At 41.9% G+C, this 72,089-nt stretch overlaps 1 protein-coding gene across 1 annotated transcript; it reads left to right on the top strand.

Moving 5' to 3' along the window:
- Positions 1 to 467: 467 nt before the first annotated feature.
- Ptar1 (protein prenyltransferase alpha subunit repeat containing 1) lies at positions 468 to 24,602 on the top strand. Its single transcript, XM_036190857.1, has 5 exons — positions 468 to 631; positions 11,440 to 11,544; positions 13,477 to 13,690; positions 21,635 to 21,924; positions 23,852 to 24,602. Exons 1-5 carry the CDS (start codon positions 546 to 548, stop codon positions 24,192 to 24,194), a joined length of 1,038 nt encoding a protein of 345 aa, XP_036046750.1. The 5' UTR covers positions 468 to 545; the 3' UTR covers positions 24,195 to 24,602.
- Positions 24,603 to 72,089: the final 47,487 nt, after the last annotated feature.

Here is a 72,089-nt window from a genome sequence, read left to right on the forward strand (position 1 = left end):
CCATCGCCAAACATTGTGCAAATCAACAACAGGCGAGTTTGTTTTGTTTTGTTTTGTTTTGTTTTGTTGCTTTTTAAAACTTCTCCCCCTAGATCTGGAGGGTAATTTTTTTTTATCCTTTACATTCTTTCTCTTTGCTTAATGAATTACAAAGCTCTAATTAAAAGGGCTACTTTAAATTTCAGAAACACAAAGTGGCACTGGGGGGAGCAAAAGGAGGTCAGCAACAGGACTCCTCCCGGGGTGGGCTGGCATGGTCTTGCCATCTGGATGGAGGTCGCTGGGAAACGGCCACCCTGGCCCGCGCCTGCTCGGGAAGGTGCGAGGGACCCTCCTTTCCTCCAAGCCAAGCGAACCAAAATTCAATCAAAGCCAAGGAGCAAAGAGAGCGAGCCTAACTCGGCAGCGATGCGGCCCTCCCTGACCCGGAAGTGCTCGGCGGCCTCGGCGAGGGCGCGCCTGAGCCAGCGCGCGCGCGCCCCCGCGGAACTCCCGCCGGCGGCTGGGTTCTCCCGGAGGCGCGCCGGATCGCGGCGGCCGCCAACATGGCCGAGACGAGCGAGGAGGTGGCGGTGCTGGTGCAGAGGGTGGTGAAGGACATCACCAACGCCTTCCGCAGGAACCCGCACATGTGAGTCGCGCGCCCTGCGCCGCCGGGGTGGTCGGGGGCGGGCCGGTGCCGCGCTCTAGTCCACTCGCGGCTGCCGCTCGGGGCCCACGCGCGCTTCCGACAGGCGGAGCGCGGCAGGGACGGTCGCGCCGGGCCAGCTGGCCGTTACCAGGACGCGTGGCGGGCCAGTGCTGGGAAGCGACCTCCGAGAGCCACGTCGGAGCGCAGAGTTTCCTGCCCTGCCGGGCGCGTCCTGGGAGTTGTGACAACTCTTCTCCCGGCCGCCCTCCGCCTGGGTGCGCTTGCTCCGCGGGCCACCGCTGTGGGTCTCGGTGCCTCGGAGGCGGCTCTCGGTTTTTGCCCAGAACTCTGGGGAAGTGGTGAAGCAGGGCTGTGATCCCAGCAGCAGCCAGCTGTCTAGCAAAGGAAGCACTCCATTGATGAGCCTTCCTCCATAGCCTCTGGCTGATGCGTGGGGACTTCCGCATTGACTGTGTTCATGAGCTCCGCCTGTGCTGCTGCAGAGGCTTCTCTCACTTGTAGGGAGGAGGGGAGGAGAGTCGCAGTAAATGTACAAACAGGCGTGACTCTCAGTGTACGGTTTCTGTCCTGTAGAAAGAATCACAGGGACCAAGAACCAGCTTACTTAGGCAGTGGAACAGCTTTTGGAACAACTGTCGACATCAAAGAACTTCACAGCTTCCCTATCACATATAACCTCCCATATGCTGTAAGTGGGTGCTGGGGTGGGGCACTGAGGGCTGAGGTCAGGAATTTAGCCAGTTTCAGTGTGACAGCATTGCGTCTCTCTGCTGCAGTTGTGTTGTGCTCCGTAGTCTCAAAGCATGCTGGGTGTGACATCACACTCCTTGGCTTTCCCACACTCTCCCCAGTGCCTGTACCACTGCAACTCCTAATCCCATGGGGACACTATAAGAATTAGTCATCACTTCTTGGGAAGGCCTCCAGTGGTGTGTGTGGTCTGTTTGCCCTTTCCAACGAGAACATAACTTTATGAAGGGTGAGATCGGGTCTTATTAGAATTACACCCGTGCTTTGAGTCCTGAGCCTGCTCAATCTGCTCATTGTTGATAGTTAGAACATTTGTGGAATTAAGTGAGTAGTGAGTGATATAAAACATTGTTGCATGAATTGTTAGGAGGTTTTATTAATAAAATCAAACTTGAGGCCAGGTATTGGGGACAATGCTGAAAGATCAGAGAAGCAGAACAAGCCACAGCTTCCTTACCTCACCAGTTCCTCAGCTGATCCTGTTTCCTCAGACTGGAAGCCTCTGAGGCATCATCCAGATGGATCTTAGCTGAACTGCTACTCAAAAGCCTGAAAGCTTAACCACTCTTGTTCTTGGTCCTCATGCCTGATATACCTTTTTGCTTTCTGCCATCACTTCCTGGGATTAAAGGCATGAGTCACCATGCCTGGCTGTTTCCAGTGTGGCCTTGAACTCACAGAGATCCAACTGGATCTCTGCCTCCCAAGTGATAGGATTAAAGGCATGTGCCACCATTTTACAGCCTCTGTATCTAGTGGCTGTTCTGTTTATTGGGGTGCACAATATTTTGGGGAACAAAATATCACCACATTTAGTTACAACTTTTTTCCTTTTTTCTTTTTATTAAAATAGAAAGGGGGAAATATGGTGGTATTTTATTTGTACTGAAATGTGATTTTATTTGTATGTTACTAAATAAAGTTGCCTGGGGGTCAGAGCTAATAGCAAGCCATAGCAGAGGCTGGCTGGTGGTGGCGCACACCTTTAATCCTGATCACATGACAGGCAGATCTCTGTTCAAGGATACTGCCAGCATGGAGACACACACCTTTAATCTCAATACCATAGAGACCTAGAAGTCTGTATAGACAGGCAGTGACGAGAAGGTCATGTGGTTGGGTTTACAACCAATGAGAAGGCAGAACAGAATGTCAATAGAAGGACAGACACACAGGAAGTAGGTCTCTTTCTGAGGGGAAGGACAGCAGCAGCAGGAAGGGTAAGAAGGCGGTTTTAAGTCTCAGCTCTTAGCTACTGCTCTGACCTCTTGGGCTTTTAACTCTGCATTTGCTCTGTGTTTCTTATTTAATAAGACCATTACGTCTACAGAACTATTAAAAAATGAAAGAAAAAAGGATATAACTTAGATTGTTCTTTATATGCACAGCACGCTTGCACATAGGAACTTGCAGTGGGGAAAATGTGGGGCACAAGTCAGAGTGTATTTCCTGCTTCTCAGTTTTTGAATATTTAAATGATCAGTAGAAGAATCATAAGTGCCCAAGAAATGCTAATCTTTTTACTGAGATTTTGTGGTAATAGAAAAATCAATAGTTAACCTGACCATTTTTCAGGGTATACATGAGATACTTATGTGTTTGCTCTCATGTTTGAAGTTTATCTTGTACTAAGTACTTCAAATGCCTCATTTATCCCTATAGCCAGGCATTTCAATTGCAGTATAACTGATAGGACCAAAGTGTCAGGTCACATACCTTGTCACATCCTAGTTGGTTAAAACTCTGAACCTCAGGGCTGAAGAGATGCCTCAGTGCTTAAGAGCACAGGCTGCTCTTCCACAGGACCCAGGTTTGATACCCTGTATCCACAAGGTAGCTCACAATGGTCTGTAATTTCAGTTCCAGGGCATTCAGTGACCTCTTCTGGCCTCTGCAGGCACCAGGCACACAAGTGTTCACAGACATAATGTAGACAAAGCATCCATATACATAAAACAAAAATAATCTTAAAACCCCTCTAAGTTTGATTTTCCTGCTGTAAAGTTGAATTAAAAATGGCTCGGATCGTGACTGTGACACTGCAGTGAACTAGTGTGGGGAAAGCATTTAGTGTTGTTCTGCTCCCGGCTGTGCCACATTGTCAATGAAGTGTATCCACAACTTCTGCATTATAGTCACTTGGGATTTAATAGAACTGGGCCATTGTCTACTTTCACAATCTGTCTCTAGATTGATAATAGCAGTTCTAAAATTCTCTTCAATTTTAGTAACAAGAAAATGTCCAGATTTGATCAATTTAGTTCTTTTAAAAGTAGGTTTATGGAGTTTATTTGTACCCATGAACATGTTGTTAAGAATACGTAGAATAAATATCCAGTAACTGTGAATAGCATATCCTCAATGCACTGAAAACAGTAAATAAAAGTGATCAGTGACATGACTTGAGACATGTAAGATAAAACATAGTAGAGCGTTTTTTTTTTTTCTTTTAACCCATCACATTGATGTTTTAAAATATAATCATAATAAGGTTAGAATTGGAACATAAGCAGTCACGTTACTCTCGGAAGTATAAAATAGTCACAGTGCATTTAGAGGACAAGGTACAAGTCACATGCATCCTGTGTGTGACTGTAGAGGGTTACCCACCCCATCAGTCTCTCCGCACCCCCTTTCGGGTTACTCGAGGTGATTGGAGGCGGCTTTTGACTTTTCCACTCACTTGTCACAAAATTGCCACGCTAGTGGATGTAACAATTTTTGAAGGTGACCTGGATGGATCTCCTAAAGCTGTAGCGAACTGGATACTTTTTATCAAAAGTGCGTCCGAAGTTACAACCTAGCGCCTGTATGGCAGGCATTCTTACCCAGCACTGTTGCCCTCTATAAGTTCACTGAAGGACTGACAGCATATATCTCCTCCTCCTCCCTTTCCATTTACTTGTTATTTTCTAGGAAGATACTCTCAAATTTTTATTCTTTCCGGCACTCTACCTTCAACGAATGAGAAGAAAGCTACAAAAAGAGTTACCTACATCAGTATACATAAGAATCCGAAAGAAGCAAGAGTGTAGCCCATTTCCCATCCTCCCCCCTCCCCTGGGGGAAACAAACATGGAGTCTAGTTTGGTATATTTTCTCTTTGATTCTACAATTCATTTTTAATATTCTTGATCTTTTTTTTTAAACTAGGACACGTGAATTATTTTAAAACATTACGGCCTCCTTAGCTTTTCCGACTAAATGAAAGTCCAAACCTACATTTTAACAAAACGTTCTTTTTCTTCAAGGTGGTGTTCATAAAAGAATTTAGAAGTCCTCGGATGGCCTGCTCCCTTGTGGCAATTGGGACTTAAAACTGTACTTCATTAAAGATAAAAGACTACTGGCCTCAAAACATACCTGCCAGTTCTGACAGATCCTAAGTCTTCTTCCTGTCCTCTTTTGACTGTTGACTTTTTTCAGAATGAATGTTTGGAGTGATTTCCTGGCAGTAGCCATAGTGGCTGCTAGGCCTTTTAAAGAATGCTTTGATGTCTTGTGTGTCAGTCTTTGAGGCCCTTTTTCAGAATTCCAGCCACAGTGCAAAGACACAGCCTTAAAAAAAGTTGGGCAAATGAAGGTTCATTTTTTTTATCATGGGTGGGTTTTTTTTTTTTTCTAAAAGAAATTGTAGCAAAGGTTAGAAGTCTAATATAGTGATCATTTTAGTTTCTCATCTTTGAAGTAGACTAAAAATACGTTTGGCAAAACTTAAGATTAGGATAATGGGTTAGGCAGGTTGACCAGGTGCAGTATGGAGCAGTGTGGAACAGCACCCTTTTTTTCTAGATCACACTTACCAAAACTCTTAAAGGGGTTTGATGCTTCTCTCTTCATAGTTTTTACTCTGCAGTCTCAATATATACTCCATCAAAACTTAGGATTATCTGCAAGTATTTGGGTCATTTGAGATCTGAGAGTTTGAGCTAAGTTGGGCACTTGAAATAATGAGTTATGTAAACTAAGCATTTAAATAGCTCAGTTCATTATTTAGCATCTGTCAGCAGCTGCGATTTAGTACACATTCCCTACAGTAGAAGTGTCTTCTAGCTATTATCTTTTAAAATGTCTTGTACATTGGGCCTTTCAGAAGTGCTGGTATGTCTTTGTTCATTCTAGCCATTTTAGACTCAAAAAAGCTGTATGTCTAGTTAAAAAAACAACAGATGTCTGCCTTTAAGGTAGTCTGCAATAACAGTATAAGTTTTGCATTTTTAGCCTTTTCCCTTTTTCTACAATGTGAGATAGATTGCCAGTTTATTTGTTAACATATACTTCCTTGAATATATTAACTTTGTTTCTGTAGAAATATCTACCTCAAGCAGTCGAAGGTTCAGTAAGAGCTAGAAATGGTGTTTCTATAGGTATAAACTGGTTTTCCCCAGGCTCAATATCTTCTCAATTTTGTAGGGCAAATGAGAATTCAAAGCACTAGACTAAATCTCAGTCCCTCCACTCCTTGCCAGAACACTGCGCAAAGTGAAAAACACAATACAGCTGCAGTTTGGTAGGAGACTGGGATTCCAATAGTGGTTTGCCCCAGGAATATTTATTACCATGAGGTATATAGACTGTGCCCTAATGTGGAAGACAGCTGTCTACTGTACAACCTAATTAGGCCATCACGTTAGTATTCTTTTATCCAGCAAATTGGTATTTTTTATTGAATATCTACATTTATTTGAGGACCAGTAGGTACCATATTCACTATATGGGACAAGAAGAAGTGCAAAAATATAGTTTGTACTGAAGCCAAATTTCTGGTGTGATTGAATTGTACATCTGCTGTATTAGCCACGTGTATTATTGAACACTTGGAGTGTACTTAATGTTAGTGAGAACTGAACTTTTGATTGATTATCATATAAAAAGTGAGTTCTGCTGGGCGGTGGTGGTGCACGCCTGTAATCCCAGCACTCGGGAGGCAGAGCCAGGTGGATCTCTATGAGTTCGAGGCTAGCCTGGTCTCCAAAGTGAGTTCCAGGACAGACGCAAAGCTACACAGAGAAACCCTGTCTCAAAAAAAAACAAAAAAATGAGTTCTATATTATGTAGTATGGGTTTAGTGGAGACCTAAAACTGAACCTGCCCGAGCAGTAAATTAACCCTACAATATAGTTCTTAGTGAAGATTTGTTAGCAGTATTGTAAGTGTAAGAGAAGGGAGGTCGAGTGTATCTGAGCAAAGGCAGCTTTTAACATAAACCTCAAAGTCTGAGTGGGACTTCCAGTGTCAGAAGAAACTGAGAGCGGTACATTGATCAAAAGCAGCAAGATGTGGTTGAAAAGATTCCACAGGAGTGGGTCAATTGAAAAGATTCCACAGGAGGGGTATAGAAGTCCTTCACTATCTGGCCTAATTGCATTCATGTGTATAGGAAAAGAACACTCCCATTTGACAGGTAAAATGCTAGTCTGGAGATAACGGTACTGGGTGCTAAGCATGTAGATTAGTGCACAGTTGAGAAAGGATCCCTGTCCTTAATGGAACTTCAATCAACACACAGCTTATGAAAGTAGGTAGAAAGGATAAGAAAGACATGAACAGTGATACCCAGGAGACTTTCTTTGGATTACAAGATCAAGATAGTTCTTTCAGAGGAACTAGCATTTTAATAGAGACACAAATGATGATACACTTCTAATCAATAGGAAGGCCTCACAGAAAATTGTTAAGTAAGGGTGTAATAATGAAACACAGTTTAAAGGTTGAGGAATATGAAACCACAGAATACAGTGGTCTTTTTTTTTTTTTTTTTTAGATTTATTATGTATACAGAAGAGGACGCCAGATCTCATTACAGATGGTTGTGAGCCACCATGTAGGTGCTAGGAATTGAACTCAGAACCTCTGGAAGGGCATTCGGTGCTCTTAACCTCTAAGCCATTTCTCCAGCCCCTACAGTGGTCTTATGCATGTGGTTCACTCATTTAAGTGATAGTATAGTTTTTAAAATTTTGTTTAGAATTTGAGTCCTTGTCATTTTATTTGCTAGCCCCATATACTTAGATAAGGCTCTCATATATAAAACGAGGCAGATTTTTATTGTAAATTATTGCATAGAGTAAACACAAAATGTGGCATGCAATAAACAGACATCAATTCCTGTTTTCGAAATAATGTCAATAATGTAGTTTCAGTGGCACAAAAAGTAATCTTGAAAATTAATGAGGAAGCCTGTTAGGCCTCTGAAATATCTTCAGTACCAGTCAAGTTTTAATTATTAATATGCAAGTGTCAGTTCCTGTAGATATTTTACTAAGTTTCCTTTTTGGTCATGCTAGAAATAATTGCAGCATCTAAAATAAAACTAACTATTCAATAAAGATATTTATAAATTTCCTGAATCTGGGCCCTTTCTGCTCACTTGTGACACTTCACCGAGTTTATGTTTAGTACTGGGGATAGTGCATCCTGCCTAGAAGGGAACTTGGTTGACACAGCTTTTGTGAGCAGAACAGTAAGCTGTAGATGAAGGTAAGCCGTAGATGACAGTTGTTGTTTCTGCACCATATAGACAAGAGAAGCTGCTACACATTGGAACAGTTGACATCAGTGTGTTATGAACCGTGAACTCCATTGAATCTCCACTGTAAAGTGAGACACCCAAACACTATGTTGTGTGTGATCTGAAGTAAAGGTGTTAGTCCATTCCATGTTGTCTGCAGAGTAGTCCATCAAGGCACCCATTATTGAGCCTTGTTGGATCTATGTGAGAAGATTCAAACCTTTGTTCCCCTTGCTCTGGGTTTCTTTGAAAACCCTTGACCTTGGTCATGCACAGAATATTTACCTGAGCAAATGGTTAAATACAGGACTCTAAATTTCTAGAAACTTAAAAATATGAGGGAAAAAGTCCTAAAGACTTTTTTGGGAGGAATAATTGGAAATTATCTGATACTTATAGTCATTGTAAGCATTTAAAATATCAATTATGTAGGGAATCTTAAGTGTTAACTTCTAAGTTTTGTCAAGTTTATGTATGATGTGATCTCACTTTCTCTAAAAATACTTGAGGAGGGCAAAAAGACATATACCCAAACATTAGTAGCAGTAGAGATAGGCTTTTAGTTTTTATTTGTCCTGAGTTTTCTATATTTTGAGTATGAAATTATAACTTAAACTGGAGACCCAAATTCTTAAGATAGCTGCTGGTAATGTTGACTTCAGGCAATCCCCTAAAGCTCAGTGAACCTCATCTGATAAAAGGAGACACAGAAGAATGAGCTTCCTGCTTGTTTTAAAATGACTTAGAATTCTAAATTGCCTGAAAAAAATTAGACAGTAAATCCTAAGAAAATAGAACAGTAAGTCTTTAGAAATGATTACTATACTTTTATCATTGCTATCACTGTATGAAATGTGTGGAAAAAGGGATTTTTTTGCAGCAGAACGTAAATTGGATTGTGGATGATTTTTCTCTTCTCTCTTTTGAAAACTTACATATAGTTAGTGCTTGAGACATTAGTAGGATTAATTAAATGGTGGTTTCAAAATTATTTCTTAGTGCAAATTAAATTACTGCCAGAGCTACTAAAAGAATGGAAGGTGAATTATTCTTTATGAGCATATTATAAAGTTGTTAACTTTTCAAATAATTGTACAGATCACAAATAGAAGAAAATCTTGAGGATAGCAGTCACGCCACTGATGTCTAAAAGTGTGTCTGACATTTAAAATTAATACAACCTGCATACAGGTTGTAATGAGAGTGGACAAGGACCTTTGAAGGAAGCAGGCTTTGACAGGCAGGGCTGTGTTTTTAATGTGGCTCTCTTTATTTTAGAATTGATAGATGTCACCTGCACTCTGCTACTTCTCAACCCAGACTTCACCACCGCATGGAATGTGAGGTATGGCATTTTCTTCAGTGGTGAAATGAAGCTTTTATAACCCTGTGACTTTGTTAGCTACTTGGAGATAAAATATAAACCATTTGTCCATAGCATCCTGTGTTGATTCTTATACAAATTCTTCATAATATCTCCATGACAGCTCTAACACATGTGCTATGCCCCTTATAACTGCTTTTTCTATAAGCATTTTTCCCTAAAATATAGATTGTCCCTGCTGAGTTACAGTGTGTTGTTTGATGCCTGCTTGTGCTTTCTTCCTTTGTTTGGGGATTATAGGCATTTTGTGTCATGATTGGACCACCAGGCATTGCTTGAGAGTTTGGCTGCACTGGAGTGCAGGGAAGTGTGTGGGATAAAGTTTCAGACCACAAGCTTTCGCCTTCATTTAACCATCACCACTGTGGTGCTGTGAGACAGCCACTCAAAATGTCTGACGTTCAGGGCTTGAAAGAAGGATCACATTTGATTAATTCAGACAAGAACCATTTGTATTGAAGGGGTTTTTGTTTTGTTTTGTTTTGTTTTTTGGTTAAATAACCCAAATGGGCATATGAGCATAAATCAACTGCTATTCATTAGACTAAAACAAATTCTCTTGAAGGAAAGTAGAATATGAATGATAGAAAAAGTAAAGTCTGTTCAATGTTCTGAATTATTTTAAATTTTCCCACAGGATAGAGCCATAAAAATTATAATTCTTTATCATTAGAGATAATTTAAATCATATTTTATTTAACTTTCTGTGTGTTTTAAACAGGTCACATTATACTGGATTTTGTATTTATAAGTGATTTTAAAAATGTAGGTAACTTCTATTATAGACATTTTTTGAGATGTCTTTGGCTCTGCTGCTCTGAGCAACTCCCTTCACCTCTCCAAACTTCAGTTAGCACATTTGTAAAATTAAGATATCTGATTGAGCCATATGAAACTATCTGGTCCCTAGTAAAAGGAACTGGCTTTCTGGAGAAATGGCTGAATCATAGACCAAAGCAGGCATATATGGAATGGGCCTGGAGCATCTGGGAGCAAGAAAGTAAAGAACGAGGTTTTAAGAATAAAATGCAGTGGGAGCTGTTGACGGGGCCAGGGACCAACTGAGAGAACTTCTCAGAAGCTGGGGTGATTGGAGCAGCAAAATGCATCATACAGTACTCTCTTCTTATCCTGGGAAGATGTGTTTCAAAGCCTCTCCCTGTGCCTTCAAACCCACTGAGTGACTGCTCACTGTAGACAGCATGAACACCCTGATCGAAGGAGTCACATCCTGAATCCTGCAACGTGGGAGTTCATCAGATGCCCAGAGCCACTTGTCATTTAAAATTTAGGAATTGTTTCTGAAATTTTCCATTTAACATGTTCAAACCATGGTTGACTATTGTCTTCATAAGGTTTTGATTGCTAGGCTAAAACACCATGACTCAAATCAACTCAGGGAGGAAAGGGTTATTTCAGCTTCGAAGTCTCAGGTCACAGTCCATCACTGAGGGAAGTCAGGGCAAGAGCTCAAGGAAAGAACCTGGAGGCAGGAACTGAAGCAGAAGAAATGGAAGAACACCACTTACTAGCCTGCTTCCCCATGGCTTGCTCAGCCCACTTTCTTATATAACTCAGAACCAAGAGTAGCACAGCCCACAGTAGGCTGGGCCTTCCCATATCTATCATTAGTCAAGAAAAAGCCCCCACAGACTTGCCCCTAGGCCAGTGTTAGGGTGGCATTTTTTCTCAGATGAGAGACCTCTTCCCAGTGACCCTGGCTTTTGCCAAGTTGACAGAAAACCAAGCAGCATGATAATAAAGTCTGTGCAGTGGTTTCTAAACTGTAATGTGGTTTCCACCATTTCCACTTTAGTGTTTCTGAGACAAGGCCTTAGAATTCGAGTATCTGTTGAGTTACAGTTAATGTCAGTGTGCTGATTTGAGATGTGCAGCCCCGAGCCCACAGTCAGTCCTCCTGTCCCCAGTACCAAGATTGCAGACACCTGCCGCAGTGCCTGTTTCTGTGTGGGCTCTGCGCCTTAAACTCAAGGCCTCATGCTCACACAGCAGGCACTTTCCTGACTGAACTCTCGCCTCAGCCTCTCTTTGTTGGTGTCCATTCTTTCACCATGAGATTTTATTAAAAGCAATAAAAAATGCTTGAGTAGAAAATGATGCTTATTTTTCTTTTTGTTACAGGAAAGAGCTCATCCTTTCTGGCACTCTAAGTCCAATTAAGGATCTGCATCTGGGAAAACTGGCCTTAACTAAGTTTCCTAAGAGTCCAGAGACATGGATTCACAGGTGTGATTGATAGGCAGTTTTGTATCCCTGTTGAGGATTCAAGTATTCAGTATTCATTACTATTTGAGTTTTGTTCAGAATTTGAATTCTAAAGTCACATTACTTACATTTGATTCTAAGAATGAGCACTTGCTACCTGAGTGTCCATGGAAGCAAGTCCTTCCAAGTTTGAGTTTTCACATTCATAAAACATGAGCAATAATTATACCTGACTCATAGAATTCGCAGTTCAGTGCTCCTGAGGTCATGTATGCAAGCCCTACTACAGTGTCTTGCGCATGGTAATTGATTGCTCAATAACGTTGGCTGTTGTTGTTATCTATAGCAATTTTGGAGACTGCATTTAGATACTTAACTATAATACACAGGTTTGTGTTCCTAGTAAATTTGGTGGTCTGATGGTTGTGATGATTAAAATTAAATTTTAAAGGAAGATAAGGGTAACTGAGGTGATTGGTATAAACCATAAATGCAAGGAACATTTTTAGGGTGAGAACCTGAGACAGCCAGAATACAAGTAGGACTCTGAAAATTCTTGGTCTTGGAAAGCATGCTTTTCTGAGATCTTGTGTAAGTGCTCACTTGACTGAAATGCAGTGGTGTTGTCTGCTGTCGTGGTGTCCTGGAGAAGTTTCTGTCAGGAAGTTTGCCCTCATATGCCGCTAACATTTCTCAGTCATGAACATTGTTGGGTTCTTAGGTGGGTTTAAGGTGTCATGACTGTAACCTTGCCTTTGGCTAGCATTGTAAGTCAGCTCTAACAAACCACAGTCAGTTGTATTTTCTTCCTTACCAGAAGTTGGCATGGTTTGCCCCAGAAAGCCATGTGCTGGTGTTGGGCTGAGGGGAGGGAGTTGCCAGAAGGAAACTATTAAATAAGCATCTTGGTTATTGGGGTCTGTAATTTAAAAACAAATTTTGTTTATTTTTTTATATTTAGTTAGTTATTTTTGTTTTTGTTTTTTTTGAGACAGGGTTTCTCTGTGTAGCATTGGGGCCTTTCTGGAACTCACTCTGTAGCCCAGGCTGGCCTCGAACTCACAGAGATCCTCCTTCCTCTGTCTCCTGAGTGCTGGGATTAAAGGCATGCGCCACTACCGCCTGACTAAAAACAAAAATGTTTTGTTATGAAACTTCATTGTTTAAAAATAAAATGAATTCTCTTACTCATTTTTCTGTACCTTTGGGTTGGAAATATTTTAGTTCAAAGGTATGTCTATAAAAATATGAACTGATGGGGTTGGGGATTTAGCTCAGTGGTAGAGCGCTTGTCTAGCAAGTGCAAGGCCCTGGGTTCAATCTTCAGCTCCTGCAAAAAAAAAAAAAAAAAAAAAAAAATGAACTGATTAGAAACCTTTTCTGTTGCTTTTGACTAGAGTATATGCAAATTACACTAGACAAAAGGAGCGTCTGTGATTGAGGACGTTTTAAACCTTGGTGCTTCCATGTCTTTTGTTTCTTTTCACATTTTATGCTGTAATATCAAAATTTTGCTTAGTGGAAGCTATCAAAACAAAACTTTTGTTTGCAGACAAATGTGGGTGAGGCATGCACATGTAATTGAAGATATGAGTCTGCTCCTTCCTGCCAGAGTCCACAGTCAGCCCTGCGCCTAGCCTACCACACACAAGCGCATAGATTGGCTCCTTTATATTCCTTGGCCAAGGAGAGTTTGGAAGTTGTCATTTTGGAGCCCATGACCTCTTTTTTAAATTTAGAAAAGTTTCTCTTTCCCATTTGTCATTGTCCTGTCCCTTCTGGCTCACAGTGCTAAGTTGAATTGTATTCCGGAGCGCAGTGGCAGCGGCCCCTTGACATCCCCATACCTGAGTTTATAGATGACTATTATTTTGCATCTCTGTACATGGAAACTAAGAACATGGAAAATGAATTGTGTTCTTTCCTCCTCTTTCCCCCATGTTATATTAACAGGCGCTGGGTGCTGCAGCAGTTAAGTCAGGAAACTTCCTCGCCTTCTTCTGTGGCCAAAGGAAACTTAGGAACAGTTCCTGCAGAAAGGACCCAGCGAATAATACAGGAAGAGATGGAAGTCTGTGGTGAGGCAGCAGGAAGATACCCCAGCAACTATAATGCCTGGTCCCATCGCATCTGGGTTTTACAGAATGTGGCCAAGCTGGATCTCAAGGTAGGGCTGTTATTCTTTTTCCGTGGCTAATACTGCCCACCCACCCTTTAAATCTCTTGTAGCAATTTATCCCTGAAAGAAATGTTCCAGCAGCCCCAGAGGATCAAGACAGTTGTGGTTTCTAGAGAAATGCTCATAATTACAGAAGGGTTTGCATTCCCCACAAATGCAGCTTGGGACACTGGTAAGGGAAATACATGGCTAGACCAGAGGCATGCAGAACCAAATACGAAGAGTCAGTGCAACTCATTAAGATCATTCAACTGCTCACAATGTTCTCTGGACACATGTCAGTGAGTGAATCAGCAGACACTCTTTATATCCTTTGCTCTCAGAAGGGAAAGGAGAGAGCAGGGACAAACTTGCAGAGCCTATAGCTCACCTTGGGATTCGTGAGGCCCTCTACAGGCCTATGCGTCGGAACGACAGTGGGGTCTACACATAAGCTCTTTTCCATAGGGCTAGTATGGCTCTTGCGGATATCTTTTCTTTTTGTCTTTAGAAATGGGAGGTGCCAGTTTCCAGGGTATTTCAAGACTTAGACTTGGCCACAGTTGAATCATTTGGGACATTTAGTACTCATCCATCAGCGTGATAGCCTGATAGCCCTGTATTTCTTTTTCTGTTACAAAATCATCTTCATTTTTCCTTTGCTGGTTATGGTATTAGAAATCCGTAAGAATATATGACACTGTTCTAAAAACTTCCCAAGGTTGGGGCAATTAAAAGGTGAAGTTGAATGCCACATGCCCCAGGGGTGATTTAAAGTCACAGAGAGCTTCCTGTAGTTGTGACTCACCAGTGATGTCCTCTCTTCCTTCCTAGTGACCTTTCCCTCCTCCTGGTCGGGAGTCTTCCAGGGTGAATAGAGAGTCACTTAAGGGGAATTTAGGCCAACAGTTATAGAAGAGTAGACCATTTCTGTTCATGTGTCTGTGAGCTCCAGGAGGGAGGTACCCAGAGGAGTCGGCAGAGCAGAGGCTTAGCATCACATCAGCCTGAGGTCATGTTTGACCTCGACATGGGAAGTAAGTCCTTGAGATTTTATCTCTCAAATAAGGACTCTACTTTCTGCCTGGAGGTTAGTATGAGGATTGCCTGAGTTACTGTGATGAAGTGCTGGGTTTCTTTCATATGTGTGTCTTTCTCTGACCTCCCACCAATAAAAGGTTAGTGAAATGAGCTGCTAGAGTGCTTGATTGGTTCAGTGCAGTTTATTCACGAGAAATACTTAATTACGTGCTGTCATTCCTAGCTGATGTGCCGGGTTACTTGATCTTTACCATCTGGAGCTCTGGTTGAGAGAGCTAACCCACAGTTAGAAAGTAGTATGGAGTACGGAAGCTCCTTACCTCTGCTCTGTAGCGTGATGGTGGGGGCGGGACCTTGGGGGAGAATTGGGACTAAAAGACCTGGGAAATGAGATGTTACTGGAAACTTTCCTACTAGCCCATTCTCATAATGTCAGAGGCAACAAGCCAAGGTAAAATTCTTGGTTATTTGAGACCATCTTATGTTAGACTGACAGCTAATTGGTGAGGTTTGACTCAGCTGCCCGGATCTACTTCCGAGCTCACATCTAGTCTCCCCTCCTTGAGCTTCGCTTAGGAGTTGTGTTTCCCATCACTGACACCCTCCACTAGCCTTTCTTCCCCTTTTCTGTTCTCAGTAAAGTGTACTGAATTCTTTATTCTTATTCTTTAGTCCTCTTTCTGTTGTTACAAGTCCTTGGGCTCAGCTGGAACATGCTCTGTGCTTTGTCTCTGAGAGGAAGTAGTTGACAAAAGTACCCGTTGTCTAGACCAACTTAGAAGTGAATGTAAGTCTGAGTGTGATGGTGCACACTTGTGATCCCAGCTATGCAGAAGCTTGGGCGGGAGAGCAGGCAGGAAACAATCTGGGCTACATAGTGAGTTGAAAGGTGATGGGCACCTTGGTGAAATCTCATCTCAAAATAGATGTGAGTGGGTCAGAGAACAGATAGCTGAGTGGTGCAGCACCAGATTCAAGCACTAGTTCTGCAAAATAAAAAAATAAAATAAAGACATTTTAAAAGCAAAGTAGATAAAATGAGCTAGCATCATCAAGGGTAGAAAGTTGAAAATAGTATCTTAAAATGCCTGATGTCCAGTCCTGGTGAGAGGCTGACAGTGAGCTCTGGAAAAGTTGTTGCTGTGCTAATAAAAGACAGCAAGATCACATTCACAGTAGGTAGAGTCATAGCAGTTCTGGTTTGTGGACTTGATCTTACGCAAAGAAACAATGGCAGAGATAGTGTGTATTACGGTATGGTGATTAAAGGTGCCACTCAGTGGTCATACAAACCTAATACGTATTCTAGCTGTTCTACCAATTCGCTGTGTGCCCTCCCGGAAGCTACCCAGCTTCTACCCCTCATTCTCCCGCTTATGAAAGGAGAATGGGGGAAATTCCTCAACAGCTGTCCAGTGGAGTGGTGCACGCTGAACAGGAGGATCCCCAGAGCGATGGTCATACTTAGTAAATACTGGCTATGAAATTCGAAGATTTGATATGTGAAAGCATTTGTAATTGTGAAAATTAGAGAGGCTTGCCCTCGGAAGTGAGGGATTCATTAACATTACAGTCTATATTTTAGTCTACTAAAGATCATACTGTATTAGGTTATTTAAACAAAAATGTTTAGAGTAGGTTATTGGCATAAAAGTAAATATAGTGTAGACTTTACACAGTTTTAGCATACTAGTGTTTATGAGTGTTTAGACAGTGCCTGGGACATAAAAAATGCTAACCAGGTGTTCACGTGTACAATAGTGTTATGGTTATGTTTTGTTTATTTGTTTTTTAGTAATAAGCATAATAATGTTTTAGTATGAAGATAAGTTAGTAACGGATGATTAATGGTGCTATGGGGTAGAAACATGATATTTTAAAAATGATTTTTGAGGGGGAATAGAATAATATAAATGAACAAAATGTATTGTGACTAGCCAATTAAAAGTTGCTATTATGTCACTGAAAAATAGAGATATGCAAATGTCTGATAAAGACACAAAAGAACTTTACATCATTAACAAAGGATAGAAATGCAAATCATAACCACAGTGAGTGAAACACTGTTTCTTACCAACTAGAATGGTAAAGAGTAATGGCAGATAGTAGCAAATGTCACTGAGGATATGAGAAATGACCCTTAATATGGCTGGTAGGAATGTAGTCTAGTGACATCACTTTGGAAAGTAGCTTAACATTCCCTTAAAGAGAGAGAGAGAGAGAGAGAGAGAGAGAGAGAGAGAGAGAGAGAGAGAGAGAGAACACCATAGAATTACTGTATATGGGAGGGACCAGGTACAATTAAAACTAGTAGGTTGTATTCTTGGAAGAAAAAGCATGGCTATTTATGCTCCCACAGCTCTATTCTGGAGAATTAGAGGCATGTTCATACTAAATCCTGTGAGTGAGAATGTTCATAGCCCCAAACTGTTGACAACTCAAATGTGTATCATATAAAAAAAAGTAAAACCAAAGGTGAGGCCTTGATAAAATGGACTTGACCATAATAATGGAAAGAAATACTGGAGTGCTGTGTGATGTAGATGAATCTCAAAACATAATTTAAAGTAACCAGATTCAAAGTCATACCATTTTGTTCCATTGATCTAGTAAGTTCAGATGCTCGAAGATTATTAAGTGCCTGAGACTAGGGAGGGAATGGGAAGTGAATCCCCATGGCAATAGAGGGCTTTTTTGCAGGTGTCTATATATAAAAATATTTGAAATTAGCAATAATGTCTCCACAGTTCTGAATATATTCAAAATATTGGTTTATATATCAGTTTCAAAGCTAAGCTTTGAAATTGATTAGAAAAGCTTAGAAAACAGCTATGCCATTAGATATTTAACTATGTTAAGTAATTAAAACATAGAACTTTTTCAAAAATAAGAATATAATAAACTCCAGAAATAAATCCAAGTATATATAATGGTGTGACGATTCCATTAATAATTATTAAATATGCCATGTCACATAGAAAAAAAGAATCTCAGTTTATGATAACTGGAAAAAGTTGGATTGACGTTTTAAAAAATAATTTAGATCTTTTTTATATATAAACTGAATTATAAATAGATTTTTTAAATCTGAGAAGAAAATAGAGACCTGGGGTCAATGTGCCATGTAAATACTATATGATTTCACTTTTACGTGGAATCTAGAAAAGTTTGAATCCATTCGAAGCAGAGTACAGTGATAGTTGGAGAAGTCGAGGGAGGGATAAAGAAAGGTCACAGTTACAAAGTTATAGTTAGGTGGAGTGGATAAGCTGCATACCGCTTAATGACCCGAATTATAATATCACGTGTAGGGACTGAAGTGTTGGCTCAGCGGTTGAGAGCACTCACTGCTCTAGCTTAGGACTGGAGTTTGGTTCCCAGCACCCAAAGGTGACCCATAACTGTCTGTAATACCAGTTCCTGGGATCTGACACACTCTTCTGACTGCCCCGGGCACAAACACACCACACATGGTGTATGTACATACACTGAGACACAAATATAAATACGTTTTTAAAAGAATAGTGTCTTTTATATATATAGCTAAACTTTACTGAGGGGATTTTTTTTAAATAGTCTCACACAAAAAATGAAGACTCTGTGAAGTGATGCCTGTGTTCCTTAGCTTGGTGTGTGTACTATCACAGTGTACACATGCGAGCCTGTGATTACAGTGTGTATCAAAAGAGCATACATTTTTATCAATTACGCCTCAATAAACCTAGAAAAAAGAAAAATTAATTGTAGTAGTATCTACTGAGAAATATTTATAGCATGTATCATAAAAGTAGAGATTAATATCTCCTTCATGTATAAATATCTTTTAAAAGCCCATAGGAAAAATAGATGACTTGCTGATGGTAAATGGGGCAATTCATAAATGAAGAGAACAAGACAAGCGTGTTATTCATAAAGAAGTAACAAGAAAAACAAACATAAAGCTTTTAGCTTTTCTTATAACTAAACACAAACCACTTTTAGATAGTATTAATAAATTAGTAGTGATTAAAGTTTTCATAAGAGTTTAGGAAATAGGCATCAATAATGTACCTCAATAGAAAGATAAACTGTACAGCCTTTCAAGAGGGCACTTTGTAATATATGTCATCAATCTTCTAAAGTTGTTCTCTTTGTCCTAAGAAATAAACTTCTAAACATTTCTCCTAAATACACGATTGGGTGTGCACACAGTGTCACATGTAAGAATTCCTCAGATGGGAACAGAAGCAGGGAGGAGTCGACACCGGTCTGGAGGGTGAGATGCTGTGATAGTGAAAGGTGCTGCTGCCGCAGAAGGCTCAGTCCGCAGCCGTCCTGTCCGCAGCCGTCCTGTCCGCAGCCGTCCTGTCCGCTGACAAGCGGGGGCGTGCGGGAGCAAGGTTCCACTTGACACACGGGGTGGGGGACTGGACCACCATGGAGGAGAAAGCAGGGCGAGGTGAGAGCTGCTTTTCAGCTTGCTTTCTTCTTAGGTCTGGAGCCAAACCCATGGACAGGATGGTTCTGCCCACATTTGGGATGGGTCTGCCTTTAGTCAAATCGTTGTGGAAATACCCACATAGGCATACCCAGAAGTGGGCTTCCATGTTGATTGTAAATCCAGCTACGTTGTTGGTGAAGATTAGCCATCACTAGCGTGCTTATGATTTAAGAGGAATAGAATCAGTTCAGAAGTTAACTCCCATGGGCTGATTAATGTGTGATGTGATTTTCTAGCCTTCCATATTATTGCTGTTTCTATAATAATCATTTTTGCCACTGCCTTAGTTAAGGCTGGGTTTATTTCATCTTATAACTCTCAGGTCATACTGTCAACCCAGTGAAGTTAGGCAGGAACTCAGGCAGAAACCTGGAGGCAGAAACTAAAGCAGAGGTCCTGAAGGAGCCCTGCTCTATTGTCTCACTCCTCATGCCTGTTTATTTACACCATCCAGAACCACTTTCCCAGAAGTGGCACTGCCTCCCACATCCATCATTAATCAAGACCAGCACCCCACTTGTCCACAGGCCAGTCTTATGGATGAATTTTCTCCACCAAGATTCATTCTTAAATAACTCCAGTGTGTGTCACGTGGACAAAACCTAACCAGGACAATCACTTGGATAACGGGTGAAAAAAAATTATTAGAAATGTGTAACTGCTGGCATGTGTGTTTTCAGTATTTCATTTTAAACCAACCAACCCCTCTGTTCCATAGCCCTGTTGCTGTGTTTACTTATCCACCTTTTTATATGGAGGTTGGAAAAGAATAAGGGCACTGAAAGTATATTCTAAGAAACATTCATTTTGTCAGTACCTGACTTTAAACCATTCCTTTGTCTTTTTAAATCACTTAAAAGTAATTGCTATCTTTGTTTTTAAATCATTCCCTATATACATTTTATTCTAGTTTCTTTTTTTTTTTCAGAAAAAAAAAACTAAAATAAGAAAATGCCCTGAAGTTCCTTGTTTCTTCTTGAATTAATATGCATCTTTACACAGAAAAAAGAATAGAGTAGGGTTTTTATTTTTTCCTTTAAAAAGTCTTAATCTCGGACATACTCATGCACATGTATGAATGTAGAGGCTAGGGTTGATTTGGGAGTCTTTCAGTTGCTTTCTGCTATCACTCCGATTACCTCTCCCCCCATCCTTATGTGTGTGTGTGTGCGTGTGTGTGTGTGTGTGTGTGTGCGCGCACGCGCTGTAGATGTATGAGTGAACAGGTATTCATGTCTGTGTTCACTAGAGCAGCAGTCAAGTGTCTTCTTCTGTTACTCTTTATCTTATTGCCTGGTTGCAGGATCTGTCACTATACCAGGAGCTCACCTTTCTGGCTAGCACCTATCAGTTTTTGATCCCCAGTGCTGGGGTTAAAGGCATGTGCAAGGGCTTTCTCCTTGGGCACTGGGAACTGGAACCCAGGTCCTCATGCTTGTGAAGCTAATGCTTTTCCCATGGAGACAAGTAGCAGCCTCCACCGTCTGGAGATAGCATCTCTCGCTGGACCTGGAGCTTACTGAAGGGGCTAGACTAAACCAACAGACCTCAGCGATCCCCTCTCTCTGCCTCCCTAACACAGGGTTGCAGGTGTGTTTCTCTGTGCCTTGCTTTCTCTGTGGGTGCTAGAGATCTGTACTCTGGTCCTCGAGCTTAGAACTCCACCAACGCAGCCGTCCCCCAGACCCCTTTAAGATTGTTTCTAAAATAATTCAGTTGGTTTTATTGAAAAATGTTCATCCATGTGTTGCTTTTGACTCAAAGTTAAATAATAAGTTCCTTTTGAAATTCATTAATTTGTAATACAGTGTTTTAAATACTTTAGAACCTAATTGCATCCCGTCCATTCATTACCGTCAGTTTGAGGCAAAGAGCCCCAATTGTGAGCCCCTGGGAAATCCTAGTTTTTGTGCCTCATAGTCCATGCTTAGATCTTCGAATTAAGAAGTAGGAATGAACAGACACAGTCTCTGCCTTTATTCCATTTATTGTGAAAAGCAGTTAGAGTCTCTTACTGAAAGTATAGTGCCTATCCATACTGTTGAATGTAAGTATAAAATGTAATAAGAATCAAAATCACCTCTGAATTTATGTTGTGTATTTTCTCTTCTGCAATAATATTACTTGTAAATAAATACCCAAAAATTCATTAATTTCAAATCTTGTTTTCTTTGTTGGCCATTTACAGTATAGTAAGGTGAAGGGAAAGAACACAAGTCCTAAACTCTGTGCTCAAAAAAAAAAACAAAAAACAAAAACGCTGTTCACTTCATAAGGGACAAGGGACGCTAGCATGCATTGAGCTTCTAAAGAGCATCATGCCGAACTTTGTAGACAAGAGATTGGTGGCAGTGAGTCAAAGCAAGCACAGGTGGTGATGGGAAGGAAAAGCTTTGTAATGCTCCTCTCACTTCCCTCTTTCTTCTTACAAGACCCTTCTTGATGAGCTGTCTTCTACTAAACACTGGGCGTCCATGCATGTCTCAGACCACAGTGGATTTCACTATCGCCAGTTTCTGTTAAAGTCTTTGATCAACCAGGCTGCGATGGACTCTTCTGTACTGCAGCAAAACTCTTGGACAAATGAGCCAAAAGATGAAGAAGCAACAGCTTCAACAGAGGAACCGAGGGTCCATCTTACCCAGCTCCTAGAAGAAGAAGTAGACTTCTGCACAGATCTTATTGATTCCTATCCAGGACACGAAACCCTCTGGTGTCATAGGTAAGAGAAGAGAAAACCCATTTCCTGTGATTGACTGTGTGTGTGTGTGTGTGTGTGTGTGTATATAATATATATTGTCCTTATGAGACTGCAGAACCTGTTAAAGTTGACTTCTATCTGTGAACGTAAATATGGTCATCTGGTTTCCTGACTGAGAAAGGGCTTTTGTTCATCATATTACCATTGTTAACATGAAGTTTCTCACACACATCTTTGCTTGCCTGTGGTTTAGGTTCACCCTTAAGTATACAACAGAATGACTTGTGTTACCTCCAAAATAGTCTAGAAACAAAACAAAACATAAAAATGTTTCATGATTCTTTGGAGAGCCTGACAATTAGCATATCAGGATGGAGTGCTTCCATGGGTTTTAAGAAAAGTAAAATCTTCCAGACCATTTTGATGCAGTCAGGATTGAGACTAATGATTAGACCATGGATAGAAGGTAAGCTTTATCGTTTTCCTACTCTGGTGATCTGCACACTAATATCTTAAGTATGCCAACAATCAGAAAGGCCGGCAGTTGTATTACCTGGGTTTTGAGTACCTTTAATCCTATAAACTTCATCCTGGAATGAAGTCCAGGTGAGTTAACACTTTGCTTCATTTATTTCGGATCTTTATCTATTTGGAAGTATCTCCGTCTGTCTAAGTCCACAGTCTACTTCAGGCCATAGGATTCAGACTAGAAACAAAAGACTTGTCTGTGCTAGGCAGGATAACGATTGTAAAGTCTGTACTTCCTGAGTTACCGAGTCCCCACCCCTCTTTCCAGTCTAGTCTTTCTCATGGACTGCTTAGCTGGTCTGTTAGCTGCTAGTCCACACTAAGTACAGGAAGGCCAACATTATCTTCCCTTTTTGTAGACCTTCATGAGTAGACAGTAGTCTTTTCTCTCCACAGCAAGGCTGCCTTAAGAAAGACAGGATATGCAGCAGTTAGCGACGGTGTTGCTCTGCTGTGCCTCTTCACAGTAGCAAGGCCTGGAGACTTAAGACGTTGAATGAATGATGAGATGTAACAGCTCAGACCCTCATATGTCATGTCAGAGTTTGTATAGCAGATGTGTGCCCCATGAAAGCTGTTGGGGGATCGTGCACAGCAGGTTTCATTTTAATAAGCAATTCCAGGTGGTAGCTGCTCTAAGACTGAAAACGGGAGTGGCCTCTTTTATGTGCTTTGCTCAGAGCCTAGCATATCTCCACCAAACACTGATATGTAAGACTAAAGTGGAGGGTTAGGAGAAAGCTTAAGTAAGACCCACTGCCACAGGTGTGTTCTTTTAAAAAAGACTAGGGGCTGGTAGGATGTCTCAGTGAGTAAAGGCGCTTGCCAGCTAGCCTGATGGCCCAAGTTCCATCCCTAGAAGTTGGAACACAGAACTTGGTAGAATGAGAGAACTGACTTCTGTACCTACATCTAACACACACACACACACACACACACACACACACACACACACACGTGCATAAATAAATGCAATAGAATGTCCTCAGAAAGGACTAGATAAAGACTATGAACTACGCCTCTAGTCTCAAGGAACTATTTAATGTTCCTCGTTTCTGAATTACTTCTAAGATTCTAAATGAAGTTGGTATTTTCTTTTATATAATTATTTGTGGAGAATATTGAGCTTTTATTGTTTCTAATTCATGTTAGAATTCGAACTGAAAACTCACTGTGATCTGAGAAAATGTTTACTAAAAAGTCTTTTCAGCAAGACTGTTTTCTCACAAATCAGCAGTGAGGGTTGACACCCTGAGCTTTCAAGTCGCTTGTCTCCTTTCCCCAGACAGCTCTGGATTATGAACTGGGTATGAGCTAATACTGTATATTCTTTAATTATCCACTTTAAAGTATTGCCTGGAAATCTTCAGTTTTGTGATGATGTTCTTTCTTCCACCCCTTACCCCATCCTTCATCACAGGCGGCATGTTTTCTACCTTCAACATCACTTAAATGGCAGGTTTCCTCCCAGTGTGACTTGCCTATCACCTGCAGACTGCTCTGGGGGGACTTTGAATGACTTGCACCTGATTGCAGCAAGCCCTCAACTGTCTCAGGCAATGGAAGTGGATGGACTGAATGACTCCAGCAAACAAGGCTATTCCCAGGAGACCAAGCGCCTGAAACGGACCCCAGCTCCAGACTCTCTAGGCCTAGAGATGGAGCACAGGTTTATTGATCAAGTATTATCCACTTGTCGGAATGTAGAGCAAGCCCGGTATGCCAGTGCGTACAGGAAATGGCTGGTGACTTTGAGTCAGTGAAAGGGGTGGATCCATCCTAAGGCTTTGCCCTTTAGTGCAATATTGCTTTCCTTTCTCAATGCCATAGTTGCATGGACTGACTGGCTAACTATGTATCCTTCATCTAGAGCTTAAAAGTCTGTGAGAAACCTTTTGTTTTATTTATTTTGTTAAGCCGGCATTCCTTTGGGTACAGAATAACTGTATAGTTCCTCCTTGCTACATAATGAGTCTTAATTTTTTTTTTCCTGTTTGATTCCATGCCCTTTCTATTTCAGTATTTCATGTGGTTCTTGAGATTGGTTCGCACACCTTTACTCCCCTCACTTCCGTTGCTACATAAACAGTTTCATTAGAAATTGACAATTTAAGTTGCAGTTCAGCTCAAGAATATTAGTACATGTGCAGAAGGACCTGATCCAATTGCAGTTTTGAGAATAAAGTGGCTAGGTGGGTGGATATGTGAAAATGTGAGCCACCTCTTTCTCAAGCATGTTCTCCAGTTACCGACTCAGAGAACCAAAGCCAGGAGTGTTAGAATTTATACAGAAAAAAAAAAATGCTTCCAATGTAATCTATTTTTAAATGATTATTTAAAAGAAACTAAACTAATTTAAGAGTTTATGTAATTGTAGTACTGGAAAATTATTTTTATTACTAGTTTTGATAGATTGTTTTTACCTCATATTTGGTATATGCCAAAACAGTAAGTCAGCCCTTATAAAATAAATTCTTTAAAAAAAAAACAAAACACAGAAATGCCACTTTTAGTTATTACTACTTTTTTTCCTTCTAAAATCACTCATGAAAAGTGGGAGAAATCTACATAGAAATGTAGTCCTGGAAAGCTTTCTTTTTAAAAATTTAAGTTATTGAGGTTATACTGGATAAACTGCAAAGTTTTTGTCAAGTGGCTATTCAGAGTTTACTGGCAAAATCCAGGGAGGAAGACTAGTTTTGAGCATTAATTCAATTTTTACTTTTAAAATCAAATAAAACACTTTGATACTAAAATCATCAGGGATAAGTACCAAAGTCCATATAGCTATATCTCAATAACAAGGGCTGTGTTTTTCAGGCTGGTGAAGTGGGCTGGGAATGGGTCAAGTACCATCTCCGCCTCTCTTCCCCATCCACCCCTTCGGATGAGCTGTGATTCCTCTGTGCGTCCCTTCTCTTTATCCATCACTCACAGGTCCATATTTTTTTCTCATGTGTCTTTGTTTCAGGGATGCCCACTGAAGCTATTATCTCTCTTTGAATGTAATACCTGTCTGTGGACACAGGAAGTATGAATAAGAGATGCCACTCTCATACTCCCTTTTAATGGTTGTCTTGGTTTTGGTTTCTATTGCTGTGGTGAAACACTATGAATAAAAGCAACTCAGAGAGGAAAGGGTTTATTTTGCCTACACTTCCAGGTAACAAATAGTCCATCACTGAGGCAGTAACTCAAGCAGGACAGGAGCCTACAGGTAGGAGCTGATGTAGAGGCCATGGAGGAGTGTTGCTTACTGACTTGCTCTCCATGGCTCGCCCATCTGGCCTTCTTACTGCACCCGGGAATGCCAGTCCACAGGTGGCCCCATTCACAGTGTTCTGGGCCCTCTCCTATCAATCACTAATTAAGAAAATCTCCTATAGGCTTGTTTATAGCCCAGTCTTATGGAGGCACTTTCTCAGTTGAGGTTCTCTCTTCTCAGATGAATGTAGCTTGTGTCAAATTGACATGAAACAAAGCCCGCACACTGGTAGAAGCTGTCTTGTCTGTGTGTGCAGAATGTAAGCAATGGTTACAGAAATAAGCACAGCCCTCATGTTGTGCGTGTTCTCCTCTTTCACACTTGGTACTGTGCAGTGTGGGGAGAAGGACAAAGGGAAAGGCAAACCACTCCTGTCTCTCTAGTGGGACCTTGCACTTGAGGTAGGCACACTTCATTAAGAGGGGAAAAAAACCTTTACCTTGGGCATCATGGTCTTACTGGTTGGTAGCCTGCTGAGCTGAGTGATACACTAGAATACTAGAAAAAACATTTCTACTGACACCAGTACAAAGATCTTACTCTCTTGGAGCAGTTATTTTTACTATTTTATAGTATTTCGATGATCAAATACTCGACATTGTGAACATAATTCCACAGCCTTCTATATACAAAGCATGTTTTGAATCATCAAATACCTCAAGTTCTACATGGGTCTCTATAGGAAAACAGTTACATGATGTTTAGCTCCTCTAAGATTGAGTAGAAATGACCCAGCAGTTCCTGCTGCCGAATCCTGTCTTTATCCGGTATTACCTTTCCCCCAGCATCCTTTTCAGTTTCCCAAGGAATAGGACTTGCATTTGATGTAGTGTGTCAGGACGTGAGCATAGGCTAAGCTGTATGAACATCAACTAAATTTTTATAGTCTCCATGCCTTTTTATAGCTCCTACTCAGTGTCTTAGTCATCTTTGGTGTTAGCTGCTTTCTTATGTCCACCAAGGCTCAGAGCACCCCTCCCAGAAGCCATGGAGTCCTCTAATATACCATGGTCTCTTCTTCCTAGTATGGTTGCAAGTAGGTAGTAAAAATACAGATATCCAAAAGGTCCTGTTTGTGTGCGGCTTTCGTGTGCTACATTATTTCTGAAGTCAGCATTTGGTTCACAGGACTTAGGATTTCCCTGTATACTTTCCCTGAGCGTTTACCATTTACCCTTTCTAGCAAGCTACTGTGTCTTTGACCAAATGAACTAATGCAGTAAAAAGAACATGTATAATTTAGGGGCTTGTGTAGTCATATTCTTCTGTCCATAAGTTGTTGCTAAAAAGAAAAGATAGTTTAGACTGACACATTGCATCTGATATTTGCTGGGAAATTAGCAGGCCATTATACTATCCTATGGATCAGGAAAGCTACTGACGAGCAAAAAGTGGTAAGATCTCTGGCTTCTGCCACAGCCCTGCCCTACCTTTCTTAAGTCTGTATTTTGGTAATGTATTTTCAGGTTGTATTATATGCCTTGCACATTATAAGGACTTAATAACTATTAAGTTGACTAATTCACTCTTTGAAGAAGGGAAAGATTGGTCATGAATGATGGAATAATGATCAGGAAATTAATGAGTTATAAGTGAGTGATGTGGGCTACCTTTGTTAATACTTAAGGGGAGCTCCCACATGTAAAATTAATGAGATTTAAATCTGGTGTCTTCATTACCTTGTTTAGACTTGTTAACTCTCAGCCATGAGATGGAGCTCTAAAATTCTCTTAACTGTTTGTTTGTCTACACTAAAAATTCCCAGAGTCAATAAGATCCATTTGATAAGAATATTGTTTTCTTTCACTAGATGATGTTGGAGAGCAGATCTTGCATACAGAGCCAGAGGCACATTTGAGCAGCTAGAATAATGCTTGGATTTAGAGATTTGTTAGTCTGTATCTGTATTGGAGTCATCCCAATCCCCAACTTGAACTGTGGACCTTTTAGGTACTCCTTGAACCTGTGTGAGCCATTTTTTAAAGCTAAGGATTTTATACCTACTACTAACCCCTGTTACTTCTATAGAAGCTCTGGGCCCAACTATTTCCTACTCTCATGGTACAGTTCTAACTTGAGCTAAACGCTTCATTAATTCTTCCCTTTTGTTTTTGCTGGTGCTGAGGATCAGGCTCAGATTTATTAATCAGTCATAGAATTAAATGTGTACAGATTATCACCAAAAGCCACTTATAGTTTCAGATAAGGGCTACGTGACATACAATGTAGAGGCAAGCTTTTGAGTTTATATGCAGCAGTCTGTAGAAAGCATATGTGGTAGACATTGTCATTTAGCTAATGTTCAGATCCTCTCAGTTCATGCTGGGTGTGTGTGTGTGTGTGTGTGTGTGTGTGTGTGTGTATGTGTGTGTGTGTGTAGAGCTTACTACAAATTATCAGTTTTGCAGTTTTCTCTTACACAGCACAAGGTTGTGTCTGGCATGGGCCAAATGTAACTTAGGCGTGGAACCAACACCATACAGGCATCCCAGTTAGTTGGCTCCCTAAGTTAGGGAAGATTCAGCTGTAAAATGAATAATTCTCCTTTTTTATTTTCAAAAAAGCTTCTTGGGTTTACTGTTATTTTGCTGTTAAAAATTGTACTTTAAATTTTTTAAATGCTTTATTCTAAAAATTTTGAACATTGTAAAAACCATATCTTTTGTCTTAAAACTGCAAACCCTAGCAATATGTATGCTCCCCAACCCCCAACACATGATGTGTGATTAGCTCCTGCTTATTAAAGATGCATGTTGGGGTACCAGGAAACTTCAGCAAACTCGGTCCCATAGAAGCAGTGAGCAAGAAAAAGCTACCCCAAGAATTCCACATCCTGTCATGTGGTGTCTTCTTTAAAGTAACTGTATATCATGTTAACTTGAGTGCCTTTCTTACCTCGATGTGAGTACAAGGTTGTCTTACACTAAACTCTTTCGTTTAGCTAGTAAACAAGATAGAAATGTATTAGACAGCTCATTATGATGCAGTGGGATACTGACTCGAGAAGACAGGATCTTGTGACGTATATTTCATTAACTGGCAATTTTTGAGTGCCCTTCCAAGAACACCAAGACTTAGTTCTTTCCCTTTGACAGCTAACGTTTTGAGTTTGGAGGCATCATGATTACAGGGCAGTGTGTTCGCAAAGGCTGTGCCACTGTGCTCAAAAGGTAGCAGGCTCCCGGAGCACCTCAGAGCAGGTGCTTGTCCCAAGGGACCCTTCACCTTATTTGGGAGACCTTCCCTCCCTCCCTCCCACATTCAGGCATAAGGTAGGTTAGTTAAAAGGGGAAAAATAGGACTTGCTAATACCAAAAGGAAAGTGGTAAATACTAAAATGATTTTTCAAATTGTATGTATTTGTGTGTGGAAGGGGAGGGTAGGACCATCATATTTCATGATAGCAAATAATTTTCCTTTAAAGATTCCAAAGTGTTTTGCAGAGAATTCTTGAATAATATATCTCTTATATGTTGTGTTCATAGTTGATGCAGAAACCAATGTATCCTGTGTGGATTTAGGGTGTGAGGGGAATTCTCAGGCTCTCAACTTGGACTTCTTTACCCTCTCAGACCATCCCTGTTACCACGGAACAACTAGAGAATGTTCACTTATGAATACAGGGCAGTTAAGTTGCTCCGCTGATGGAACAGTATGCTTCAAAGGCTATTAACTGTATGAAGCTTGTGCTTTCTGAACAACAGCACAAGTCACAAAGCTGAGCCTGACATTATTAGTTCATTGTTGTTCCTCAGGGTGTAGAAGATTTCATCAATTTAGAACAAAATTTTATATTTTGTTGCCAAAATGAAAAGGCAAAATATGCTAAGTACATTGCTAGCTATTGAACATCAGTATGTAAAAGCTAATACGTACTGTCTTGCTGCTTGTATTGTGAATGTTATCATAAATGTCGCCCATGAAGAGAATTTCTGTGTTCTCTTTCCACTTTGGGGAAGTGGAGAAGATTCTGTTTTGCTTCAGTTGACATTCTCAGCCTTTAGAAATCATACTGAGGAAAACAATTACTGTTGTTTTGCAGATTGACAGCTGTTTTGATTCCTAAGACTTCTTTTTCTCTGTGAGTGTGAGATGCAGGACCCAGACATGTTCAGGACATCACATAGTGCCTGCCATGTTGTGGGAAACTAACAAGTCAGAGCTGATAAATACTCTTAGTTGTGAGTGAACCATACTGTCTTGTATGAAAAATGCATTATCAAGTTTAAATATAAAAGCAAGATTGTATAACATTGCAACCAGAGTTGAGGTTCTTTTTAGGTATCTAAATTATGTGTGTGCATATACACACATCTAAAGAGATCTGAAGCTTAGACATACATGACTTTTTTTAACAAAAGATTTTATCCCATGAATTTTATTTTTATATTTGCTCAAAGTGTTCTTATTAAGGTAATTTTCTTGACAACTTCCTCTAGCAAAGTTGGAAACTGACCTAAGTGTCCATTTGCCCTATTTAAATATTTGTGAGACGGTTTGATTGGGGTTGGGTGGTTTATAAACCATGTTATTCTACTTTTCTTCCATCTCTTTAATGAATCAGCCTTCATTTCATGCCTAGCAGTCACTTTCCTCACAGCACTGTGCAGCATACAGCAGATACCTGTTCATGTTTATAAAGTGATGGATATTACAGACGAGGTGTTTTTTAATGTGCCATGGGGAAGTGTGCTAACGTCGACTCACACAACACTTTCCTGGAAACTCATCTATTCCCACATCCAATGTCATGCATTTGAAGCAGGCAACTTCTTGTTGGTTAAGGAGCGGTGTAGGTGGAGTGCAGATAGGAAGTACTTACTCACCTATTGTTCTCAACCTAACAGCTCTCACCAGAGACTGCTGCCCTCTCTTCACTGGAGAATATGTTTGTAGAGTGATGTGTTGAACCCTGAAAAATGTTACTATATGACACAAATTAGTACACGTTTGTTTAGGCTACAGTTAGAAACATTATAAAAATATTGTTTAATGAAACCATGGTATGAAGATAGGAGCTATAAAAAGTTTAAGCAGTAGCTTGCTGTACAAGACACATTTAATACATGTCTTAAAATATTGGCAGCTGAATTCTTAAGAGCTATGGCCATCTTTTGCAGATGTATCTCCTGTCCAGCACTTTCTGGCAGAGGCTCTTTATTTTGCCCTAATTCTCAGTTGCTCTCCAGTGTCGTAAATGTGATCATGATGAGTGGGAAGTTGTGTGGATGACGTCACCTAATTTTCTCAGACTGTGTTTGACATGAGGAAGAAGTTTTCGTCAATGATGCTGTAGTTTGAGTAGCTATTCGGATGACCCGATGCAAAAGATTTAAACAGTTTTGAAACAAGCATTCCTACCTGAACTGTGAGGAAGCAAGTGTGCTGTGCAATTGTAAATGGCTTTGCCTTCGGGGAGCTTGCTGAGGCATGAGCATGTCACTGGCTGTAGGCAGCACTATTTTTGGTGTATTTTGTTCTAAGAGAGTAATGGAGTGTATCCTAGACTAGATCACATTACTGTTTGTGAGCTGGAAACAAATAAAAGATGAGATATTCTAAGTACTCCACATACTTCTATACTGTTACAGAAACAAAGAGAAATACGTTAAAAGTACAGCAGTGACTTTTTCTAAACTCGGGGTTTTGTATGCTAGTGAATTGCTTAGTTTAACATTCTAAATCTGAAGGACTCCCCTGGAGAGAGGTCCAGATAGCATACCCTACTATCCGAAGTCACCATCTCTGCTAAGTTTACATTGCTCGTAGATTTTTCCAAAAAGAGCATTCAGTAGGCTGCAGTTAACAATGGGCTCGTCCCTGGGATTCATGGTGCGCCGTCACATCTCAGGCATTAAGTATGTGTTTGTCTAGCTTGGTTTCTGGGAGACATGTCTTCACTGAGGTACTTACTGCTATCACAGACTGCATCGAAGTCCTTTAGCTGTTGTGCATAGCAATGCACAGTTTTAAAAGGATTAAATCTCCTGTAATGTATACCCTGGAGGAAAATAAGAATAAATTTTGTAAAAAGGTATGTGCAAAGTACACGTATGGGGCTTAGTATCCTGGACGGATGGAATTATGCTAAATTCTAAGGTTATCACTTGGACTTTTGGCTAAGATTAAATGAAAATTCTAAGAGTAACATAATCATGTATTGTTTATGACTGTAGTGTTCAATGGAAATGTAATGTGAGCCAAAATGGAATTAAAATTTTCTAGTAGCAATATTTAAGAAGTGTAATTAAAATTAATAATATCTTATTTAACTTAATCTATTAAAATGATATTTCAACATATAATCAATATAGCAAAATTAAGGAGATGCTCATCTCCTTCTCTTTAGTCTTCACAGTTGAGTCGTCTACACTCACACTGCCCCTCCACTCTGGCCATGTGTCCTGTCCTCAGGCTTCCCATGTGGCTGGGTGCTGCTCCAGCAGCGATGCAGATTTATAGGGTACAAAGTATGAGTCTGTTTCAGTTTGGAGGTGACAAGTAGACATGAAATTTCAGTACTTTATGGATTATTTAGAATATTTAGAAATATATCTAGGGGAGTTTTCCTTCATTTTAATTTAAATTTGCTCTAGAAATTGGATCAACCCGATCCAGTTTGCCAAGCATTATTTGAAGAGGAAATCCTGTGCCATGTAAAATACCATATGTACTGACATTAAGTACTAATGGTGCAATAACAACAGAGTTCTCAGTTTTCACTAAAGTCGATCCTATTCCTTCCAAATAGCTTAGGTTGCATGCTTACTGTGTATCTGTACCTATTTGTTTTCTATTATTCTTGTTATATGATGATGTATATTAACCAGCAGCCCTAAGATTCTAATCTATGCAGCCATTTTCCAGAACATAATGATGTACTTGTTAAATTATGATAAATGGCAGAGAAATAGGATGAACCATTTCTTTTCCCATTAGCTTTGTTTTTTAACATGGGGCCATGTACCAAACCAGCTGTAAATTACTGTATTTCTGTAGACCATGGAAATGGTGTTGTCTTTGCTGATGTCTAAGTAAACTTTACCTCTCCTAAAACAAGTGCTGTGTGTGATTTATCTCCGTGCATGGTAAACTTGGCAGCGTCCATCTCCCAAGATGTCCAGTTGAACTGCTTTGATAGTGTTAGATGGGTGAAGTATTGTCTGAATGAAACCAGTAACTGATTATCTAATACATAGAAAGAATAGAATATTAAAATAAATTAAACTTAGAGAAGTTGCATAGTTGTCTTTAAAATATACTAACAGTGACAGATTGACTTAGGAAGGTCATTATGTCCAGATATACTTTATTTTTATATGTTCAAATGAAGGTATAAAGTGAGGCATACTAGGGTTACACCCTGTCTTGTCTCATAAGCCAGAAATAACTTACACTTGATGAAGAAGCCTACAGATGGACCCTGAAACGTAGTCAGTGAAGTAAATACTATTTTTACTCAGATTTTAAATATTTCAAAATGAAGGGTGTTTTGTAGAGAAGGGTTTTGTTAAGAGCAAAAGTTATGTTAGCAGTGATAGACTATTAATTATCTATGCATATTTTTATAGGAAACAGGCTGTAGAGGTTTTTGGTTTTTTGCATCATTTCAAAGAGCTATAAACTACTTAAAAATGCAGAGTGTTTGTTTTAACTAAAATGATAGGGAAAGTAACTTATTAAAGACAATCTTAATGCAGACTAATAGGCAGACTGTATGAATATGATAAAATTGGTATTAGAAAGGTGCTTCTCTGGAAAATCATGCTGTTTAACAGCATGCTTCTCCAAATGCAAGATGTGGCTGGCAAACTGGCCAGCTAAGTTAATATGAGGGTCCTTTGCCATTGGCCTGCTCATCACAGACACACCATTTTCCTTGTACTGTAATTTCAAAGTTTTGCCTTTGGCATTGTGCTATTTTAAAAAGAAAAGCAAGTGCACGTTTAACAAGACATAAGTGGTGTTACACCTTTCTCCCTGGCACCCCTTTTACAAATGGACAGGTTGGGCATCAGCTTAAGCTTAAGCAACAGTGTTCTTGCATGAGAGACATCCTATCTGTCTCTTGTGTTGTGTTTAAGGATAGCAGAAACTGAAAGGCCAATTGCCCCTCCTCTAAGCTTTAGAAGAAAGTAATGATCAGCATATGTTCTTCCACAGAAAGATTCTTAAGTAATATTAGCTTCCAAGAGAGAATCTACATGTTTAGTATTGAAATACTCAGATTCACAAAATGCTGGCATGATAGGCTTCCTATTCCTCTCGGAGTAATTGCACACACTGAAAGGCCTGTCTCCCCCCACCCCCATCTCAGGAGCTAATGGTCTTGGTGTTTTGTTAGGTTGCTAGTGATCTCAACAGACACAATTTTGAAAGAATATTAGAAGGTCATTAAATAAATGGGGTTGGTAAAGCATCCATCATCCATTTGTTTTAATTTCAAGTAAATGTTGTGATTTTACTGTTCTGCTTAGGTCCCTTGGGGAGAAATAATCTCCAGATCTCTGAAGACATCTGATTTACATCCATTATTTGATATAAGTCTTTATTAATTCAGTGATGCCATAGGGCAAATAATGCATTCTGTATAGCACTTATTAGAATAGGAAATCACAAAAACCACTATCAGGCTGAGTAAATTGCTCTTTTTTTTATATACCCACAAAAACAGAAGAATGCATAGTTGCATGGGAAATATATCACAGTTTAACTTTTGGAGTAAATTATAAAGCTGTATATAAAGTAAGATCCTAATTTTTTAAACAAATTTAAAATTTTATTTCCAGTCATTATAGAACTAACTTGCTGAACAAGCCTGAAATTATTGGGGGGGGGGGGTTGTTTTTTGAAGTAGAGTAAGTAGGCAGTCCCACTTAAACCAGACCACTGCTGGAAGAGGCCTTCAAAGTGGCTTAAGGAAAAGTATTGAGCAAAACCACTTTTGAACAGCAACATTGAAATTATTGACGTGCTCAAAGATAACGAAATTGATAATGTAGAATTATTTTTAAAAAGTTGAGAACTATAGGTAAATACATATGTGCATACACACCCATGTGTGCACAGACACGTGTACACACGTATGCACACAGCACTATTCATGTAAAGCCTTAAAAATAGATGCTGACACTTGAGAAGAGGGCTAGAGAAGCAGGCTGGGGAGGAGGCTGGATAGCTGAGAGCTCACTGACCTTGATTCCCAGTGGAGGGTGCTCACAGCTGCCTGTAACTCCCGCCGGCCGCAAGGGTCCATGCACTCAGGTGCACATAGCCTGCAACCTTACACACATACATGTAATTAGAAATAAAATTTAGCCAGGCAGTGGTGGTGCACGCCTTTAATCCCAGCACTTGGGAGGCAGAGCCAGGCAGATCTTTGTGAATTCGAGGCCAGCCTGGTCTACAGAGTGAGATCCAGGACAGGCACCAAAACTACACTGAGAAACCCTGTCTCGGAAAAACAAACAAACAAACAAACAAACAAAAAGAAATAAAACTTGAAATTCCTGAAGATAGTGGAACCCTGACCAAGACCGGAGCAAGATAAGAAACACAGGGGTTGCTGGCTGGGTTCTGTTTCCTACGTGTGCAGTGAAAACATCTTTACATACACACAGGTACATAGATAGACAATGTAGAAACTATTTTTCCATTGTTTTGCTCTATTTCTGTACTATATCAGCTCCAATGGATTTTTTTCACAGACATTGACAAGTTATATGGAAATATGAATACATTCACTACCCTTATTATGGTATTGGTTCTACAAGTATATAAATTTGTAAAAGCTTATTAACTGTATATTGTGAATATGTTTGGCTCCATTTGTTATATGTCAGTTATCCCATAAAGCTGGTAAAAATAATATAAATATTCTTCTAATAATGGTTTGTGTAAAGTAGATAATGAATAGACAATGATGTTTACAAATGTATATAGTAATAGAAAAGATTTAGTATAGCTGTAACAAACTTCTAATTTTTTTTAATTTATATATGTGTTTCACCTGCATGTATGTAATGTACTACTTGTGTGCAGTATCCCATGGCCAGCAGATTTGGAACTGGAATTACAGATGGTTGTAAAGCCACCATGTGGGTGCTAAGAACTGAATCTAGGTCCTCTGGAAGAGCAGCAATTACTCTTGGCCACTGACCCATCTCTCTATCCCGCAGCTGAAAGTTTCTTGTTAAAGCGATAGCTCACAATAAAGGCACAATAATTAAACTATGGTAGCATAAGAATACTAGATAAAAAGAACAGTGGAACAAAACAAGAGTCCAGAAATAGTCCTGCAGAAAGTCTCTGAGTTTTTTCCTAACCAAGTCACCAAGCCAATTTGTTAGACAAGTTAAATGATACCTAACACTTTGTCCTCATGGAAAGGGGAGCTTTGAGGACCTCCTTGCCTAAAGACAACTTTAAATGAACCATGATGTGTAACAAACAACCAAATCCACAAAATCATAAAGAAATAAAAAATAGATTTGCTTTTCTGCAAAGACATGCTTATCCCCACCTTCATACTGTCACAGATGCTAAGACACTAGATGTGACTCTAAGAGCTACTACTGTACATGGCACATGGATCAGCTGCTGCTGTGCTAAGACACCATGGCCAAGGCAATTTAGAGAAGAGCCTATTTTGACTTACAGCTCCAGAGAGTTAGAGTCCATAATGGCTGCTGGCAAGCTGCTCTCAAACCCTGCCAATTCAAAGCCAAATTTCATTTTTGGTAGGATGGTAGGTTGGTTGGTTGGTTGGTTGGTTTGTTGGTTGGTTGGTTGGTTGGTTTTGGTTGACATGAACTCTCTTGTAGACCAGGCTGGTGGGTGAGACTATGACTGGTGTTCACTTAACAAATTTTTTAATGAAATCTCAGTCAGCAATTCCAATAACAGTTCTTTTAAATCAAACCTTTTGACACAATACAACCCAAAGATATGCTAACTCCACACTTGCATGATGGAGAATGATGATAAGGAAATATTAAACTTCATTGTTTTCTCTAAATAAACTTGTTTCTAAAGAGCAGAGAGTTGTGTGTTCAGTAAAAGGCACAGTGGACTCCATTTGAGCTGCCTTGCTTGAGGCAGCCCTGGTCAGCTCTATGTGATGTGATGATCTTTGCAGTGCAAAGCTGTGACTCAGACCCCAGGCTAGTGGGTTGTTTGATGAAACCCAATCAAGCTTTGCCAGGAACACAGGATTCATTACTTGTTTGATTTTCATTTGATATTGCATATTCTGGAGATATCTTAACATGGCTAATAATTCAGCGTCCTTCCCAGCACACGTGACCATTATCTACCATCCTTCACCCTGATTTTTTAAATTAATAATGTTCATGTCTCAATGTCCTTGAATTTACCGTGTCAGCTGACCAGGACTGTAACCTGAGAGTGCCATATATAATCCAGATTGGTCAAATCAGTCTAAACTATAGAACTTTTCAAAGGCACAGTGAATACAAATAGATGTTTCAATTCATATGAAGAAGTGAGCAAGAATCTTGTTTTCAAGCCAGTGTATAGAGTTACAAGGAAATCATTCAACATAGGAAACAGCATTTCAGTTTAAGGGAACATGGTGGATGGCTAGTGTTCCCACAGAGTCACTAATGTGCATATTTGCTGCAGTCTACTTCCTGCTGTATTGTATGTGTGAAAGACCTTCCTGCATTTTCATTTACTTTAACATGGAGGAAACAAATGAGCCTGTGTCTCATGATCTAAGGACTGCTGGTGTGGTCCCATATTGTGCCCATAAAGACTCTATTCTGTGTATTTCTACATAACTCACTCTGCCCATGTTTCATGAGAACCTGGCAATTAATGTCCAGGGTCCACAATATTTTTAAAATGCTTTGTATTTATTATTTGTGTGGTATGTATATGATTTGTGCATGTATGTGTGTGTGGACATGCGCATGCCATGTCATGCATGTAGAGGTCAAAGGACTTTCAGGATCCATTCTCTCCTTCCACTGTGGCTTCTAAGGAGCTACCTTGGGTCATCTGGCTTACACTACAAGTGTTTCTATTCCCCTCAGCATCTCACTGGCCCTAAAGTACTTTCTTTTTTTTTTTTTTTTTTTTTTTGGAGCTGAGGATCGAACCCGGGGTCGATCTTGCTAGGAGAGATCGATCTACCACTGAGCTAAATCCCCAACCCTAAGTACTTTTGGTGAGCCACAAAACTGTTTTTATCCCTCTTTAAATTAGAAGAAAAGAGACAATAAAAATGTAGGCCAAATGAAAAGTTTTATCATATAATAGACTATATTCCTCGTGATACCAACAGTTACAAGACAACATCAGACAGCCTTATTGAGTCCTCGGAATCTCCCTTGCAGAAGCACATTCTTAAGTCTGTGAGACTCTCCCTGTCTATTTCCTTTCTCACAAATAAAGCCTCATAAAAGCCTCACAAACTTTAAAACCTAAACATTTAGTTGACATCTAGAATCTGCATATTTGAAAAGCTTTTCTTATATGTAACAATTGCTGTTTTCCCCTGGAAAGAACTTCAGGTTGGGCGCCACTCATAAGCAAATCCACAAGAGTCTGTTAAAGGGTATCAAGGATTTATTAAGATATAAAATGGGGAGAAATACACTCACGGATACAGGACAAAATAAACAACCATCATTGTCCTCCTCAATTATGCCCAGGGGCAAATGGAACCAGCTGTCTGGTCTTCAATCACCCCAAGGAAGAGAGACAGCAAGTGCCCCCTCCTCAGTTTTAAGCAGTCGTGTACCCAGGAAAAAAAAACATATCTCTATTGGACAAGATACCCCAAAGTCTATGGTGGAGTGAATTCCCACAACATTGCCCCTTTTTGTCCAAATAAAAAACCTAATACAAAGTTATATACAATAAGAACAATTATCAAGTACTGTCTAAAAGAAAGAAAAGGTGGGCTGGAGAGATGGCTCAAGTTAAGAGTACTGGCTGTTCTTCCAGAGGTCCTGAGTTCAATTCCCAGCAACCACATGGTGGCTCACAGCCATCTACAATGAGATCTGGTGCCCTCTTCCGGCTTCAGGGTGCAGCAAGCTGCAGAACACTGTATAAATAATAAATAAATATTTTTTAAAATTTTTTTTAAAAAAAGAAAGAAAGAAAAGGTAATAACATAAACAAAAATGGAACTACAACCAACAAGAACAACATTGAGCCGGGCAGTGGTGGGGCATGTCTTTAATCCCAGGCAGGTGGATCTCTGTGAGTTTGAGGCCAGCCTGGTCTACAGAGTGAGTTCCAGGAAAGGTGCCAAAGGTACACAGAGAAACCGTCTCAGGAAAAAACAAAAAACAAAAAAAATTTGAGCAAGAAACATATACTAAATGTCCATGCCAATTGGCGAGTTACAGAGATTACTCCAATAGCTGTCCTATCCTGAAGAATCTAAATCTTGTACCTGATATGCTCTTACCTAAAATATGAGGATTTTAACTGTAACTATCTAGTTTTTAACCCATCAAAGACCTGAGAAGGAAAATAATATTACCTGAGTAAATACGAAGTGCAAACAAGCAACTTCCAAAATATGCAAGGTATAACAGAAACTGGCTGCCTGGACAATCCACCCAGTGTTTCTCTGCAGTGTTGGGGAAACCACTATTGGCTACAGGCCTAGAATATCTGACAGACCATTTTCAGAAGCAGGAAATGTTGAAGGACTGTCCTACTCTGTCTTGGCAAGGCTCGGCAGTTGCTTTCCCTTGTGTCCTGCTCGTCCGGATTGGACAGTGTGCCTACTGTCAGCAGTCAAAGCACAGGCAGTTCTGTGCCCAGCAGACCACTTTTGTCAAGAAGACAAACTCCATATGGAGTGTCTTCGAAGTCCAACATCCTCTTAGGAATAGATCAGTGCTGCCACAAGCAATCGTGTCTCATGTCAACAAAATTCTAAATTATTAAAACATTTAAATGCCATATTCTTTGGGTCTATGAAGTTTTTGGAGATTACCTATTCATTTAACATATATCTCTGTACATCTAGAAAACCTATCTAAAAACTATAAGTATGATAAGCATGGGTGATTATTAACCTGTAACTCTTACCAACCTAAATAGCTTAAAGACTAAGGCTTTACATTATAAAAATAAACAGTCTGTAGACAGATGTACAGTATAAGACAATAGCCTAGAACTTATGACAGTATATGAAAATATCTTAATCAGAGGTACAAATGTATAGTTCAATATGACAAAAGTACCTTGATTTGAATAAATATACAAAAATATTTTAAACAGAAGTAGGAACAAATTTATAATATGACAAATATAGTCTGTATTTGTATCAATATATAAATAATCTTAAACAGGAATAGAAAAATAATTTTAACTTGTATCAATAGACAAGACTCCATACCAATGCAAACTATCTAAAGCTGATAGTTCCTAAATTAGTTTACAAGTAGATACAATAATCTACCTTATTACCCTATCCTATCTCTCTTTTTTCTTTTCCAAAAGAGATTTCTGTGGTGATATATTGTGTACCCCAATATATTGTGTACCCTAATAAACTTATCTGGGAATCAAAGGACAGAGCCAGACACTAGATTAGACATAGAGGCAAGACAGTGGTGGGACACACCCTTAGTCCTATCACTCAGGAAGTAGAGATCTCTGAACAGAGCCAGATAGTGGTGGCACACGCCTTTAATCCCAGCACTTGAGATCTCATGCCTTTGCTACCAAGTACCTCAGAAGCTAATTCCAGCTCTAGGAAGGACAGAAGATGGCAGGGCACAGAAGGTATATCAGGCGTGAGTAAACAGGAAGTCTCTCTGGAGGCTGAAGACTTGGTAAGGTGAGGTTGACTGTGGCTTTTTCTGTCTCCCTGATCTTTCAGCTTTCACCCCAGTATCTGCTCTGGCTTTTTTTAATTAATAAGACCTTTTACGATTCATGTTACTGATTCCTGAGTCTAAACTTTATTGTTCCACCCCCAACCCTACTACAGCAAACCCCTTACAGATGACAATTATTCATAACCCTGAGAAAATAAAAACCTGTTGGGAGAGGAGGTGTGGTGGTATTGTGTTCCCCAAAATATTGTGCACCCTAATAAACTTATCTGGGGTCAGAGAACAGAACAGCCACAATATTAAACATAGAGGTTAGGCAATAGTAGCACAAGCCTTTAATCCTAGAATTCCAGAGGCAGAGATCCATCTGGATCTCTGTGAGTTCAAGGCCACACTGGAAACAGCCTGGCTTGGTAACAAAAGCCTTTAATCTCAGGAAGTGATTTCAAAAAGCAAAAAGGTATATGAGGCGTGAAAACCAGGAACTAGGCTGGTTAAGCTTTTAGGCTTTTGAGCAGCACAGTTCAGCTGAGAGCCATTCTGGATGAGGACTCAGAGACTTCCAGTCTGAGGAAACAGGATCAGCTGAGGAACTGGCAAGGAGAGGTGGCTATGGCTTGTTCTGCTTCTCTGATCTTTCAGCATTCACCCCAATACCTGGCTCCAGGTTTGATTTTATTAATAAGACCTCCTAACAATTCGTGCTACAAGGAGGTATCATTTTGTTAGAATTGGTTTCTGCTATCTAGGAGGTGATGGCATCTCTGTGGGGTCCTGTAAAAGAAATTAAAACAATGGTTAAGTCTCATTAGGACTAGCTGTAGCATTTGTAACCAGTCTCACAGTAATGGATAGAGCTTATCTGAAGTTCTGGCTAGAGGTGTAAGATGGTAGACCATCTCAGCTAGCCACCTTAGAATAGTCTTAAGTAGTTTGTAGCCCAAAGTCTTTGAGTGGTGTTTATCAACTCAATGATATCACTATGAACCAGGTAAAATCGTTGTTGTGGGGCCCCATCTTCCTTCTGGAAACTTCAGAGATTTCTGTTAGGAAATTTCATTGTTCACTGTGGAAAACTTAAACATTATTAATATCAAAACAGAAAGTTTAAATTTTAGGATAGCACTATATCTAAAGAAAGGTTCCAAAGAGTCAAGAATAAGTATGGGGAGAAATAGAACTTTGACAATAGTCCCTGGATTTTTTATTTTCTTCTGTCTCACACCAGGTGGCTCTTCCGATATGAGACAGAAACTCTTAATTTTTTTTCTTTTAACAGCATGCTTGGATTTAGAGAAGGAGAGAGCTACACCCCAACTCCAAACCAGCTTTGATTTATAATTGAGTCGGGACTACAACTTTTCTTAGAAGTAAAGAGATATAGATGTTTAGGTAGTGATATTTTACCCTATATTCCTATAGGGTACCATTAGGTCAGATGGTTTTGCTTGGTAATTTTTTCTGGAAGTTTTCCCTTCTTCTTTAGATGTCTAGATGCCCAAGGTCTTTTGATTTCTTGAAGATGGGTATTTCTATTTTCCTGTAAAGACAAAAACAGAACTCTGCCCTGACCCTTGTTTAGTGAGTTTTCCTTACAACTTGTATAACTGTCACATTGGTGGAAACTATCACTTCTCCTTATTAAGAGATTTCTCCTGTTCAAATTAAATCTTTATTAACTTTGATTGTATCCATTGCTTTTTTTCTCCTGTGGAAACAAAAAGTGAAACCCCTCCCCAACATAACACTCATCCTGGTTTCCATTCTGAGGTCAACACATCTTTAAAGTACACAGGCTGATTTAAATCAGTAGTTTTCCTATTGCCCAATATCTCTCCCCAGATGTTGTTCCTTTCTCATCAGCATTAAGACAATTTCCATGGAAAAACTTTGAATTCTTCTGTGGAAGACCCTCAGGAAAAAAATTGATGTATTACTATATAAACAGTCAGCATTGACCCCAAAGTGTCCATAGAGAGAACTGTCTCACTACAGTTTAAAAGTAGCATACTGTAAGAACGCCAAGGGATTACTCTTTCTTTCTTCTGTGTACAAGAAAAGTAAAATGCGAATTTGCTGCTCCTCGAGAAACATGCTAACAATACCGCCCTTCTATCAAGAAAGCCTCACTGCTGCACAGGTTTGAGATTTGTGCTACACAGCTCAGTGAGACTCATTTCAATTATATCCCTTCAATCGGTTCACAGCACAAGGATGAGAATAACTCCCAAAGGGCAAGGATGGGTAGAAAGCCACTACCCTGATCTCATGACATGCAGTTCCTTAACCTATCAGACACTGTTCCAAGTGATTTCTCAGTTCTGCCTTGGCTCCTGCACTTCCCCACCTATGTGATTTGCAGTACTTGGCTTCATTCAGCATGGGGGCTGAAATGAAAATGTGCTTTGGAAATTCAATCCATACCAAAGGGGACCTAACCTAGAAGCATCTCCATGGACAGATTTAATAAGAAGATGGGAGTTGGAGGTAGCAGGTAGAAGGGAGATAAATTCTGAGGAATAGAAATAGAAACTGTGTGTGTGTGTGTGTGTGTGTGTGTGTGTGTGTGTACATTGTGCATGTTTGTATGTGTGTATATGAGTGTGTTGTGTGTGTATGTCTTATATGTGTTCATGTGTGTGTTATGTATATATGTGTATTAGGGTGTTGTGTGTATGTGTGTGTTGAGTGTTGTAGGTGGAGTTTTCCTGTCCTGCATTCGCTCTCAAATAAACACATCGAGGCTTATATTAATTATAAATGCTTGGCCAATAGCTCAGGCTTGTTACTAACTAGCTCTTACATTTTAAGTTAACCCATATTCCTTATTTACACTCTGCCACATGGTGGTACCTTTATTAGCATGACACATTCATCTCCTGCTCCCTCTGCATCTTGCTGGCAACTCTCCTCTGACTCTGCCCTTCTTCATCCCATCATTCTCCTAGTCTGGCTCTCCTGCCTAACCTTATTCTGTTCAGCTATTGACCAGTCAGCTTCTTTATTAAACCAGCCACAGCAACATATATTCACATAGTGTAAAGGAATATTCCACAGCAGTTATGTGTATGCATTCTATATGTGTATTGTGTATATGTGTGTGTATGAATGTATGTGTGTGTATGTGTTGTATATATATATATATATATATATATATATATATATATATATATTATATATGTGTGTATATGTGTGTTATGTGTATGTGTGTGCAAACAGTTTATGGTAACTAATGTGCTTTTTTCAAAGTCAGTTTTCTGTTTTATAAGAAATGTGAGAGTTGCCAAGTTCTTTCTTTTCAAGACTTCCTTTCATCTGGAAAGTGATGTTTATCTCTTTCCTGAAGTGGACACATGTATCTGCTCACAGTGTTACCAATGTGCATCTCACCTAGAAGAAACCCTCATGCCTCTTGCTTAAACAGGAATAGTCAAACCTAAGCCACCATGCTTTCTTTTCAAAATATTTTTAATAAAATTCTCTTTAAAGAATAAAATTAACTTTACAGCCAGTCGCATCACTAGACATTTGATTTCTATAAAATAGAGTTAATGTCATAAATACCTGCATTTAGCAAAACAAGCAAATTATATCTATAACAGAAACACCATTTTGGCCATATCTCCTTCAAGTAGCTTTTATCATAGCCAGTATATATTGGTAAAATAGTCTGTCAGGTTTGCCTGACTTTCTTAAGACAGAGACATCCTTGAAGACAGAACTCAGGCTGTTGGGCCTTCAGATCCTCCCCATGGTAGCTGGCATGTGGTAGGAGATGAAGGAAGTGTGTGGACTGAAGATCTAAATGGTTGCTGTCTTTTTCACAGGACAGCCTACCGGAGATATTCAACGTTGTCATGACTGGTAATTGCATTGCCATTGGTCATCCTAATGATACTATGCGAGTGTAAGGGGACCCCTGAGAAAAACGAATACGCAAATATCTTACTCTCCCTGTTGCTGTGATAAAATGCCCAACAAAACCAACTGCAAGGAGAGTCTATTTCCGCTTACAGTTGCAGTCTGTCGTGACAGAGAGGTCAGGGAGCAGGAGACAGCGGGTCACATTGCACCCACAGCCAGGAGACAGAGAGTGACAAGAACTAGCGCTCGCTGGCCTTCTCCATTCCTACACCTCCAGATCCTAGCCCAGAAATTGCGCCACTCACCTTTAGGTCAGTTTTCTCGCTCCTGTCAGTCAACCTAATCAAGAGAATTCTTTACAGGCATGCCCAGAGGCTGTGTGTTTGCAGGTTCATCTCCATGGTGATTCCGGATTCAATGATATAATGATAACCAAAATTACCCATCACAATGAAAAAGAGAGATAAGGGAAGGCAGAAGGAAACAGAGACAGACATACAGGGACAGACATACAGGAAGAGACAGAGAGATCTCCCTTGGCTAGCAGAGGAGATGATAGTTTATCAAAATTGCCAGTATATTATTTATCATTAAGCTTTTTCTGAGTCTCTCACTTTTAAGTCAATAGAAGCCAGTGGTGCTTCCCTGCCCCCAGAAACCATTAGACCTAATAAAAATAAACAGGAAATTATTTTTAAAACAAAATCATTTTGATCACTTTGAATGATCGAATGGGATAATTAGAAAGATAACTAATGAGTCCATTAGCCACAACATTTGATGTTCAGAACAGGAACCAGCAAGGAATGTAACCGACACTGAGCATTTGCAGGGCTCAGGAACTATTTTGAGAGGTGACACCATGGCACTTGGGACCACCACCACCCCCCCAACATACACACACACACAGGACTAGAGCGGTGATTTTAAATCATGTTTTGGTATCACAGCGTTGCCCCAGAAATAGCACCAATATAATCAAATGTCAAAACTAATCAAAGGTAGCCAATTGTTTCCTTGTTTCTCTATAAACTATTAAAAGAGGAAAAAATGGCTATTAAAATTCTCTGTTTTTTAATTTTTATCCTGCACATATTCCTTATGCTACTAGTGTTTAGTACTATTCATTTTCTTGTTTACTTTTATGCATACATATGGTACATATATGCTCATCTGGATCTGTGCAGGTGTGCAGACAGCTCTGGGCATACACCAAGGTAAAGACCAAAGGTCGGTATCCAGTGTCTTTGATTGTTCCTCCCCCTTCCCCCTTTTTTCCCACAACCAGGTCTCTCAATGAATCCTCAGGTCATCTAGTTGGCAAGGCTGGCTGGCCAATGAGCTCAAGGGATCGACCCGTCTCTCCTTTCTCGGCACTGAGATCACAGACATCACCGTTGTACTATAGCACTTAGCTTTCATGAGGATGCTATGGATGGGAACTCAGTCCCTCATTCTTGTGCACCAGACACTACCATCTGAGCCTTCTTGCCCAGCCCCTTTAGTGCCTTTCATAAGATGACAAAAAGATGCATGTCTGAAGCAAATATGTACTGACGAAAGTATAAAATCACCAAGCACTTCATTTCATAGCTCCTCATTTTGGAGGAAATGTGCCCCTGACTGTACTGTTATATTTTATAGTGAACACAAAGCCATATTTTCTTCTAGTATAGTTGTCCCTGGTTTATAAGATGTATTAAATATATCAATATTTTATGGTACTCCAACAAGATGGGCATAATATCCAGGTACTTTATGATGGAAATAAATTTGGAAACAACCAAGAGTTTAAGCAAATGTGAAGCAGAATGAGCAACCAATGTGATAACTTTGTGTCGACTTATGTCCCAGGGTCCTGTGAGCCTAGTAGGGCTACAAACCAGAGTTCAGATAATATGGTGCACTACTGAGAATAACATAGAATAACATTATTCTGACCGGTTTTCTACGTGCACAAACCTGTGGCAGCGGGGATGAGGGCGGGAGGGCGGGGAAGACTGACAAGGAGGCCTGGTAAATCCTGCCCTGAGGTTCCGGTTTAAATAGAGGACCTCCGGGTCACTGTCCTGGCTCCAGTCTCCCCTGCATGCTGCTCTGAGAAGTTGTTAGCCCAGTGTGAAACCTCTTGACAATCTCCCCTGTTGGTTGACATCACACCTCAGCCTTCCCTTCTGCCGGGGCTTGCTGGGAGGAGGGGACCCCAATTTCCTGGGGCTACTGTTTCAACAGTCTGATAGCCAAAAGGAAGGATACAAGTATCTCTGTAGACTATTCCCCTCGCTGTCAGACTGGCTACATGGAAATGATTTCTTGAAGTATGTGGCATTTAAAATAAATCATAGAGGCTTATTAAATTGGGAAAATGCTTTAGACTATGAAATGTCCCAGTAGTAATTTTTATGACATTAATTTTACACCAGAATTTTCAGATAATCTGGTTTTCCCCTCAAGTTTAAGGTCATATATACCGTCTCTTAAAATGTTTTAAATATTGCACTCCAGCCAGGGAAGCAGGTATGCTAGCTGATGCTCTTCACCTCTGCCTCCACCCCTCCAAATTCAGACCCCAAGTCTTATCCCCAACTGTGTAGCAGACTGCCTGCTGCAACCTCCCTTCCTCCTTGCCACCATCTCCAGTGGATCTCACAGATCTCCCTCTTTACCTCCCCACCCCCCCCCCTACTCATTGCTTAATCCCAGCCCCCATCTCCAGCAGGCTCTCCCTCCAAACACAGGGGCCACTCCAGCCAGGGAAGCAGGTAGGCTGACTGCAGACCTTCACTCTCCACTCCATCCCTCCAAATAGAAAAAGGGAAACAACCCTACTACTCTGGTGAATTCTTACTGTGTTAACATTTCGATATCTTTTATTCTGTGTATTTGTTAAATGCTGTGATCATCCATCTGAAGTTTTGTTTGTTTGTTTGTTTTTTGTTTTGTTTTATTATATTGTGTTCCCAGAGACAGGGTCTCACTGTGTATCCCAGGCTTCCTTCCAGCTTACTCTGTAGCTCAGATTGGACAGCACTCATGATCCTCCAGAGGTCAACCGCTGCACATTCTCAGCTGCTCAATTTTATGAGCAGGGTTTGTTGTTGTTGTTGTTGTTGTTGTTGCTGCTGCTGCTGCTGTTAAAATGTGAATGGAAAATTTTTTATGTTCTAAAAATAGTCTGTGAATTTGGTGGAGTTTTTGTTTTGCTTTATGAGAAAGGGTAGTGCTATTTAGCCTCAGCTGGGCATGAACTCAAGGTCCTCTTGACTCAGCCTCCTGAAAGCTGGGGTTATAGGTATGCACCACCATACCCGACTCTGCTTCCCTAAAGTGGGGATGACATTACACTGGCCACTGTCACTCTTTCAGTTTGGGTTGCAGTTCACTTGTGGCTATAAGACAGTTAGCTTCCACTGCCAGCTTGAATAGGATTAAGGAATGTCTGGGGCATTTGTGAGGCACACTTTTGCGTGTGTCTGTGAAGGCAATTAACTGAGGAGGAAAAATCCAATCTGAAGTAGCTGGCATCATGGACCCTTCGGGTCTATTCATCTCTCTCTGCTTCCTGACTGTGGACACAGTGTGGCCAGCCACCTCACACTTGCACTCTCATGCCTTCGCTGCTAGGACAAGGCTATGTCTCTTCAAACTGTGAACCAACATAAGCTCTTCCTTCCCGTAACTGTCTCTTGACAGGTGTTTCATCCCAGCAAGGTGATACAGGACCCAAACCTCAGCTGCTGGCATCCCCTATGATAAGTACTGGTGTGTTGTTGGTTGGTTTTGCTCTTTGTTCTTTTTGGGGGCCCACCACCCAGCTCCCAAATAAATCACACACAGAGGCTTTTTCTTAATTATAAATGCCTAGCCTTAGCTTGGCTTATTTCTAGCCAGCTTTTCTTAAATTTTCCCGTCTACCCTTTGCCTCTGGGCTTTTATCTTTCTCTATTTCTGCATATTTTTTTTTCACTTCTTACTCATTGGCTTGCCATGTAGCTGGGTGGCTGACCCCTGGAGTCCTCCTCTCCTTCTTCTCTTCCTTCTTTTCCTCCCAGATTTCTCCTTTGATTTCTTCTCTCTGCCTGCCAGCCCTGCCTATCCTTTCTCCTGCCTCACTATTGGCCATTCAGCTCTTCATTAGACCAATCAGGTGTTTTAGGCAGGCAAAGTAACACAGCTTCACAGAATTAAGCAAATGCAACATAAAAGAATGCAACACATCTTTGCATCATTAAACAAACATTCCACAGCATAAACAGATGTGACACATCTTAAACTAATATTCCACAACACTGGTGCACAGGGAGGCTGATGTTTTGTTCCCTTCTGGCCTTTCTCCTCTTCTTGTGGTCCATAGGGATTGTTCTTGCCACTCCCAGTCAGTCACGTGACTTGCAAGACTCGGAGCTGATAGGCTGAGGTTAGTCAATGCTGTCGGCTTTGGGGATTGGTTTGTGTTTGTGCATAAAAACCACCTTTTAAAATCCGTCATCTTCTGGCCATATTCTTCCCTCAGAAACACCACTTTAGAGATGGGTTTCCTCCACAGATCACCAGGGCATCTCCCAGTATGTCAACTAGACATTGTTACAGTATAAAATTATGGTTGGATTCATAGTGAGCACAGTGGATGTGGTTCATTGAGTCTGACTTGTTTGGGAATTAAAGAAGAAAAAATGTGATGCTATGTAGCCAGGGCAGGACTTTCACCTAGGGAAACGGCTGATGAAATAAAAATTGGCATATAAGAGCAAGCCTGTAGATGTTTAGGATGCATATAGTCCATAATTTATTTTACTCATGCCTTTTAAATGCTTTAACAAAAATATCTGTGTTGTACAGTAATTAGATAGTTTACTGGACTATCAAATATTAGCAAAACTAAAGTCAGTTTTGGATGCATTACCAAAGGTTATTATGCGATTGTCCTATCTAGAGTCTTGGCTTTTAAGACACAAACTCAAAGACTGTGGCAGGAAGACACTAGTAACCTGAAGACATCAAAGTCAATGGACAATAGCACCTGCTTTCAGAAGAAGGGTGCACAGTTTGGGCTGTCTAGAGCCACACCAAACCCCAAACGATATGCTCATACCTGTGGGGTTCAAATGAAATTATTGAATCCCATGACCTCAAGGTGTCCGCTATCAACAAGAAACCTAAGTAAATAAAATGCTCATGAGCCCCTGCCTTCCCCCTTAACTGGTAAACAGTACTCAGACAGTAAGACAGGTAGGCTCAGGGCATGCTGGTGGAGCCAGGGACTTCAGGAATGGTCCTGGAGAGGCTCACTGTCCAGAAGCCACAGGGAGACACTCCTGGGTTTCTTAAATGTGAAGCTTTAAGCTAGCATGCACAGACTTCTGATCTACACACAGCAGAGGATAAGGTTTAACTTGGGCCCAAGTCACTTGGCACCCTGTCTACATATTGTTTCCGGCTACAATGGCTGGCAGTTTGCCAGTATTTTATATACTGCCCTTTGAAGAAATAAATAGCAGTTTTGATTTTTGTTGACAGCAGAAGATGGATACAAATATTGGAAGTCCTTATAAGAGTATTAGTAATAAGGTAGAAACATACCAGTAATGCAGACCCAGGGAATCTATAGATAGCCTAACACCAAAATGTTATTTTAAAAAAGAAAGGGTGCAATATAAATGCCATATGAGCCCATCCATTTCCTACACTGAACTACAAATATGGTTTTGAGCTTGCTGCTGGATGAGGCACAAAGACACCATCCAGAAGGAACAAGGATCTCTATATCTTCAATGAACAGAAGATTTTCATATATGAACATTTGACAAATAATTGCCATTATAGTGATGTTAGCAAAGTGATCTTACACCAAGCCCCTGTGATACAAGATTGACAAGTATTAGTAAAGCAGTAGTGTTTCTATCACTCGGGGTTTGGTGGGGATATCACACACAGGAGAAAAATGAGTTAGCCAACAGAATGGTTGCAAGCTGACCCAGCTGTATTAGTTACTTTCCTGGAAATCGCTCTGACAGAATGGCCAACAAAAGCAACTGAAGAAAGGAAGCCTCCCTCAGACAAGGTGGCTGGCGCAGGTGTGGCAGCCTGCCTACCGTGGAGGCTGGTCACAATGAGTCGGTTGTGAGGAGGCAGAGTGGGGAGCAGAATGCAGGCCTCAGTTTCTCTCTACCTCCAGTCTAGACTCAGTCTGTGTAAAGGTGCTGCCCACATTTAGGGAAGGTCTTCCTGCTCAGGTAGATCCATCGAGGCATTTCCTCAGAGAGGAGCTCGCTCTACAGTGATGTCCAAGATCAACCACCACAGCATCAAAAGGAGCCTCTCGCCACGGAGCTGCAGCACTCTCCTATTTAACCTAAAACTTGAGATAAGCACGGTGAACCTACCATAAAGAAACAGAAACAATTACAGAAACGTGCTCTGAAACCGCCCCCAAACGGGGTACAAACGAAAGCAAAGGCAAAAATCTAACAGAGCTGCGAGCCAGAAGACACACCTAACCCACGAAGCACTCACCAAACAGGCAGGGCAAGGGATTCGTCCCACAGTTTTCCTGCCCTGGACTCTGAGTCTCTCTCCACAGAGCTGCTTCAGGCCCCTTTCAAGAACAGAGAGGAGATCCCGAGCTTGCTCTTGCAGGAGGGATCAGTCCCAACTCTCAGCACCCTCTAGTGCCCTTTTTGGCCTGGAGAAGTACAAGCTGAGCCTGCTGCCTGGGGAGGCATCCTGTGCTTCAGTGCCGCCTGAGGGGCCCTCACACCTTTCCTTCCTTCTAACTGGTCTCCTGGAAAGGCCTTTTCCTCAGGCGGCCCAGTCAACATCAGCTCGCCCCTGCACCTTCGCAGCTGGAAGGCTCACAGCAGCTCTTGGTTGTGTGACGTTTTCCCCAGGGTGCTACGGGTTCTGGAGGGACAAGGACCCCATCCGGCTTTCACCCGTGAGTCTCTTTACTGACAAAATGAGTAGGTAATGAATGTTTCAGGACAAGCGACAACGCACATGCCACTTGTATATGTTTGTTTTATTGAAAGATATTTAGGAGACAGGAGAAGCTATGGTCTTGTCAAAGCAGAGAAATTCATTATGAAGTAGAATGCAAAATTCATATGAATTTTCAAGCTAAACAAGAATTCTAGAATGCTCCAGGCTACACCCGTAGTTATTGCTGGAGGTACTTTGCTCGATATGGAAACACGTACAATGATGATAGCTTCATCTCTCCTGAGGTCGGATAAGCAAGGTTTTTATCTTCCTTTCACTAGATGAGAATATGTGTACGAAGAGGAACTAGAAAATTAAAAGGGTTCAGGGGAATATGACACTTAATTTTTAAATTGAGAACTCTGTCTGGAAGAGGAGGGACGATGTAGCTACCACACCGTTTATGACACGTGGGGTTAGCGCCAGAACCCAGTCCCCCAAACCCCCGGGGGGTGGGCAGCCCGGCTTTTCATTAAGGCACAGCACCTGCCACCTGGTCCCCACCCTCCTGAGATCCCAGTCATCGTTCGAGCAGATCACCCGTGCCGGGCTGGAAGACTCTTTGAAGCTCCTAGCAACCCGCCTGGAGAAGCCAAGTGGACCATTTCCCGACTCCGCCTTGCAGGGTGGAGCGGGCCTGGGCAGCGCCCCCGGTCGGCGGCCGGGCAGCCAGCCTGTGCGGCTCGAGCCCGCGCGGGCGCCCCCTAGCGGCCACGTGCGGCGTGCAGCGCCGCCTTGCAAGCCTTTTCCGCGGCGCCGCGGGGTTTCAGACCCTGGAAGCGGGAAAGCCCCGGGTCACTCACAACAAGAGGACACGCGCGGCCGTCCACGCGGCTGCTGGGCTCCGTGTCCTCAACGTGGCCAGATCCCAGACGCAGAGGTCGGGCCCGGGAGGCGCGTGAGGGACCCGGGGCTGGGGACGATGGAGGTCCCCGTGGGTCCCCGCGGGAGGCAGCCACGTAGTCCACTCCAGGATCCCGGCCACGAGAGGGAGGGATTCGCAGGCGCGGGCGCGGCCACGGCGAGGGGCGCGGACACTTCGCACGCTCGCGCGCGCCGGGAGCAAAACTCCTGCGCCGCCGCCGCCGCTGCGACGGGCCCGCGCCGCGCGCGCACGCGGGTGGGCGTGGGAGGCAGGGGCGCTGCTGCACGCGGCGTGCGCGCGCTCCCCACCCCCCCACCCCCCGCCGTCCGTCGCAGCCGCCCGGCCCCGGCGCGCGTCACGAGGGCGAGCGGGCGGCGAGCAGGGGGTGGGGCCGCGGCCGGAGGGGCCCGAGCGGCTGCCGAGCTAGAGCCGGAGCGGGGCGCGGGCGGCTGCGGTCCCGGCGGCGGCGGCGGCAGCGGCGGGGGAAGATGGTGGCGCTGGAGGCGGGAGCGGCTGGAGAGCAGCTTTATTCCCAGGCTTGGCACGGTCGCTGTCACTAGCGCCGCCTGCTCCCGCGGGCCCGCGGACCCAGCTGTCAGGCAAGGTACCACCGGCAGGGCGGGCTGGGTGAGTGCGGGGCGTCCCGACGCCCCGGACTGAGCCCGGTTGCTCTCGGCAGGGCGATCCTGGGAGCGAGGGGTGCTGCGTGGAACAATAGTGCGGATGAACGGGGACAGCAGGCGACATCCAGGGGGCAAAGCCTGGAGCCAGCGAGGCGGGGGAAGGGTGTGTGTCAGAGAGATGCCAGGCGTCCGGTGCGCTCTGAGATACCCGGCTTTGGGAAGAGCTGGCCTGATGACAATCATGGCAGGAGCGTGTGTGTGTGTGTCTGTGTCTGTGTGTCTGTGTGATCGCAGTGGGGATGGAGGTGGCGGATCCGAGGTGGAGGGGATGACATTTCCAGGAATTCCCGCTAGGATCCCTCCTCTCTGGCTGACTGATGATGGAAACCGTGAGGTGGGCAGGATGCACTTGGTGTGTGAAGTGTAGAGGGAAGCGGTAGGGTAAGGCCGGGTTTGTAAAATCCCGTGTAAGAGTGAGTAGCGTGCTATTGGATCCACGCTCCCCCAAACTGCGCCCCACAGCCAGCGATCTGCTTTTCCTGACTTGATGCCACCAGCTAACACTGTGGGAGAGTGTTGGTTATTTCGACCCTGCAAGTCTGAGTACATACAGTTTCTGTTCTGCTTCTGTTCTTGGGTGGCTCGGTGTAGGGATTCTCGCTTCCCCTTTCCAGGACCCCAGAACTCGGGGATGTGGAAATGAGCGTTTTGCTTTCAGGCACATGGTAGCAAAACCGGATAATGGTTACACCTTTTGAGACTGCCTGTGTCCCTGGTTCTGAAGGGAGCTCTTTTGACACTTTCCAGCTCGGTCGGATCCCTGACTGCCTGACTCTGCAATTTCTATTGTTTATCTCTTGTCTAACCCAAAGAGAAGGGTGTTTAATGGTCACCTTCCTCTCCCCTTCCCACAACTTTTATCGCCAGACTCTCTTCCACATTTACATTCTGAAAACCTTTTGGCTGAAGGATGTATAGTCTTTGTGTTGCTTCTTTTAGAATGAACTCTGGAGGTGTGTAAGGGGGTGGGGGCCTTTAAAAATAAAAGAAAGAGGTTGGGAGGGAGGTCAAAATGAGGAAAAAGCCCATACCGAGAAACGTTTTACGTTCTTCTTGGGTGTTTTTCCTTGGGAAATGGGATACTTTATTTCTGCTAACACCCACTCTCCCAGCCTTCACAATGGTTAGAAGGTCCATTTAGGAACTGAAATCTCTAGAGACCCATGGTGATAAGATCTCCGGTCAACGAAGTCCTGGCTTTCCTTCCCAGTGCATCTCACTCGGAGGAAATTTGGCAAATGTCCGGCTCTCCGGTGATGTCTAGGAACCAGGACACCAAAAAGCATCCAGAGTCTATAGATGCTTAAATTCCTCTGCGTAATAAAGATAGGGCTGGGTAGAGAGAGGAATCTAGATGGCATAGTCATATATGTCCATTGCAGCTTGGTTCCCTGGAGTCTGTATTTCTCCTGCAGTATGCATTAGAGCAAATGCACCTTGATGCTAATAGCCAGTATTTCATTGAAATCGCGTGTGTGGATCAATCTGCTTGGGACACATTTTAGTCATAATACCTTAAATTCTACTCAATTGCTGTCAGAACCCAAATGGGCTGCCCTGGGCCTCTTTGAAAAGCCTGTAATAATAAACAGGTCTGTACAAATAAACGTACAACACATTGAAACCAAAGATTTATTTCTTTTTCTTAAATTTTTAAAAATTTTGTTATTTGGGCAAAGATTGCATTATCCCATTGGTACACTGAAAATAATAGAACTAAGGCCTATCCACATATGATTTTTCCTTCTCATTTATCGTTTTTTTTTTTTAAATTAATGATAATATATGGACCAGGTGCCCTGGAAGCGTCGATATAAAGTAAATTGCCCCATGTCCTTCAAGTCAAGCCTTCTAAAATTTTAAAGTGAGGTTGTTGGATCTCACCCAAGATTTAAAGGAGGATTCATAAAAATGAGTTTTGAATCTTAGTTCTTTACTTTCTTATTGCTTCAGCCATATCTCTTTCTGATGGATGTAATAAAAAGTCATTTAAGAGGTTTGGGTTTCTTTATAGTAAAAAAAAAAAGTTATTTTTGTATTTGCAAGTAAAACCATATATGTAAATTTCTTATAAGACAGCTCAAGAATATTAGACATTTCAAGGTAAATAATAACCTGATTAGAGAAGGGAATGCACAGTGGCACAATGGAAGACTTGAGAATTTCTGATTTCCTTTCTCATGTAAATGAGATGATTTTTTCCAATGCCATGCCCTGCTTTTCTAGCGTTTGGCCTGGCGTGGTTAAAGGTACATCTTGAATCTGTAATTCAGGTTGGTAAATGGCCATACCTTTCCCTGCAGGCTGCAGCCAGCCATTCATTTGGCGTGGATGCCCTTTCTTCCCTTATAGTAGCTTTAATACCTCTCTCTTCTATTATGAGCTTCTTTTTAAAAGTTTGGTTTTTTTTTTTTTTTCTTTTTTCAGAAGACTTGGAAGTACAGGACATTTGAAAACTGACCTGTGGGGCCAAAAGGAATAAACCATGGCGCCACGGGGAAATTGGGCTTTTATGCTACAAGAAAGAAGAAATCGAGAGAATGGGACTGGCAAGCCGTGCAAACAGACTTGTCTTTTAATAAGTTGGGTGGTGAAGGAGAGGGTGATACGTCACAGGACTGGTACAGCAAAGGGGAGGAAGCCTACTTCATAAGCCTGGGCTATAAATCAATTCCAAGAAAGGGAGATGTGAGCCGGAGGCTGCGGTGATAAAGCCTTCAAGATGGTGGGCCACACTAGGTGGAGGCTTGACTCCTGAGATGGAAACAGGAACTGAGAGGGAAGAAAAGGAAGGGCAGGTGGAGGCAGGAGTAGAATGGCAAAGGCTTGTGGCGTTGTGGAAAATTGGCATAAGTGGATGGCCATCGCCCAGCAAGGAGGGCTTCTCTCTGTGTTTGAGTTTGTAGAGGAAGCACCAAGCCCTAGGTTCTGAAAACCACTTCATTTTTGCAATAGTGAGCATTGAGTATTGCTAAATTCAGTGGGGTTTTCATCCCTTATTCTCCAGGAAAGAATTTTTACTTTTAAAATTGCCTCTATTTGAAAGTGTTCCTATGAGAACTTTCTCTGGAGAATATTTGAGTTAAATAAATAAGGCTTATAATAAAATAATGGGGGAAAACAAGGCTGGCTTTTTTTTTAAATAAGCTTTTCTTATCTATTACGGCAAGATATGGCTTTTACAGTGAGGTGTAAAGTTGATTTTTTCAAAACTCAATTATAGCACCTTACCTGACACCACACCCGTCATAAGTATTCAATAGATTTTTGTCACATGAATTCATGAATAAATTAGTTGTTTTAGTGAGTTAAATATAACCTCTGAGATCTGAAATTTCAGAAATTATTTAAACAATGGATATCCAATGAGTTGAATTCTGTGACCTGTATAAGGTTATGGTAATATAAACCTGATTATGTACTCATACCTGTTACTACACTGATCTTGAAAAACAAGGACACTGTTTTCCATAAAATACCCATGTTTGCTTGAGACCCTTGAGTATGATGATTCCAGATGAGATTATATATACTACTATATCTGTAGCTAATGATCATTTCAAAGTTTGAATGATGAAATTTGGTTGTACTTTTAACAAATACTTATCAAACACCCTCTCTGGGCCAGGATAGCCAAAAGGATAGAGGTAGAATAGGGAAGTTGGAAGAGTCCCTAGCTCCACAGAGCTTTTAGCGGGAGGAGCCTACAATGAAATAAATAGGTGACATTATATGTCATGTGTGAATAAGAATAAAATGGTGGGAGAGGGAGCAGGCAGATGGTTCGGTGGTTGAAGTTCTTCCTGTGCAAGCAGGAGGACCAAGGCGTGGGTTTCCAGAACCTACATGAATGTCAGGTGGGTGTGGTAGCTGACCTGTAATTCTAGCTTCAGAAGACAGACGGGATTCCCCAGGGCATCCAGAGAGATGAGCCATATCAGCAACCTCTGGGTTTGATTAAGAGACCTTACCTCAAAATAATAAGGTAGAAAAGCAGTTGAGGACAATTCCAACATTAATCTCCTCATGCATGCACATGCAAACATGCACATATGTACGTACATACATCATGTACATCCTGAAAGGAAGGGGAAAGAGGGAAAGAGAATTAAACAGGCAAGGCAATACAGTGGGACAATGTGTGTGGGGAGTGGTGGCATATACAATAGCCAGGGGAGACTGTAAACAGACAGAGCTTAAAACTGAGTGGGAATGAGCTGTATCAATGTTTGAGAGAAGGGCTGGAGGTGGGAACATGCTTTGCCAGTTCAAGGGTCAGCAGAGAAGCACGTTTGGGCTCTGTGGTTTACCTGGGACATATGGCGCCCCACCTGATTGAAGGAGCAGCTACTTAGAGAAGCATCTGCTTCACCTTTCAGTAGTCAATCTGTCACCACAAGACTCAGTCCTCATGTACCAAACTGTGCTGACCTGAGAGGAAATACTGGGTTTCTGAAATGGTCCATGTTCTCAGCCAAACATGGTAAAACTAAAAAACCTGAGAGAGAGGGTGGGCAGCCATGAGATGCTAGTCTGCCAAAAACAGTCCCTCTGCTGGGAACACTCTGAAGTCTGAATCCTCTCTAAATGTGGTTCCTCCACTGCCTCTGCTTCAGTTCCTGCCGTCAGGGTCCTGCCCTGACTTCCTTTGGTGATAGACTGTGGCATGGATGTGTAAGCCGAATAAAGCCTTTCCTCTTACAAGTAGGTTTGGTCACTGTTTTATCCACAGCAGCAGAAAACAAAGTAGGGCAAGGTCTGAGAGTGTAATCAGGAGACCACTTTGTCTCTGTCCGTTTCCTTCCTTCCTTGGGATATGATGACATTGCTTGGGTTTCTGTAGTATTAGCCACTACAAACTCGGTGCTCAATTCCGGAACACAGGAACATCTCTTTCTTCTTTCTACAGGAGTATCATGATGTCCCAACCATGTTTCCCCATGGCTGTATACTGTTGTAGCCTAGTTTCCTAGTGGCTATACCCAGCAGGACTGCATAAAAGGTTGATTGGAACAGGGCCTGAGTACCAGGTGTTTATAAGGGTCTACATTTGACTGTAACTAGCAAGGGGGAGGTCTTTTGCTCCACCCCTTGGCATTGTTATGAATAGACCTTTGGACCATTTGGATAAGGATCCAGGCCCACCCGAGTCTATCCTGTGTTTTCTCTCTCTCCCCTCTATTTCTAACTAAGTTTCTTATCCCTCATTCCTCAAGATCCCTCGGGTAAATAATAGTGGGGGCTGGTCCCCCACAGTATACGGATATCCAGTAGAGGGCACAGCTCCTCTCAGGAATATCTACTTAAACCCCCATCAAATCTTGACCTCTTTTCCTCTTGGATCCAGCTGTTCATGGTATCTCAACTCCATGGCCTCCATAAGCAGCCTTGTCTTGTATTGACTGGGGTTGTTTCCGGCTGTCTCCTCCTGGTAGTTGTCAGGCAGCCCCCCCCCCCCCCCGGAACACTGTGGCTTTTCCTGCAGCCTGCAGTCTTGCAGCTTCGCTGTTGCTGACATGGCCTCTTCCTTTACATTCAGTTACCATCACTACTGCATTCAGGACTCGCTCGTTTTTCAATGCCTCACAACTAATAGGCTTTGGGGTTTCTGACAATCAGAAGAAAGTAATGGAGAGAATGCTCTACAAAATGGGGGAACATCGTAGGCACTTAAGCATAGAGCAGATTTTTTTTTTCTCTCCTTAAATGTTTTTTGGGGTTTTTTTGTTTTGTTTTGTTTTGTTGTTTGTTTTTTGTTTGTTTGTTTGTTTTTAATGGCAGTTTCACTTTATTTTGGTGTCTGTAAAGTGACCATGAGAAGCTGTCAAGGTCCGACTGTGGCAAAGCCAACTCTGCCTGCCAGGTTTCTCTAGACATTTCCTCTTCTGTTCCATGGTGAACTCATTAGTGTACAGTCAGTGTGAAAAATAACACTGGTGTGCTTCGTAAAGGAGCCGATGGTTCATCCTCTCAAATGATGTCAAGATCGATGTGCCTGACTTTTGATGAGTCTTCATCTCCTGAGCAAGTTTGTATTTATTAATAGTTACATATTATTTAAAGAAGAATACTTGACAAGGGATACCTAAGCATCCTCCTTTCCCCACCAACAGTAGCACTCTTTTGGAGACAGGATGTTGCCCCGCTGCCTTTGAACTAGCCATCTTCCTGTCTCAGTCTCCGTTAGTGGCTAGGATCGCAGGCACACCAGGCCTATCAAAGTTTTAGCATATTTCAACGCAGTGGGAAAGTTTGTCACTTAAAGATGTTCCATTTAACAAGAATAATCACCTCCCGCTTTTCTATCCGATGAGTTAGGACTACTGTGTGAGACTTTACTGCAGTGGTTCTCATTTGGTGCTAATAGAGTCTTACACGTGTTGGCCACAATTCTTACCAAGAATACAACTTACGTAGCATGGCCTATATAAATTATTGCATGTGATCACACACACATACACCACTGGAACACGTGTGCAACAATATCTGTCTTCTGTTATGTGTGATGCACGCTGTTTTCTGCCCTGTTCTGCTCTATTTTTTCATGTTTGCCAGCACACTAAACTGATTTCAGCCCTAATGGGTCCTGACACACAGTGTAAAACACATTGCCCATTATATTAAACCAGCCAGAAGAGTACTTATTTTCCTATAATATGAAATAATTTCATGTCTGAAGGGTTTTTACCATTTGTTTCAAATCATTAACATATTTGGGTATTTGGCGGTATGGGTATAGATGTCACAACACTCAGAAATGGAAGCTTTGTTTTTGAGTATATATTTTATTTCCCAAAGAAGAAATTATGCAAAGTATTGAAAAGTATGCAAAATCGAATAAGGAGATTGGCTGGTTCCTAGCTAAATCTGGCGGCTTTCTGAGAATGTGACCCCAAGAGTGGGAGGTACACTCCTCTCTCCTCAGGGCTCTGTAGGAACTAGAAGTTAGTCCATATATGAAGGATTCCATAGTGACAGGCTGAATAAAAGCCTAACCGAATCTCTGTGTGTTGCTGAGGATTGAACCCAGAGTTTCCTGCGTGCTAGGCAAGCTTCCTACCAATGAGCTGCTTTCCCGGCTCAAGGCTGTGTTCAAGTAGGATTGCATCATTTATGGTTGTCTAGTTGTGTAACGGGCATACATATCAAATCCTTCTCCACAATCTCAGTGTGTTCTCAGTGCAATGACCACACATTAACATGAAGGGGTGCCAGGTCTTATGGTATTACACACCATCCACACACCTAACTCAAGTTCGCCTCCTTCATGATTTAACAACTTCAAAACTGCATCAGCAGAAAAATTATAGCTGAGACGGAACTTTGAGACCCACAGTGGTTTCCTCAGAAACCAAAGGACAAGGCAAAGGGAACTTTTCGTGCATAGGAATGAGGCTAGATTGCTTCTGGTCCCAATTCTCCTCTGTCCTATCCTCATAACAGCCTCTCACCTATCTGCTCAAGCTGGATGCTCATTTATGCTTTCACCTGTGTGTGTGTGTGTGTGTGTGTGTGTGTGTGTGTGTGTGTGAAAGAGAAAATGTGTGAGTGTGATAATGTGTGAGCATATGTGAAAGAGTATAAGTATTGTGCATGTGAAAGAGGATTGTGAGTGTGTGTGAAAGAGTAAAAGTGTGTGAGTGTGTAGGTGTGTGAGTGTGAGTATGATAATGTGTATGAGTGCGTGAGTGTGTGAGAGTATGTGTGAGTGTGAGAGTATATGTATTTGAGTGAGAGAGTATGTGAGTGTGATATGTGTGAGTGTGTGTAAGTGTTGTGAAAGTGTGTGTGAGTGTGTATTGCATGGATACCTCTCCGATCTGGATACCATGGACTTGAAAAGACTCAAGACATGTCAGAATATGGTGCCAGCCAGCATAAGCTACCAGCAGTGAACATGGCTGCACCTTAGCCTTTCCAGCTTCCAAAGAACAGTAATGAAACACGGCCTTCCCACTGCTTCCTACACTGCCATTGGGAAAGCTAAGTGAGACCCAAAAGGCTAAAGTAAGACAGACACACCGCTTCCTTCATAATGATGCTGAGCAAAAATGACTCCTGGTCCTTAGCACGCTTTCCTCTGCACCAGCGCTTGGCAGGTTCTTTAGTGGAGAACCAGGGAGTAAATAGGTTCCACGTGTCTCATGGTCCCTGTCACAGTTTCTCTGCTCTGCAGCTGTAGCACAGAAGTAGCCTTTGACACCATGAAGGCCAGAGAGCATAGCTCGTGTTCTGACAAGTGGATTCAAGGAGGCTGGAACTTCGGAAGTTTTTCCCATGTCAGAAGAGTTTAACTGCTCTTAGTTTTCTGTTTTTGGTTTTTTTTTTTTTTTTTTTTTTTTTTTTTTTTTTTTTTTTTTTTGTGTGTGTGTGTGTGTGTGTGTTGTTTGTTTGTTTGTTTGTTTTTGTTTTTTTTTAACTATCTAAAAAAAATAGACCTGTTTCAGTTCTTAAGCAGTACAGTGCTGGGCAACTGGGTAGACCTGTTTGCTGACCTATGGTGTGGGTTTTCATAGGGCTTTGCCTAGCCCTGGAGTCCACTAGGTACAGTCCTGCCCCCCTGTCCACACAGGGCACCTGTGCACACACACTTGCAGTGCAGTAAGTATTCATCCATTAGACCCTTGTTTGTCTGTGCATCCTGTTTATCTGTCTATGAAAGGAATTCTTCCTTGTCTCTAACAAACCTTTGGGAGTGACGGAGTTAACATTTTGTGATTAAATTTAGGGGCTCAGAGTCCTGCCTTAAAGTTTTACCCCCTCTGCTATCTACCATAAAAGGAAAAGAATGTCAGGGAAGAAAGAAGGAAAAACAAACAGACAAAACCAAACAAAGCCAGTATTTCAGCAGGCGAGAGGCCTGACAGAGAGGACCGTGGTGGCCGATGCCTTGCTTCCATCCCTGGCCTGGCATCCAGGCAGTCCTGCAGCAGTTCCGGGTATGGCGGGTCAGGAGCTCTGCTTTTCACTGTGATTTCCTCAAAAGTGGACATAGGACAAGGATTCCACACTCGCTACTCAGAAAAAGAGCTTAATAGAATGTAGTTACCTTTTCTGTGTATTGAGGAACCATGCCTGATTTCTCTCTGGAGAGCAAGGACTTCACCATAACTCCTGTCTCACTTAAGAATAATCTCAACTTCAAGCTTGGAAATTAGATTATTAGGAAGTATATGAATTTTAACTCATCTTATCAAAATGGGGTGTGCAAACACTGGATGATAAAGGTGTAGTTGCGTGTGTTTCCAGTATCTGTGTTAAAAACCGGCTATGTCCTGATGACATACAGTGAGGTTATATCCTGATAAACCTACTACAAACCGAAAATAAGTAGAAAATACTTTCAATACCCTTCATCTACTGAACACCCTGGCCTGGTAACACACTGCCTTTTAGAGCATCAACTGCTTGCCCTTGTAATCTTGTTTGGTTGGGAGCTTCAGCTCCATGTCACTGTCCTGAGAGTATGCCATCAATGTGTCAGCTCAAGAAAAGATCCATATTCACAATTTGAAAAGTGTGCTTTCTACCAAATGGATATACATTTGTATCATCATGAAGAGAGAAATCGTAAAATTAACTATTGTAACTTAAAGACCATCTGTATATAACTCCATAAGGCATTTTGTGTGTGTGTGCGCGTGTGCGCGCGTGTGTGTTTTGCATACATGTATTTAAGGGGTTGGAAGAAAGGACTTTACTAGATAGTTGAGTTCAAAATCATTAATACTATAAATTCCTCATTAAAATTTATTAAGAAAAAGAACAATGAAGTCAATTTTCAAGTAGGTACTTTATCTTAGCCTGCCAAAACACTAATTTGCTAAAACTTGGGAAAATGCATGGTATGTGTAAAATAAATTGTAAAGTGTGCTTTTGACTTGGCATGCATTATGATTGCTATGGCAGATGATATCTCCTTTTAGAGACAGAACGTTAAGCGAGTGTTACAAGAGTGTGTTCCATGCAAGTGATGTGAGATCTCTAAAGCCTGCTCAGGGAAGAACAGAGGACGAAAGGCTCAGGATTCTGGTCCTATTATGTCTAAGCTGTTCCACGGGAGACACAACATAGTGCTTACCAGCTGTGCAAAGACTGTTTGCAAAATTACTCTTAGTGAATGAATGCCAAGGGGCGGGGCGCTAGGGGAGGGCAGGCTTAGAAATCACTGGGTGGTGGTGGGTAGCTAATTATCCATCTGTCGCCTGCGTCTCCAGTGGAAAGAGGCTCCCCTGGTAGAAATGGAGACTGTGCTTATGAAGGTGTGTGATTTGGGCTTCCTATACTGTGTTATCTGTGCATGGTACTCACCACGTCCCCTCCTTTCCGCTCCTCTCTTTCCTCCTCCCACTTGCAAAATGACAGTGTACTTATTTCCATCTCATTGTTTACTTTGATGGCTCTGATTTATACTGAAGGCTTTTAGCCAGTGTCTGGCTGTCACTGGTTGTCCATTCTCGGAGCTGTGACACTAAAGCCGCCTAGAAGATCTGCGGTAGCTGCTGAAGACTGGGTGTTGCCGCTCAGACTCTATAGAAGCAGACACAGAGAATGGAGTTTGTGTGGCTCTGGGCTGCTTTTCTAAGGAGCTGGCTCTGTCGGGAAAACTGAGAAGGGAAGAGGAAGAAGGCCAGCCAGGGTGTGATCTCAAAGTGCCTTGTGGGGTGACCTCACAAGGGGCTCAGGGTGGCCACTCCACTTCAGCATTTAACTGCTAAGCCAGGGAGACTTCTGGTTCCTACTATATGCCTGTCAAACATGGGTAAAGGGTTCCAGCCTGTCATGAGAAGGAACTCTGCACGCTGCTGCTCCAGGTGACAGGTACGTTGCAGAGCCCCACAGCTACAGAACTTGTCCAGGGGATCCTCTGTGTCCAGGATTTCCTTCATGCCATTCTTTGATAGGCTTGTAGCACTAGACTCTACAGTCTCACCATCCCAAAGAAATGCGGTGACATCCCTGGTTTGCAAATTTTCTTTCATATTTTCTTTGCAGATGTATAGCTGATCTACATCTTATACTCATTAAAGTGGATTCTTGAAAGGAAAAGGATAAATAATACATTTAGTCTCTTTGCCATCTTCAGTCAGAACCACCAAAAACAAGAGCCAAAAGGGGACTTCACAACTTCAGTAGAAAGCTAGTTTGCAGGCTGGAGAGATGGTTCAGAGGTTAAGAGCACCCACTGCTCTTCCAGAGGTCCTGAGTTCAATTCCCAGCACCCACATGGTGGCTCACAACCATCTGTACTGAGATCTGGCGCCCTCTTCTGTATACATAATAAATAAGTAAATCTTTTTTTTAAAAAAAAAAAAAGAAAGAAAGAAAGCTAGTTTGCTTGTGGGCTTAAACTTTTACACCCCTGGGGCTGGAGAGAAGGCTCCATGGGTTAAGAACTCTTCTTGCTCTTTCAGGTGACCCATGTTTGTTTACCAGCTCACAACTCCCTGTAGTTTCGGCTCCAGGGGGTCTGATGTCCTCTTCTGGCCCTTGAGAAGCTGCACTCATATCCACTTAACCTATACACAGGCACACACCTACACCTAAAAATACAATTTAAAAATCCTTGTGTGTGTGTGTGTGTGTGTGTGTGTGTGTGTGTGTGTGTGTGTATTCCTGCAATTTCATGAAAAGGGGCCCAGTAATTGGTAATTAGCCAATCTAAGCATTACAAGGAGACCATTGTATTGGTCAAAACAAATAACTATAAGCTGTTGTGATCGTTAGATGGGTAGCAGGCACCCATGGCTATGGCAATATCTTAGGGCTAAGTGAAGCTGCTGCTGTATTACCCAGGGTTTTGCCTATCAGCACCAGACACAGGCCAATGAACTTGTGGAGTCAGCTGGAACATAATCTACCTCCCATGTTGCCACACCACGGTTCATCTGTGGAATTGAATCATAATCAGGAAACTAAGCAGTCACTTTGGCAGGATCAGAAGGCTTTGTCTTGCTGTTCAAGAGGTCTCAGAGACACTGTCCTCTGTCCAGAACAGGGTAACTGGGTGATAGATGGCTGGGGTGCACAAGGCAGTGTCTCAAGATCTTCAGAGCTCCTCTGTACTACAACTTCCTTGGGTTGGCTTCTCTTTGTTAGAAGAAAGACTTGGGGAAGTCCCATGGGTTTCCCTGTTTCCCTGTTTCTTAAGTGGCAAAAAGTCAAATCCAGACTATCAATCATGGAATATAATCTAGTATCACAATAGAAATTCAAAACTCCTATCCAATCTTAATTAAATATTAGAGCATCATTTAAATATAGTAGAGAGTAGAAATATCAGGTGTCTACTTTGTAGAGTTTTTGCATAAGTAAAACCTATATAATTAGCACTTGGGTCATGATCTAGAACAGAGCCCTAGAAACCACCTCAGGTCCCTTCTCAGTCACTGTTACCCTACTCCAAAGATAGGCTCCATTCTGACCTCTGTTACCCACGAGCAGTTTCATATACATGGAATTGTTTAATACATAGCATCTTTGCCTGTCTTTGTTTACTATTACGTTAGACGTTCAGCTGTCCTGTGTATCCATAGTTTCTTCTCTTTGCTGTCTAGTCCATGTATGAATATACTGTTGACCCACTCTTCTCTTAAAGGACACAAATCTTGAGCCATTGTGAATATTCGTATACATTTATTTTGGTGCATACACATACTGAATTTCGTAGGGTGTATGTTGAGGAGGGGAATTGTGGGTCATAATATAAGCATGTATTTATTTTAAGAGATTTTTGCTGAATAGTTTTCCAAAGTGGTTGTACCAGCCCATTTCCACCCCCCAGCAGCAGTTCATTGCTCCACGTCAGCAGCAGTTCATTGCTCCACGTCTGCAGCAGCTCCTAGTGTCTGCTCAGAGTGTAGTAGTGTTAAACTTGTCAAGATTTAAACCAGCTCTTCCAGCTCCGGCAGGCTGCTCCTGTGGGGCCCACATTATAACCAGAGGAAACACACACCCTGCTCCCTTGGCAGTAGAAAGGCCTCTGCTGCCAGCATAGTCCCTGCTCTGTGCGTGCCCAGAGAAGTCTGACTAGCCTTTGTTCTTCTGACAGCATTTTGGAATCAGAGGCCAACTGTATGAGGCCTGCACTGGCCCCTTGGAGTTTGTCTTGAAGGCGTCTTTTCCTGGTGTTTTAGTCTCCTGAGGCTGCTGTAACAAAATAGCTCTGACTGGGAAGCTTAAGCAGTTATGTGTGTTCTCCCAGTCTGGTGGCTGGAAATCCAGGTCTGAAGTTGGTGGATCTGAGTTCTCTGGAAGCTTCTTCCTTGGCTTGCAGTTGGCCACCTTCCTGCTATGTACTTCCATGGTCTCCCCTATCTGCGATCCCTGGCAGCTCCTTTAACAGATGCAGACAAAGGATTTAATGGATGAAAGCACAAGTCATACTACCCTTATTCCTCCATTTACCTTAATTATCTTTGCTAGACTGTGTCTAGAATCATGCCAGGGGTTTTGACGTCAGTGAATAACCTTTGTGGGTTACAGAGTGTGTTTGTGGGTGGGTCACTCTGCCAACTCTCCAAAAACATATGGAATAAGCAAAGAGAAATTAATTTTGTTAAGTTCATGTACAGTCAGTCATAATTTAAATTACTACTTGAGAGTGGGTTTTTTTATTTGTTTGTTTTTGTTTGTCTGTTTGTTTGAGACAGAGTTTATCTGTGTAACAGCCTGGCTGTCCTAGAACTCACTTTGTAGACCAGGCTGGTCTTGAACTCACAGAGATCCTCCTGCCTCTGCCTCCTGAGTGCTGGGATTAAAGGCTTGCACCATCATGCCTGGTTCTTGAGAGGGTTTTTATAACAGAAGTAAAACACATACATAGAAAGATTGATAAATTTTGCACATATATAGATAAATGTAACCACTCCTCAAATAAAGATATATGATAGAACATTGTTTACATCCTGTAAGAATTTTTCTTGCTCCTTCCTAGTCTGTACCTGTTTTCTCTTCAACAGAGAGCAAGGAGGAACCTGGGTCCTAGAATTTTTTTGAGAGCATGCCCCCCAGTTACATAAAGACCTCCTGTCTGTTCCCCTAATCTCAAACATTCGACCCCTTCCCAATACCAAGCTTCAACTCCTGAATCTTTGGGAGGGGTTCAAGATCAATCTACAGCAATCATATACACCAGTAATAGAGTTACATCATTTTTTACCTCTATTATTTTATGTGACATAATTTCTTTGAGCTCCTTCCATGTTGCTGTATACATTAGTAGTCTACTTATTCTCATTAATATATGACATTCAGTTGTATAATCACACCACTGTTTGTTTATCCATTCTCCTGTTGATAGACAGCTGGGTTCTTTTTCATTTTGGGCTACTATGAGTTAGCTACTATGAAAAATCTTGTTATCTATCCTTACTCATATGTCTTGGTATATATTTAGGAGTTGATTTCCTTGGACGTAGAGATAGTCATATGTCTACTGGAAACATTTTACTCCACTGTTTTTTTTTTAAGTTTTTACAAAACTTTTGGGTTGACATAGTGTGTGTGTGTGTGTGTGTGTGTGTGTGTGTGTGTGTGTGTGTGTATGAATGCTAAGCCGTGTCCTACTACTAAGACCTAAGTCTTTTTTCTTTATACTTGGGTGGTTGTGAGTATGTGTGCTCTGCTTTAGTACAATGACTTGTTGAATTGGGTTGATTTAATTGTGAAGCACAGCTAAATGAATTTAATTTTGTTCTTTATGTATCAAAGGTAAACAAGGTCATATGCATGTGGATTCACTGGATATGAACAGGTTATTATGCATATTTGAGGAATGTTTTTTGTCATACTCTGTTAAGCCAACAACCATCTTCTAACAGGCATTTTGTTTGTTTTATCTGAATCAACAAGGTTATTCATTCAGAATATTTTCATTAAAACAGCTCTATGTGAAAGAAAACAAGCCCGTGGATATTTCAATTTTGACATTTTAGTTTTAAGCTTTGCGTTCTATTGTGATCAAAATATAACAGCTTTAGCCAGAAGGCTCTGAAAACAGTAATAATGAAATGGCAGGTGACTATGTATTGCTTGCAGTGGACAGCGTGAGACCTTGCACAGAGCATATAACAAGACTGTCCTCATGGCAGTGCTACAGGATATGCTGCCATCACAAACCTCTTTTTTTTTTTTTTTTAACTGAACCCAGGGCCTTGCGCTTGCTAGGTAAGCGCTCTACCATTGGGCTAAATCCCCAACCCCACAAACCTCCTTTAACTGATGAAGACAAAGGATTTTAATGGCTGAAAGCACAGAGAGGTTGGGTGACGTGCTCAAGGTGGGAGAGTCAGCACACAACAGAGCCAGGATTTGTATGCAGCTCTAGAATCTGTGCGCATATAACCAATAAACTGCACTGCTTTTTAACTCTGTCTCTTTAAACCTTTGGATTACACATGGGGAGGAGGTCATGGAAAAGAGCATTTCTTTCTCATTTAGGGGCATTTCTCAGCTTTTGACCCAAACAGCTGCAGGCTTCATGATTGCTTTAATAGAGTCCATTAGTTGCATGTTTGAAGGATGCCATCCTGTTATCACTGTCTTCAAAGATCCCATCAGGACAACACTGCTCCTCCCCCATGTACCCTAACTAGGAGGTCACACCTGGGGATTCTGTTAGAAGAGGACATCATTCCTCCAGAACCTTGGAGACCCTGAAAAAACAACCTTTAAGTGGCATGGCCATTTGCCCATGGCTGTGTGTCACAGGGCACATGGCAGTGCCAGCATGTTACAGGGAGAACCATCCTGTGTTGCCTCTCTGGGGAAGTGACTTGGGCGGAGAGCAGAGCCTGCACCAAGACTTTGGGAAGGAAGAAGGTGCCTGCAGGAGATAGTGAGGGCCAGCTGGGCGCAGACTGAGCTCCAGGCCAGAGCTGCAGGGCACCTTAAGGATCTCTCTTTATTGTGCAAACAATAGGAGGCCATTTTAGCATTTCAAATAAAGCCCTGATCAAATCTGTGACCTTCTCTGATCCTAGACTGGGAAGGGGCTGGAAGAGAAAATCTGTTCCAATTTTACAGAGTGAAACGTTGCTACTCATTCAGAGGCTGCTGCAGATGTGAGAGGAGCTATGGAACATGCTGGAATGAAGCACACTGGGTGCAGGAGGCCAGGGAATAATGAACTAGAGGAAGGACCCCCAGGTTTCAGTCACTGAATAAGAGGTGAAAAAATTTTAAATTATTTAGTTGGAAGGGTAGGTAGGGATAAAGAGTACATTCAGGTATGTATGGGGCCCCCAGGAAAGAATGTAAATCGGACTCTTGGACATAAGATCTAAAACTCCAAGGGAGCATTACACACCAGTGGGTATGCTAATTAAGCATCACAGGTTTAGAAATTAAACTCATGAACCGAGCAGATGTTTTGAGCTTTGGGAGATGAAGTACTCTCAAAAGCATGGAGGAGCTGGAGAGATGGCTCAGTGGATACTAGAGCACTGGCTCCAGAGGACCCAGGTTTGCTTGTCAGCACCCATATGGTAGCTCACAACCCTCTGTAGCCCCAGTTCCAGGGGATTCTGTACCTTCTGGCCTTTGTGTGCACAGACACATACATATGAGCAAAATACCCGTACACATAAAAAAAAATTTTTAAAGCAGCATGAAGTTAGGTACAGTGGTACATGCCTACAATCCCAGAAAAGGAGAGACTGGGGCAGGAGAATCAGGCAAGGCCAGTCTGAGCTTCATACACAGAAGCAGAAAAAACAATAAAGCAAAAATCCAGCAGCACGGATAAGAGCTAAAGCAGGCTACCAGGAGGGAGTTGCCCTGAGCAAAGGCATATATATATGGCTCTTCGTGATGGCTGGATGTTCTGTGCCCTCAACATCGAAAGTTCTTTATGGTTTAAAACTACTTTTCACCATGGTGTTGTGAACAGATAGGTTGAGAAGGGAAATGGCTGAGCAGATGTGGTTTACTGGTTTGTAAATATTTAATGTTTTTATTGGTTATCTAAGTGGGTGGTGTGTATAGACACATGTGAGCCCAGATAGTACTTAAGTTTGCAGCCTTCCATGCTGGTTTTCGAGCAAAGTGACCTCAGGGCAGACCTTTCCATGTGCAGGGGAGTGTATTCGAGTGTTCCCTGTCACTTATGTATATGACCAAGTCTCCTGAACTGTCTCATTCTCCACCTTTTCTCATCTCCTTTTTCATTTCTGTGAGAAAAGCCCAGGCCAGGGGAGCCCCTTGGCCAGCAACTTCAGGGAGCTGGGAGGAAGGGTTGAGCAGTCCTGGCCTGTGAGCACTGTCTTTGCCAACCCCACCCTGGTCCCCCAGCACCAGCCACCGGAAGCCCAGGCAGTGCTTCATACCTTGTTCAGAAAGGGTTACTCAAGCTTCACCCCTCACTCTGCACTGTGTGTTGAGTTTCCTAGAAAACAATTCTGCAAGAATGGTGTAGGGGAGAATTGTAGACAGCCCAAGAGAGGTTGCTGCTTTTGCATGACTGTGTCCTTACATTTCTGTAACATACGTTCTGGTGCTTTTTCTAGAAGCCACCTTCATTTGGTGAGGTTTGTCTTTCTGTTTAATGGCATGAGTGTTTGAAATTACTGCTTTTGTGACCTTGAATTATAACCTAAGAATAAACTCGAGAGGACACAGTCAGGAAACCCGAGAAAGAAGGGACTGGCTTTGGTTACTGTCCATGTCGAAAGCTGCCAAATGAAGATTATGTGTAATATCCGGCATTTGGCTGCCTACTTCACTACCTTGTAAAATGCTGATAAATTTTTGGGAAGACCCATGTGTCTTTATGGATTGATTTTAAGAATCATAATTCTAAGACTTCCTTTATCTGAGGGAGGCAAGAAATAGTGTAAGAACAGAGGAAGAACTGAATTTTGGTTGCTAGGGCTGGCTTCTCATTACTTCATGAAGAAAAACATTAAGCACCAATAAGCTGTCTATGGTTGAACACTGTCTGCTTTCTGGAGGGGAAAAAAACCCCACCTTATAATAACCAGTAAAATGCCATACTGTTACTGAAAACTCTGGCCTGAGCATCATCAGGTTTTTATGTGGTGACTGGGGTTCTGTGCTCCTGTTTCTAAGGTACTGAATCATTCTAGAGGGGTCTGAATATTAATTAAGTAATGATGCATTTTCTCTAGAGGCAGTGAAGAGAGGCTGCGTGCAGGATTGACACATAGCAGTGAGCTCTGTGTTTCCTCCCCCTTTACTGGCAAGCTAGAAGAGTGTGAGCCCCTCTCTGTCCCAGGGCTTACTCAGGCAGGCACTGAGAAGCCTGAGGAAATAGCGTCTGGCACAGATTCCTGGGTTCCTCAGTGAATGGAGTCACTATAACTCCATCCTCAATTCTCTTCCTGCCACGATTTAAATGTTCCCTCCAACACTCACACAGGAAGTCCTCATTATCAGTGGGAGGGGAGTTTGAGGACAAACGGTTAGATAAGTCACCAGAGAGGTGCCCACATCGTGGGACTGGTAACTTTATAAGGAGAGGCAAAGGAACCTGAGCTGACACATGCTTGGACATCTTGCTGTGTCATGATGCAGTCAGACAATTCCATTGTTCTTTGATGTCCCAGCTTCCAGAAGGATGTGTTAAATAAACTGTCCTTCATACATGACCCTAACTTGGATATTTGATCACAATAGAATATGGACTAAGATGCCTCTCAGCTTTGGAACCAGATGAGAAAATGAGGAGACAGATGGAGCCCTGCTGATGACATCGCCAAGCTAGAGGCTGTGCCTGAGGTGCTGGGCCACCTAGAAAAGTCTGGAAATATCATCAGTCCAACTCACAGCCCCATGGGGCAGTATGCATGCCTGGTGACTTACCTGCATGCAGAGAGGAGCCTGGAGTTTAGCCTCACTGAATGATCAGGTGTGAGAGGGAGAGATTCACACCCAGAACTTCCTCCTACACTTTTCAGAGAAGGAGGGGGCCTGGGGGACAGGGCTAGAGAAGCCCAAGCTCTTCCTATCTTAGAATCATTGCAGAAACAGACCTTTTAGGTACATCGGGGAAGGTGACTTCGACTAACTATGCAGAGGAGGAACTGAGTTGTTGCTGAACTGGACCCAGATGAGGGCTGGTCCTTAAGTAATGCCCAACAGAAGACCTCAGAACTTGTCTGACAAGAAAGTGGCACCGCTGTGAGCTCTCAACATCACGCTGGCTCTGTGTCAGG

The sequence above is a fragment of the Onychomys torridus genome, chromosome 1 (genome assembly GCF_903995425.1).
Source record: "Onychomys torridus chromosome 1, mOncTor1.1, whole genome shotgun sequence".
Classification (NCBI taxonomy): domain Eukaryota; kingdom Metazoa; phylum Chordata; class Mammalia; order Rodentia; family Cricetidae; genus Onychomys; species Onychomys torridus.

Excerpts from the sequence above, each read along its gene's own strand:
- Ptar1 (XM_036190857.1), top strand. The coding sequence starts at position 546 with ATGGCCGAGACGAGCGAGGAGGTGGCGGTGCTGGTGCAGAGGGTGGTG. Across the intron at positions 13,691-21,634 it reads TGGCCAAGCTGGATCTCAAG|ACCCTTCTTGATGAGCTGTC; the intron begins GTAGGGCTGTTA and ends TCTTCTTACAAG. Across the intron at positions 21,925-23,851 it reads GAAACCCTCTGGTGTCATAG|GCGGCATGTTTTCTACCTTC; the intron begins GTAAGAGAAGAG and ends CCTTCATCACAG.